The sequence below is a fragment of the Peromyscus leucopus genome, chromosome 14 (assembly GCF_004664715.2).
Source record: "Peromyscus leucopus breed LL Stock chromosome 14, UCI_PerLeu_2.1, whole genome shotgun sequence".
Taxonomy (NCBI): domain Eukaryota; kingdom Metazoa; phylum Chordata; class Mammalia; order Rodentia; family Cricetidae; genus Peromyscus; species Peromyscus leucopus.
Window position 1 is genome coordinate 51905376 of NC_051075.1, and position 70764 is coordinate 51976139.

A 70764-nucleotide genomic window follows, 5' to 3' on the forward strand; every position below is an offset into this window, starting at 1 on the left:
CCATAAAATAAAAGAATTAAAAGAATTCCTACAATGCAGCAATAAAAAGACACAAACCCACACACTGTTGATGAGATCTAGTATTATTCTCTAAGGTTAAGCATAGCTTTGTCACATGACCCAGCTAGTCCAGTCCTAACATAAATGCAAGAGAAATGAGAACATGTAGCCATATAACAAAACTTACAAACAAATGTTCATAATAGCTAAAAAGTAGGTCCACCCAAATAGTTCAAGGCCAGCCTGGTCTACATAGTGTGTTCCAGGCCATCCAGAGCTACATAGTAAGACCCTGTCTCCCTGCCCCGCCTCCCCCCAAAATAGTAGTTGTATATCCAGGAGCTGGGGAGATAAAGTGTTTGGATTCCCAGCACCTACGTAAGTCACAGAAACCAGATACAAAAGATTACATATTATATCACTGCCTTTATAATAAATATGCAGAAAAAAACTAATAGAGAGAGAAAGCAAATCAATGATTTTAAGTGTCTGGGTATGGAGAGAATTTTGGGCGAATGGGAAGTGACTAGTAACAGGCAGAGTTTCTTCCTGAAAAATGAAAATGTTGCAAAACTAGCTAACACTGGTGGAGAGGAGCTCCGGGGATATCTGCCAAACAGCGAACTGCACACAGAAACGAATTATACTGTATAGATCACACTGTGCAGAAATGGTAGGTAACTTTCATTCCTTTAAGCTTTATTTACTTTAGTGTGCTCGAGTGTTTTGGCTGCATGTATGTATGTGTACCGTTTGTGTACCCGGGGCCCTTGTTGGTCAGAAGAGGACATCGGGTCCCCTGGAGCTGGAGTAACAGATGGTTGTGAGCCACCACATGGGTTCTGGGAACCAAACCAGGTCCCCTGCAAGACCAGCAAGTGCTCTTAACTGCGGGGTCATCTCTCCAGCCCCGAGATGCTATTATTTTTTAAAATTAGTCAAATTCACAAAACTCAAATTCCAGTAAATGCAAAATGGCTAAGTTCAAGGGGAGTCTTTTCTCTGTGTAAGCTTTAATCACTGGCAAAACCAAAAAAGCCAGGGGTCAGGCACAGTAAAACTATAAGGAAAATCAAGGGGTAGGAATTTTTAAAATTTTTTACATGAGGTGTGTGTGTGTGTGTGTGCGTGTGTGCGCGCTTGCATGTGCACCCACCCCTTTGTGGAGGCTAGAAGAGGGCATCAGATCTGTTTTTTGCAGATGGACTTACAGGTGGTCCTCAGCCATCTGATGACCTCTGGGAACCAAACTCCAGTCTTTGGTGCCATGTGCTCTTAGACACTGGACCCTTCCTCAAGCCACTCCCATCCCCCCAGCCACCCCCATCCCCCCAGCCACCCCCATCCCCCCACCACCCCATCCCCCACCACCCCCCCCCCCCCCCCCCCCCCCCCCCCCCCCCCCCCCCCCCCCCCCCCCCCCCCCCCCCCCCCCCCCCCCCCCCCCCCCCCCCCCCCCCCCCCCCCCCCCCCCCCCCCCCCCCCCCCATCCCCCAGCCACCCCCATCCCCCAGCCACCCCATCCCCCAGCCACCCCATCCCCCACCACCCCATCCCCCAGCCACCCCCATCCCCCAGCCACCCCATCCCCCAGCCACCCCATCCCCCAACCACCCCATCCCCCACCAGCCACCCCATCCCCCATCCCACCCCATCCCCCCAGCCAACCCATCCCCCAGCCACCCCCCATCCCCAGCCACCCATCCCCCAGACCCCCATCCCCCCAACCAGCCACCCCATCCCCCAGACCCCCACCCCATCCCCCAGCCACCATCCCCCACCCCATCCCCCAGCCACCCCCATCCCCAGCCACCCCATCCCCCAACCACCCCCCCCCAGACCCCCCATCCCCCAACCACCCCATCCCCCAGCCACCCCTCCCCCCATCCCCCCAGCCACCCCATCCCCCCACAGCCAACCCCATCCCCCAATCTCTCCCAACCACCCCCCCCGCGCAGGCCACCCATCCCCCAGCCTAAAGAGTGAAGTTTGAAGATGGTGCCTACCTCTCAGTGTGATGAGAGGGGAGCACATGGGAGTTTCAGAGATGGGTACCAAACCGTAATACCAGGTGTCAATCATATTATTGTTCTTTAAAGCCTCATCTAGTTTATAATTATTTGTTTAATCTCACTAGTTAATGTTTAGGAAAATCAGCAAATTCTTAGGAGGCAGAGTCTTACTTTATAGTCCTGGCTGTCCTGGAACTCACTCTGTAGACCAGGCTGGCCTCAAACTCACAGAGATCTGCCTGCCTCTGCCTCTGCCTCCCGAGTGCTGGGATTAAAGGCACCTGTGATAGCACACCTGGGTAGTAGCAAAAAAAATTAAAAGAGAGGAAAGAGAAAGGGAAGGGAAGAAGGGAGAGATGGAGAAAGAGAGAGATGGAGAGAGAGAGAGGCCACAGGCTGAAAACAACAGTAAAATAAGTATGTAATTAAAGATCTATAACATATATAAAAAGATAAATAACACATATATAAAGATCTATAACATATATAAAAAATATATAACACATATATAAAGATCTACAACATATAATTAACTCTTAAAACCCAACAAAGAAGAAAGAGCTCAATTAGAAATTAGGTACAAGTTGTAGGCAGATACCTCACAAAGTCACAGAAAAGGCAGATGAGCATATGAAACAATTCTGACTATCATATGATCAAACATTTACAAATTAGAGTGAGCTATGCAGCTATTAGAATAGCTCAGATCTAAAACACAGACGACACCAAATACCAACAACCATGAACGATAAAAACTGTCCTTGCTGGTAGGAGTGCAGATGTGTACAAGCATTTCAGAGGTGGGCTTGTCACGGCCACCGTATGATCCAGCAAGCAGTCCTCGGTGTTTGCCCAAATCCATGTCCACACAAATGCAAACTCACGTTTATAGGAACTTTGTTCATGATTTCCATAGCTTAGAAGCAACCAAGATGACCTCTAATAGATAGCTGGAGGAGATAATTTGTTACTTTGCCTCATTTTGTGCCTGTTAATCAGAATACATTTTAAATGCAGATACTTGGGAAAATGCATCAGAAATTAAAAAAAAAAAAAAAAAAAAGATCAGCTTTCCCATTACCCAGGAAGGAACAAGTGACCTCACTCAGAAATGTCTTGATTAAAATTGCTCTCTGCCAATGGTCAAAATGGAATGAGATCTTTCCCCCACAAACTGACAAGACTAGAAAGGTAGCCTGGCTTTTTGTTTCCTGGCTGCCATTGCCATCTCAAGGTGAACATCTTCACGGCTTCATGGCCAGAGGGGCCTCATCTAAAGGTAAGGCTGGAGGATGCAAGCTTTCTCTGGGTAAATGCACAGATCCAATGGTTATAGATCAACCTCAAAGGAGTGAGATCTGGAATAGCCGGAAACCATAATAATGTGAGACGGAGGTCTCTCTGGAGAGATTTAAAATTTAAAATTTTGGATGGGAAGATGAGAGATGAAGTCACTGTGCCTCCTGGCTGTTTGTCTGGGTTTTCCTGAAAGAAACCAGGACAGACAGGGAGCATTCAGTAAGCATCCCCCACACCACATTCTAGGAGCTCTGGACTAGGAAGCTGAAGGACACATTTCTTTAGTCCCTCTCCATAAGTCACCCCAGAGTGTCTGGGAGGAGAGGGTGGAGCAGGTGGAGGCCACCAGAGCTCCTGAGGGGCTGGTACTGAGAAGAGGCCCAGTGACTGTAGGATATCCAGTGCCACACACAGCCTGACTCCCTCCTGGGGCTCTAGACGGCATGAACCACTAGGATGGAGACGGAAGGACAGACTGACAAGGCTGAGTTAGGAGAGAAAGTCTTCCAGGGCTCTCTCCTGGAATGGGAATTAGGAACCTGGTTACTGTTTGATGAGACAGTGGAGGTCACCAGGAGCCTGATTCTGGGAGATGTGAGAAAAGCTGCAGTCAGGGAGTCAGGAATGATCCAAGGAGGCCTCTAAGTCAGCTTGAGGTGGGCTGTCCATTGTGCGGTTTACTCTTCACTAAAATGAAGGGAACTGATATTCCATTCCCCACAAAGATTGGTGTACGCCAGCGTTCCGCTCTGTTCCTGAAACAAATGCTTGACCCCGTTACCTGGTCAGACGTCCTTGTGGTTTCCTAACATTACATCAGTGAAAAAAGTCAGCAGTGTGGCACCTGATAGAGTTACCCTTCCAACCTTCCGGGTAACTTATTAGTAGGGTAAAGTTCATGCTCTCCCCAATGTTCCGGGGTGACTTAGAAGTAGGGTAAAGTTCATGCTCTCCCCAATGTTCGGGGTAACTTAGAAGTAGGGTAAAGTTCATGGATGCTCTCAACTGGGTAACTTCTGTTCAAGGCTCTGGGAAGTGAGCCAACAGCAGGATCAGCAGGATAATGTCTTTGTACCCAGGCAGCCAGTGGCTGTGTGGGAAATCATACTATTTAAGCTAACCTCTCTGAATGGCGGTGTCCTCCTTTAAGGGCAAAGGATGAGGCTATGTAAAGGGAGAGACAGAGGACCTCAATTTCATATTTCAATATTGGATTCCTGTGAAGGACCAGCCTGGATGCCCAAGTCCAGAAGCCTGGAACAAAAGCATCCTCTTGAATTTCAGTGTAATTGAGACTTAAGATCATGACAATGCAAATCCCTAGAAACCTCCATCCACTGGGCAAATCAGTATTGAGGATGTGGAGGAGGAAGGATCTGGGGTGGACAAGTTCTAACAACCCTGCAACATGGATGGACAGTACCGAAAACCCCGTGTGGTGACCTCACTCCCAGAGAGTGCTGTGTTCTTTTTTTTGTTGTTGTTTTTTTTTTTTTGTTTGTTTTGTTTTTTGAGACAGGGTTTCTCTGTGTAGCTTTGCGCCTTTCCTGGAGCTCACTTGGTAGCCCAGGCTGGCCTCGAACTCACAGAGATCCGCCTGGCTCTGCCTCCTGAGTGCTAGGATTAAAGGCATGCGCCACCACCGCCCGGCGAGAGTGCTGTGTTCTAAAGTTCTGACGTCGAAATAATTTTATACTTACACAAATCTTGAAAACATCTTAGAGGCTCAGATACCCTTCACACAGCTTCCTGCAACCACAGTGCCAGCTAGAGGAGCTGGTAAAGATACCTGCCACTAAAGCCGAGGCGTATCGATCCCTTGAGCCCTCTGACCTCCACATAGTGCTGTGGTAGCGGCAAGCCCAGAACTCCAAACATGCAGAATAAAAACACCTACACCTATATGTTTCCCATTTTTCACCCTTTCTCCTCATTCTCGCTGTATGTTTAGGTTTGTGTAGACCAGCAGTTACAGTACGAGACAGACACTCCCATCAAGAAATCTTAGGAGATTTTGGGGTATCCGTATATGAAGAGCTAGTGGCCAACTTGCGGGGGCAGGCGGGGGGAGTCACTTATTTAGCCTCTTTAGTGATCAAGGAATTATGAAATAAAACTGCAAAGCACATCACAGCATCAAGAGGGACATCAGGAGATTCAGCATCAAAGAGATTCAGCCATCTAACCTTACCGCTTGCTGTCAGGCCTGGAAGAAAAGACAGTGTCGGAGTGTTCGGTTGTTCTGGGAAGTGATTAGATTTTACTAAGATGAGCACGTGATTATGGTTGTTCAACAGAAGCAGCCCAAATGTGCACCAAAAATCAAGTGGATCAAAGGGAGATGTATCTCCAGCAGTGAAAGGAAGGGAACCACGGCTCCAAGGAGCAACATAAGGTGTCTCCAAAGCAGCGTCGGAGGAAACATTCAAATCCCAAGACAGCATGTCCAATATCATCCACTGAGATATAAAATTCACAGTGTAGGAGTGCTTGAAGTATGCCTGTAAATGGTGAGACGATAAAGAACGCTGAGAGACATGCGCACACACTCCAGACAGGGCCGAGGGAGGAACAGGGCGCCAGAAACCCATGGCATCATGGTCTAGTGCAGAGTGCTATCCATCTTGTGCTTCGTGGGCTATTCTTTTTGTTGTCGTCTTTTGTTTCTGCTTTTCAAGTCAGAGTTTCTCTGTGTAGGCCTGGCTGCCCTCGAACTCATTCTGTAGACCAGGCTGGCCTCGAACTCAGAGTTCTGTCTGCCTCTGCCTCCCAAGTGCTGGGACTAAAGGTGTGTGCCACCACTGCCCAGCTATGTGAATACAGTTCTCCATTTCTATTGGGTAAATACCTCACCAGAGTGAGACTGCTGAATCACATGACAAGAATATGTAGGACTTTTCTTTGGGCCACCAGTACACAAATAATGACATAAGACTTCTTATTAATTATGAAATCTTGGCCTATAGCTTAGGTTTGTTCCTAACTGGCTCTTATAACTTAAATTAACTCATTTATATTAATCTATGTTCTATCATGCGGCATTACCTCTCTTCCATCTTACACCTCCTGTTTTCTCTCCATCTGTCTGGAGACTCCGCCCTTCTTCTTCCCAGAGTCCTCTCTGTCCCTGGAAGTTCACCTATAGCTCCTGTCTAGCTATTGGTCGTTCAGCTTTTTATTACACCAATCACAGCAGTACATTTGAACACAGTGTACAAATACCCCACAAGAATAGGTTTGACTTCATGAACCTGCTGTGTGTGCACTGTTTCTTCAAAATTCATAGTTTTAATATTATGCCAGCATTGTGTGATGTTTCTGGTTGCTGTGTATCCTTAGTGGCAGCTGGTGGCATTGTCCTGTTTGTGAGACAGGGGAAGACAGTGTTTTTGTTGTTATAGTTCATTTGCAAAATATTTTCAACGTCAAAAAAACAAAAAAAAAAAACAAATATTTTTTGCAAATATCTGTGGTGATCTGAGGTTCTGAGTAATGAGTGACATACAAATTTAGCCAAGGCTACTACTCTCTAGATATTTGAAGGCCAGAAGTCTTGCAGGAAGTTTTGATTGTCAGTTAAAAAGTAACACATGCCTTTGGATGCCACTGCAAAGAGTTTCAGTCTGTTTATTTTTTATTCCCTTTTGAAGTCATGTTTAGTTGTGTTTTTTGTTGTTTCTTCCCCAGAACCTGGGCCCTGTCCTGGGCTTGTGGTTCATTTTGGAGTTGGATGTGGCCTTCTGGAGTGCAGGGCTGGCTGGGATGGGTTTCCCAGAGATAGCTTCTGCTTTTTATAACTATGAGGACCTCCCCCCAAAGCTGGAGATCCTCTGGCTGGAGCATTTTGAAGAAGCTGTGAAGTGTATGTTTAAGCATGCAGAGGTCAGTGCTTCTCCAAGCTTAATGCCCCTCCCATCAGATCTTCTCATGCACGCTCTTGGTTTCAAAGAATTAACTCATTCCTAACACTCACCTCTACCCCACTACTCACTTGGTTTTCTATCACACATCACCGATTCTTTTGTTTCTTTCTTTCCATGTGTAGGTACTGTGTGGGTGTATGTGTGGGTGCAGGCGCATATATGTAGGTGTGTCTATGAAGGTCTAAGGACAATATCAGGAATCCTTTATTGTTCTACCTTGTTCTTTGAGGCAGGGCCTCTCAATCAAACCTAGTGCTCCACAATAGGGCTCTCCCTAGACATCTTACTCCTGGGATCCTGTCTCCACCTTCACAGGCTGGAACTGCAGTCCACCTGACGTTATATAGGTCTTAGGGTTCCAAACACCTGTAATCTTGCTTGTGACTTTCACTGCTGAACCATCCCCTACCCTACCCTGCCCATAGGTATTTCTAGTAAACATTTATCACTGTATTTCATATTAGCAAATATAGTTAGTTGATACAGAATTCTGAGTTCCATTGTGTTATAGTACTTCATAAAACACTCAAACACTTTTGAGGATCTTGAGTTTAATAACAGAAATTTTAAAAAAAGAAGAAGAGGGTCCGTAGAGCATGCCTGCTTAAGTGTTTGTGTTTGTCACACCTCTCTTCCTTTGTGAAAGCACAGGTTAACTTTAGAGAACTTGGTGACCAATACTGACATTTGGGAAATGTTTTAAGAAGGTTTCTAGAGAACCAGGACAGTCACTAGCATGGCTCTGGAGCTGTGGAGTCAGGACTTAACAAGAGATTCGAAAGCTAGAACTTGAAAGGCATAAAGAGTCAGCAGAGCCTGGTACATTCATTGGAGGGCAGGTCCAAGCCCCTTCTTCCTGGGCAGGAGGAGGGAAACGGGGCAATCTGTGGTTGGTATGTAAAATAAATAGAAAATCAATCTCTCTCTCTCTCTCTTTGGTTTTTTGAGACAGGGTTTCTCTGTGTAGCTTTGAGCCTTTCTTGGAACTCACTCTGTAGTCCAGGCTGGCCTCGATCGGGTGACATTTTTTGTCATAAGAAAATTGAATTAGAAACCACAACATCTGTTCAACCTGTTTTCCTGATGGAGAGGAATGAGAGTCCAGAGTTTACTTTTTTTTTTCCTCCCTGTTTTTCAAGACAAACTCTTTGTGTAGCCCTGGCTGTCCTGAAACTCACTCTGTAGACCAGGCTGGCCTTGAACTCACAGAGATCCGCCTGCCTCTGCTTTCAGTGTGCTGGGATTAACAGTGTGCACCACCACCACCACCACCACCACCCCCTCCCCTGGGCAGAGTTTGCTTTTAATGACCCTTTCTCCAGACCATCTCTACCCAGATGTTCAGTAGAAGTTCCACATGGATGGAAAAGCTGGGAAAGGGTTAGGGGCACGAAACAGTTCCCATAGCTTGCAGTGGAGCTGTGGACATAGCTTAAGAAGAGAATTGTGTAAGCTCTTACAAAGCAACTTCCTCTCAAACCATAGATTATCTTAAACCTGAGATAATAGGGTGATGTTGTTGTGCCCAAGTGACGAGACCCCCAAGCAAGACCACCACAGAGCCAATATCTGAACAAAACACACAAGGGTTTATTGATAACAAGCAAGCCCAGGCTTGGTCCGTGTCCAACACTCCGACGCAGCGGGTGGAGGAGGACGGCCCTGAGCTCTCAGGATAAGGGGTTTTTAAAGGGAAAAACCACAAGCAGGGTTTTACAAGGCTTTGTGTTGTATGACTGGGTGAGGGTATGTAACCTTTGAATTACTGGTTGAGGGTTACAGTTATCATTTTTGGGCAGGCCTGGACAAGTCCCAGGCTCTGTCCTTGAGCTGCCATGGAGGCTGGCTGGCCTCGCACGTTCACATTGACCCATGCATGTAGCTCTAAGTTGGTGAGGGGTCCCAGACAGTAAACAACTGGCTGAACCTTGAGCAGTCAGAGTATGCACAGAAAGGGAGCTACTGCAAGGACTAAGTCTTTTGTTCATGGCCCTCCCAGAAACTGCTTGCTCAAGTCTCAGGAAACTGAAGTTGAGTCCTGATCCCTGAGAGAAGACTGAGCAGCCTGTTACGGTGTCTGCTTGGTCCTTTCAATGTCAGCAACAGATAGTAAGCAGACTCCGAGCAACACTACAATCTCAAGAAGGAATTAGTAATTTCTAGTTCAAGCCAATTCTGAAAAAACAATACAGGAAAAGGGTAACGTATTATAAACCTGCAAATCAGGGAGGAGGTGTTGCAGGATAGAAGGAATGAAATGAATAAACGGCTTGACATTAGACACTGGGGCCAGCCCCTCCGTCTCTCTTAGGAGAGCCGCTGAGCGTCTGCCTGTTACAATGTATCTGCTTCTGCTTCTTGTAAAGATTGGCTTGCTTGCCAGTTGATACTGTCAATTTAATGAGCTCTAGAGTCACCTGGGAGATAGATCCACCTGTGGGCAAGCCTGTGGGGGATTATCTACGTCAGGTTACTGAGTTGGGGAGACCCACCATTGTGTGTACCACTGTTCCCTGGGCTGAGACCCCGGAGTGTATAAAAAGAAGGTAGCTGAGCACATGCATGCATCACTTCCCACTGCAGATGCAGTGTGAGCAGCTGCCTCAGCATTCCAGTTATGGTGGATGTACCCTTCAACTAGGAGACAAAATAAACCCTTTCTTTTAATAGGTTTTGCATATGTGCGCGCGCGTGCGCGCGCGTGCGCGCGCGCACACACACACATACACACACACCAGTAAGTTTCTCTGCCGATGCAGTAAGCCAGGATCAAGACAAATTGAAAAAGTATAACAACAGGTATATTAAGCAGAGCCAAGTTCCCCTGTCCCAGAAATCGAGGCCAGAGAAGTCGCACCGTGGCCCCCACCCCTCAAGCAGGGAGATTTTATAGGTTATAGATGAGGGGTGATGACGTGTCTGCCACAAGCTGGGTTTGTGTCCATGTACGGTCAAAAGCTGAGCGCTTAGGTGGAGACTTGAGTGGCTGGCAACTTCAGGGGAGGAGGCTGCAGTAGCCACCAAGAATGTGGAATGGGGCCTTTTGGTGCCTTTCCTTTGTTCGGAGACTCTGAGTGGGCAGGGTTTGGAGAGAGAGAAGAATGAATGGGTCTTTCCAGACCACACAGAGGCTCCAACCGAATATCTTCCTTTTTTTATTTTATTTTAGGGGGTGTGTCTCACCAGGGTGCACACCTATGAAGGTCAGACAACCTGTGAGAGTCGGGGTCTCTGCTACCACATGGGGTTCAGGGATGGAACTCAGGCCGTCTTGTTCCGAATGCTGCTTCTATCTACTCTTCCTGAGAGTTCTAATTACCCGCTGTAGACTAACCCCTCCTAAATTATTCTGGGTTCCTCCAACCCCTTCCTCTCACAAACTGCTAACAGTGGGGACTGCTTCCCCCCAAAGCACTACAAGCCAGAGTTAGAAACGGAGCAAAGTGTACAGGACGAGTCTCACACCTGAAGGTTAAGAACCTTTCTGGAGGCCTGCCCTGGTGGTCCACGCCTTTAGTCCCACCACTCCATAGGCAGAGGCAGGAGGTTCTCTGTGAGTTTGAGGTCAGCCTGGTTCACATAGGGAATTCCAGGACAGCCAGGGCTACACAGATGGGGGGAAAAATGAAGAAGAAAAGAAACTCTCTGATGCCATAAACAGAGACAATTAAATCACCAACAGGATGAGGAGCTGATATCACATGACTCACAAGATAGAGACTCTCTCTCTTCTTACTGTTTTCTCTGTATATTGCTATCTTTTGTTCACAGCAACGGTGACACATTTAAAACTAGCTACTGCATGTAATTCCACTGTCCTATGAAACCCTGTACTCTGCCATCTAGTGGGCAGCTCTGACAACATCCCAAATGCACTTCCGGTTCAAACCCTCCTATTGCCATCTCTCCACAGCACATTCACAGTCATCCCAATGATGGGACAGCAGATGCTAAACTGCCTCCATATTAGTTCTTGGTAAATAAGGGACGTCTGTGCTGTTGATGACCATCCATCCTGAATCCGGGAAACTGAGCACTGCATAAATAAGGGCACAGCCTGTGTGTCCACAACCGAACTCAACCTCCTCCTTGGTCGTTTTTACTTAGTTCATTAACCTTTGTCTAGTAAAGTGTATGATGCAAGGTAGATTTGGTGTGCTCTTCTTGGCTTTGTTCACATCTATCAAAAGTCTGTGAACATACGACTCCTGAGGAAATAACACTGGCCCAGTGCTTAGAGATGGTATTAGCTACTTTCCTGTCCCGGTGACAAAGCAGCATGGCCAAGGCGACTTATAGAAGGCAGGGGTCATTCAGGCTCATGGTTCCAGAGGAGTCAGAGTCCACCATGGCAGCAAGTGGCAGGAACTGAATAGATCCAGATCAGCTGGGCGGTGGTGGCGCACACCATTAATCCCGGCACTCGGGAGGCAGAGGCAGGTGCATCTCTGAGTTTGAGGCCAGCCTGGTCTATAGAGCAAGTTCCAGAACAGCCAGGGATACACAGAGAAGCACTGTCTCAAAAAAATTTAAAAAAGAAAGAAAGAAAGAAAGAAAGAAAGGAAGGAAGGAAGGAAGGAAGGAAGGAAGGAAGGAAGGAAGGAAGCTTGCCAATAGATCCAGAGCAATTTATCTGCAGAACCACTCCTAAGCCGCCTTTCTGCTCATTATAATGAAGCCATCTAGGTTTTTTTACATTGACCTTCAGCCACTTGACCCTGACTTGAGAACAGGTTGGACTAGAACAGGTCCATCCTGCTCATGACAGGCAGTCAAGCCCTAACAACCAACCACATGGTTGATCACTGTGTTTTCATAGAAATGAGCTCCATCCACTGGGGGAATGTGGAAACGCTCAGAACCCAGTTAGAGTTGCTTTTGTCAATTCTAACAAAATGTATGTTTACGCAAAATTGGGAGTCATAAAGAAAGGACTCTCACACACAAGAGCCTAACACTATCTTAAGAGTGGGACAGAACTTTAAGGCCCCTGGAACCTCAGACAGAATAATTCCAGAGTAAACACTACTACTACCAACAACAATAACTTACTAAGAATGTCTGTCCAGCAACTCTCCATTCAACTGTGGACTGACTCTCCCTGACCTCTGACCCTTGTTTTGCTATTAGTCTGTGGGGGTAAGAATAATTGTTTCAAGTTATCTCATATAATTCTTCCCATTTCCCCTAAAAACTAGGTCTTACCGTGGAATATATGATTCATACGTGTATCCACATTTCAATCCTGCTTGGTTGCCAAAGCAAATCGCTATGCTTTGTAGAGCCTCTCAGACGTTTATTCATGCTGACATCTGCTGCTGCGCCTTGTCTCTCTTAGAGGACATCAGCATTCCGTTTCACCACTGCAAGAGAAAGGGGAGAAGCTGCATCAGGGCATCACGGGTGGTGAGAGCTGGCATGTTGAATATCTGAACCATGACAGGGGACAGGGATCACAAATTCCTGTATATTCGCCCTTCCTTGAACTATGGTGAGGGTGGGATGTGCTCCTGGAATTTTATCTTGAAATGTTCCACCACATGTCAACTTTTAAGGAAAATATTAAATACTCAGAAATCGCAGGGAATATTCAATTATCCTATTTTAAGGAAGTGTTCCAGGAGAAAGGCAGGACACAGTGGCCAGTCTGGACTTGAGAGCAGAGGTTTTTACAGGACTTGGATGTGGTATAGTTCTGGTCCTAAGAGAGAATAGAATCTACCACCCACATTAAAGCCAAGTAAGCAAGTTTATTTACTATGCATAGGACTGACTCTCCAAATTGGAATTTGAGATCACAGGCCTCCTTTTATAGGGAAAAAGTGCAAATTGGGGATTTTGTAACAAAGATTTTGCAAGCGAATTTTCAGAAGCAGATAGCAGATTAGATTATTTGATGGATTATCTTGGCAGAATGTCTCAAGTTTCCCAGACAGAACGTTCACCTTATCTTATCAGGGTAGAGTATGTGTGAGTCAAACTTAAATTTTGTAGCAAATAGAAACAACTTATTTTGACCTTATAACAAAATGGCTTTTTACTATAATATGGAATCAGGCTGGCCCATTAATAGCTTTTAAAGACATTTATTATATGTATTACTAATTTGTGGTCCTGGGGCCAGAACTCAGAACCTCATACTTGGTAGCTAGGGTTCTACTGTTGATTCATACTCCAAGCCCTTGATTGTGTTATTATAGATTAGATGCTCTATTCCTGTGTTTGATGAATATATTTTTATGACCCTAAATTATAGGATTTTGTAGGCACACGGACACATAGGCAGATAATCCAGCAAATAATACATTTTTATATCAATGTTTTGTTCTGTTTATATAACAGATCCATGGCCAGGCTGTGTGGCAATGCTTATTGGTTATCCAATAAAATTGCATAAGTAATCAATGGTCCATGAAACATTTAATCTCTTAACCTGTGTATCAGCTGAAAGAGGGGCAAAGGTCTTGGCAAGCTCTCAACTAGGTGACTTAAAGATCAAGGCTCTGGAAAGTGAGTCACCAGAGGTCCCATTCAGGTAATGACAAGAATTTTCTATCCAGATGGCCAGTGGCTGTCTTGAAAACTTCCATTTTGATTAATTGTCCTTCACACAGGCAGCCTTCCTATTGTGTGTGATGTTTTTCTATTTTGTTTTTAAGGTTTATGTATTTTATTTTGTGAGTGTTTTGCCTGCGTGTATGTGTGTGAACCACATGGACCCCTGGGGCTTTGGGAGGTCAGAAGAGGCATCAGCTCCCCTAAAACTGGAGTTACAAATGGTTAGGAGCCATCATGTGGGTGCTGGGGGCCCCATCCTGGGTCCTCTGCAAGAGCAACAAGTGCTCCCAACCACTGAGCTATTTCTTCACCCCTGCATTGTGTTTGGCTCTCAAACGTCCTCCAAAGGCCACTTGTTCAAGACTCGATTTCCAGTCTGTGGCGCTAATGGGAAGTGGTACAACCTTAGGAGGTGGAGCCTGGTGGGTGGGAAAAGTGAGGCCACAGGGAACATGCCCTTGAGGGGGATTTGCCCCTCCTCTCCCTCCTTGCTTCCCAGCTGCCATGCTGGGAGGGAGTAGCTCTGCTTTGCACTGCACTGGTGTCCTGCACTGGTGTCCTGCACTGGTTTCTGTCTTACCACAGACCCAAAGCCCAACTACCGTGGAATGAGAGCTCTGAAGCCAGGAGCCAAAACCATCCTTTCTCCCTTGTATTAATAAGCTGAGTAGCTGTGGTTTGTCATAGGCACGGCAAGCTGATTCTTATACCTCCCTAAAGAGTAAGTGTGAGCGCTGGGATAGCTCAGTGGTGGAGCCTTGCCTAGCATGCTTAAGGCCATAGGCTCAATCTCCAACACCTCAAAGAAAAAACAGGAAGCCGGGTGGTGATGGCACAGGCCTTTAATTCCAGCACCCACTCGGGAGGCAGAGGCAGGCAGAACTCTGTGAGTTCAAGGCCAGCCTGGGCTACAAGGACAGCCAGAATTACACAGAGAAACCCTGTCTTGAAAAACCAAATTCAAAAAAAAAAGAAAAGAAAAGAAAAGAAAACAAAAAAGGAGGAAGAGGAGCTGAGGAATCTGCCTGACTCTATTTTGAAGGCAGGAGCCATTATGCTGTATTAAAAATAAGTTTCTACTTACTCTAAGAGTTGAGTTGCCCTCTGTTTCCTGGAACTTGATTTTCCCTAACCCATGACCTTGATTTGATTTTGAGAATACCCTTTGAAGGGTTCACAACACGCCCCCACGGTCGCATATACCAGGCGGACACCTCCGCCTAGCCAATTCCAGGTCAAGATAGCCATTTCCAGGTCAAGGCGTCTCGCGTAACCAGGATCCGTGACGTTACATGGCCACATAAGCGCACAACGTGACCATGTGATCTACGCACACGCGTGGAGTAGTGACATGACCTGGCCACGCCTCAGCCGGTTTTAAAGCAGAGCACCATGTTCCCGGTTCTCTCTTCTCTTCTTCCTCTTCTCCACGCACGTGTCTCTCCCACAGGCCTGCGCACTCTGTCCCTTTATCTCTAATAAACTCTTATAAGTGGATTCTGTCGTGTTTCGTGACGCTTCCTTGCAGGGTAAGAACACAACGCAGCTAAATAACTAACACCCTTAACCTCCCTAATCACATGGTGACCACATAATGGTTTGTTTGTTTTTAAAGATTTGTCTGTATTTCCTCATTGTCCCATTGTCTCTCTTCTGTAAAACTACTCATGATTTTACTCCTTAAAAGGGGCCCAAGAAATAGATTTGGGGTTGCTCTCTTAACTTAGGAGGCAGTCGGTGGCCAGCACTTGGGTACACCCTAATAAAAAAAATAATCAAGCCTGCTTCAAATTTGGCTCAAATTGTGGCAGTGGTCTTATCCTCACTGTTGGGATTAACAGAACTTCACAAGAAAAGACCCAAATAATAAATGCACCACCATCAGTTTGCTCTGGAGAAATTGTATGCCAGTGGGCTAAAACGTCGTATTTTGTATTGAGATACAGAGGAGGAATGTTCTGAGGCAGGCAGGTTACACTAGTCCTTCAAGTTGGGCACAGGACTAACGGTCCTCTAGGGCTGTTATCACTCTTAGAGATTATTGTGTTTTACTGTTCTTGTAGCCTCTTTATTTTGACAATATTTGCATATTCGGCAGGGATCTCTCTGACTCTCATCAGACTTCTCACAGCGCTAAGATCTTACACACCACAGGACCATATCCGTATCTGGGATTCCCACTGACAGAGAACTGGCTGCTGAGTGTCTTTGAAATTGAGATTGCTCTCCTGAGGTAAACGTTTTGTATGGATTCTGCCACTCCTCCAGCTGCATGACCGCACACGCGCAGTTCAGTAGCCAAGCAAGGGGCCTTACGTCTTACGTCATCGGCGCGTGATGCATGGCGTATCTCCTTAAGCCCGCTTGTGCGTGTGCAGGGAAATCCTTAAAAAGCCAGTCACAGACTCTCCTGCTATCTCCTCCCCCGCCACCATGTATCTTTCCAGCAGGCCTGATCACATCCTGTCCTTTTCTTCTCTTAGTAAAACTCTCTCTTTTTTGTTGGTTTGTTGTTGTTGTTGTTGTTTTTCAAGACAGGGTTTCTCTGTGTAGCTTTGCGCCTTTCCTGGAATTCGCTTTGTAGCCCAGGCTGGCCTCGAACTCACAGAGATCCGCCTGGCTCTGCCTCCCGAGTGCTGGGATTAAAGGCGTGCGCCACCACCGCCCGGCATAAAACTCTTGATAGTGGGTTTTTATTGTTTCGTGACTTTTCCTCATAGGGTAAGAGTGACGCATAAAACCAATACATTTATTCAAGCGGTAATACATTGGCTACTAAAAAGGAGCCAGGTTGAGCTCTTTTGGGTCATTCATGCTACAGATATATAAAACAGGACAGGGCCAGGACCCCTTCTCTGGCCACTCCCTTTCACTCCCAATTGGCTTATCAGAAAATTTGAATATCATAGATGTCATCTCAGAGTCACAGAAAAGTGAATGGTCTTGGTTTAAAAGAGGCTGGCAGGGCTGATAACGCCCTTCTGTGAGAGCAGATGGACTGGAGTTCAGATCCCAGCACTCTTGGAGTCCCAGATTTCCAGAGACAAAAACAGGGGATCCCAGAGGATGCTGGCCAGACCTCAGGTTCAGTGAGGGACCTGCCTCAGTACATAAAGTGAAGAGCTCTCTAGGAAGACAGTGACACCAACCTCTTGCCTCTGCACACACAAGTGGACACACGCATGCACACTCACACACATGTCCACCCCCCTCCACATAGACACACCAGGGGAGTATAACATTGCTTGTTTATAAGAGCTCACAAAATCACTCCGATAGCAGCCTTTTTTTTTTGTTTTGTTTTGTTTTTGGTCACAGAACAACTCACAGCAATTGAAAGATAAAAATTAGCTTTATGCTCTGGAACCAGGGCCACAAGTGTTCCCATCAGCTGGGGAGAAGCAGTGGGTTTTATAGATAGTCTAATAAAAGCAAATATACAGAGTGAAAACAGGATTTGCCATTTTAAAATTATTTTCTTAGTAAGGTAGAGTCGGGGAGGCTGAAGAAAAGGACTGGAATGCTTAACTTCAGGTTGCTTAATATAAAGACAACGGGATTAACCATGTAAGGAAAAAGCACATGGAATTTCTTTCGACCGCCACCTGCGTCCCGTTTACGGACTCTGGCGGTTATCTCCCCTGGATTCCGGCTGGAATCTCAGAGCAGATAACTCGTTTCTACACTTAGCTTGGTCTGTTAGCTCTCCCAGTGCAGTGACCTGTCTGAGACACTGGCTCCCATCGCATCACTTCCATCTGACCTTGTATTGCTGTCACTCAGGCAGACACTCTTCATTCCCCACATGGACAGAACCTTACCTCAGTTAGCAGCCAGGGGCTTACCTTTGCACCCTTCCTTTTCAGGATGTTTCCCATCTGCCTTATTAAGTGTCTAGTGGGATATGCCGACAAGTGTCCTGGACCCGAGCCAGACAACTCCATAGCTCACTCAGGAATCTGAATCTTAAGCTGCGCCATTTTGTCACGTTGTTAGACAACACTGGACTTCGGATGAAGCCAACCTCCCCTCAGAGAATTTCCTGTGGCCCCCTTGACTCCTGCTTAGTCCCCAGGTCTCCCAAGCCACTCTTAATAGTGCCCCTTAGTAAAGGCGGGTCCAGGCAAGCGCCTCGGTGGCTTCTCTGTCCTGTACCAGAGCTATTTGTGTGTCACTGTATCTGGGCATGGGGGCAAGGAGAGGAAACACAGCTGTTGGGCTAGTCTTGGCTGTCAACCTGACCACATCTGGAATCAACTAACCCCCAAGCAGCCGGGCACGCCTGTGAGGGATTTTTTTCTTGACTGGATCTTTTGAGGTGGGAGACCATCCTAAATTCGGATCTTTTGAGGTCAGAAGACGCACCCTAAATCTGGGCCACACCCTCTGGTGGCAGCCCACACAAAAGGACCTGGGAGAAGGGAGCTTTGGCTTTTTGCCTGCTTGTCCTCACCATTACGGGCAAGTTCACCTATCCTGCCCCTGAGGCATTCCTTCCCTGGAGTTAGAACCCGCCTCTTCAGGATTCCAACGTGGACTGAAAGGGCAGCTCAGTCTAGCTCTCTAGAGCTTCCCTGGGACTCCAGCACCAGACTGGACAGCCTAGACATCCAGACTTGTGGACTGAGCAACTACCAGATCCTTGACCTTTCCGTGCGAGACAGCCATTGCTGGACTACAGTCATAGTTTGTTACAAAGTTCGGTTGGGTTTTGTTTTGTATTTTTATTTGTTTGTTTGTTTGATTTTTCAAGACAGGGTTTCTCTGTGTAGTTTTGGAGCCTTTCCTGGACCTGGATCTCACTCTGTAGACCAGGCTGGCCTCGAACTCACAGAGATCCACCTGGCTCTGCCTTCCCGAGTGCCAGGATTACAGGCGTGCGCCACCACCGCCCGGCTTGTTTTGTATTTTTAGAAAGCTGCTGAATTTAAGGAAGAATCGGACTTTGCCTTGAGTCTTTCACTTGGTGTTACCACCAATCATTTTTCACAGCACTACGTGGGAGTGGCGAAAAGCAGAATCCTCTGGCCTCCCTGTGGCCCAGACTGCCAACAGACTTGTTCCTGTCCCTCCCTGGTCTGGGTCCGGACTCGCCTGCCCTTCCCCGTGACCTCCAGCCTCTGAGCTCCCAGCTCCCCATGGCGGCCGCGACGCTGAGCCTGGAGCCCGCGGGCCGCAGCTGCTGGGACGAGCCGCTGAGCATCGCCGTGAGCGGCCTGGCCCCCGAGCAGCCCGTCACGCTGCGCGCCGCCCTGCGCGACGAGAAAGGCGCGCGCTTCCGCGCCCACGCGCGCTACCGCGCCGACGCCCACGGCCGCCTGGACCTGGCGCGCGCGCCCGCGCTGGGCGGCAGCTTCGCGGGGCTCGAGCCCATGGGGCTGCTCTGGGCCCTGGAGCCCGAGCGGCCTTTCTGGCGCCTGGTCAAGCGCGACGTGCGGACGCCCTTCGTGGTGGAGCTGGAGGTGCTGGACGGCCACGAGCCCGACGGCGGGCGGCTGCTGGCGCGGGCGGTGCACGAGCGTCACTTCATGGCCCCGGGGTGCGGCGCGTGCCCGTGCGCGAGGGCCGTGTGCGCGCCACGCTCTTCCTGCCCCCAGGTGAGATGGGTGTAGATGAGCTTGAGCCCAAGGCCCATGTCTCTAGCAGGGCTGGACTTCCTAGGATGTTCTTCAGTTCACTACCCCATAGATGTCCCCAGGCCGAATGGTTAGGAAAAATGATAGGAACGGAGACTGCCACATTGCCTTTCTCTCTCGTCCTTGATACATACAGTTCCTTCTCCACTTCTTCAAGTCCATCCCCACCACAGATCAGACTTTAGTGCCTTCCTTACCAAGAATCAGCTCTTTTTTCCCTCATCAACACAGGGCAAACTCGCGTGTTTATACACACACACTCGGGTTAATGCCACAGGAATCCAGCTTTGCATCAGTTTTTTTGTTTTGTTTTGTTTTTTTGTCTTAATGCTTTAAATTTAACTTTATTTTGTTTGCTCACGGTGTATGCTTTGTGTGTGCTGATGCTCATGGGGGTCAGAAGAGGACATCAGATCCCCTTGAGCGGGAGTTACAGGTGCTTGCAAGCCCCTGTCCTGGGTGCAGGGAAGTGAACTCCAATCTTCTGCAAGCACAGGGAGGAGACTCAACCACTGTGGGATGCGTCTCTCCAGCCCCACTTCTCACTCCCTGCAGCCCTCCAGCAGAGCACTATGAGTGGAGAGTCAGCCTCCTTCCAATCTTGCCAGTCCTCCTTCCAAAATGTACTCCTTACCCAAAGATTTAGCACTTTCCCTTATAACAACAACTGATTTGTAGAAGTATGCAAATAGCTTATCACAGATTCTTAAAAAATGTGTGTAGTTGGAATTTTCTTTGGACCACCAACCAGCTCCCAAATAAAGACACAGACGTATTATTAATTATGAATGCTCGGCCTTAGCTTGGGCTTGTCCCACTAGCTCTTTTAACTTAGTTTAGCCTGTTTCTAGTCATCTACATTTTGCCTTGGGGCTTTTTACCTTTCATTCTGTATGTCCTACTTTCCTGCTTCTTCCCTGGCTGGCTGGCTGGCCCCTGTCATCTCCCTATCATTTCCTTTTCTTTCTTCCTACTCAAGTCTAAATTCCTCCTCCTACTTATTCCTCCGGCCGAGAAATTCCACCGGCCCAGAAATTCCACCTATATCTCCTTCCTTGCTATTGGCTGTTCAGCTTTTTAAGACCAATCCGGTGCCTTAGACAGGCAAGGTAAAACAGCAACACACATCTTTACATAGTTAAACAAATGCAACACAATTTTACATAGTTAAACAAATATTCCACAACAAATGTCCAACCTCTTGAATGGTGTTATTTATAACATTAATCCTCTAGAACTGTACAATTGATTTACAAACAGAAACCACACACAAAAAGCGCACCTTTCAGTATTTCCTATAAATTGATGAGTGTGTGTTGGGCCATATTCATAACTGTCCTCCTGTGGCTCTTTGGGCCATAGTTTGAATTCCCTAAGAGGATGAAATCATCCATGAGACTGCTTAGATTTTTCTCACTCTATACGCTCCTGTGTGTGTTGTCATTCAGTAGTAACGCACAGATCTGTTTTATTGGATTCATAGGAACCAACTAAACAGTTTAGAAAGCTTTCTAAAAGAGAAACAAATTCTTTGAATTGCACGATGCTTTTGCCTTGTCATTTTCCCCTCTGCAGGAGAAGGACCCTTTCCAGGGATCATCGATGTCTACGGTGTTGGAGGGGGCCTGTTGGAATACCGAGCCAGCCTTATGGCTGGCCATGGCTTTGCTATGTTGGCTCTGGCTTTTTATGACTTTGACGATCTCCCGAAGGATTTCAACATCATAGAAGTGGACTACTTTGAAGAAGCGGTGTGCTACATGCTTCAGCACCCCCAGGTTCTCCTCTCACCCTTTATTAACTGCTCTCCCTGGGAACATCAAGAGGTGGTCGCCTGTAGCAGGTGTGCTGAGGATGCTCTGTCCTTTGTTCATGGAGGAAGTTTCTTTGGGAGACTTCCTTGACTTGGAGTATGGAACATTTCCCCTTTCTCCATCACACGGCTCCCTGGTGTGGACTTCTTCATAAAAGTCATGTGAAATTTTATTTCATAATAGTAAAACTCCCCTTGCCATGAAGATTAGGCTTCTCACTGTTGTCTTAGCATGCTGGCTTTATAACCTTTACTTTTCCTCTCCAATGTAGTCACAGCTTGGCCACCCTTTTCAGAGGTTAAGAACTACTAAGCTGGACTTTGAAGTCTATGTTTTCTGTGAAGTTAATCATTTCCCAGTATTACTTGGATGGAGTTGGATGTAAGATTCAGATCCTGGGCCAGAGCTTCATCCACATGATTCAATACACAGCCAAGGAAGGAAAGGCTGGGTGCAGGCTCACTGTGAATGAGGTCTTGAACTTGACAGGCTCCCATGGCTCAGCACTTAGGACCAATTCCTAAATGTGACGGCATAGGTTTGTTTGCCGTGTATTTAGCAGAGTTTCAGTGTTTAGAAAGACACTCATGCCCTCATGGTGGCACCGACTGTACTCCTAGCATTCAGGAGGCTGAGGCAAGAGGACTGAGAATTTAAGGCCAGCCTGGACATATAACAAACGTCTATCGTAAAGAGAATTAGTATTTTAAAAAGAAAAAGAGCTCCCCTGTGAGCTGGTTTGGAGAGTGGAGCTAGCAGTCTTTCCAGTTGCATTAGAAAAAAAGAGATTCATATTTTATGTGAAAAAAAGATTCATTTTTTTTTTTTTTTGGTTTTTCAAGACAGGGTTTCTCTGTGTAGCTTTGCGCCTTTCCTGGAGCTCACTTGGTAGCCCAGGCTGGCCTCGAACTCACAGAGATCCGCCTGGCTCTGCCTCCCGAGTGCTGGGATTAAAGGCGTGCACCACCAACGCCCGGCAAGATTCATTTTTTTAAGTGCAGGGTGTGTGGCCTGCATTTGTGTCTGTGGTGATCACAGAGGCCAGGAGAGGGCACCAGATCCCCTGGAACTGGAGTCATGGACAGTTGTGAGCTGGCCATGTGGGTGCTGGGAATCGAGCCAGGATCCTTTGGAAGAACAACCAGTGCTCTTGACCACTGAGCATCTCTCTAGGCCTTCTAGTTGCATTTTTGGGTGCTTGGTAAGTTCTCTTTTAGGAACCTTGTTGGGGTGTACATGTTCCTCAGCACACAGGTGGAAAGAGTCAGTTCTCATCTTCGACCCTGTAGTCCTAGGAATTGAACTTGGGTCATCAGATTTGGCAGCAAGCGCCTCTACCCTCTGAGCCATCCCCTCAACTCTCCTTTTTTCCCCTCTCTTCTTTGGTTCTTTGAGATTGCTTAGCCTGGCCTTGAACTCTCTACATAGCTGACTGACTTTGAACTCCTGATCCTCCTGCCTCCACCGTCCCAGTACTGAGATCATAGGCATGTTCCATTACACCTAGCTGAATACATTTTTGACTCTTACGTCTTCTTTTTTTCTAGGTAAAGGGCCCAGACATTGGGCTTCTGGGTCTTTCCCTGGGAGCTGATATTTGCCTCTCCATGGCTTCATTCTTGGAGAATGTCTCAGCCACAGTTTCCATCAACGGCTCTGCGTTCAGTGCAAACAGACACATACACTACAAGCAGACTATGATCCCACCATTGGGCCATGACCTGAGGAGAGCGAAGGTTGCTTTCTCTGGCATTCTGGACATTGTGGATATACGGAATGACATTGTAGGAGGCTGTGAGAACCCCAGTATGATTCCAATAGAGAAGGCCAAGGGGCCCATCCTCTTCATTGCTGGTCAGGACGATCACTGCTGGAGGAGTGAGGTGTACACCCAGATAGCCTCGGAACGGTTACAGGCTCATGGAAAGGACAGGCCCCGGGTGATCTCTTACCCTGGGGCTGGGCATTACATTGAGCCTCCCTACTTTCCCATGTGCCCAGCTTCTCTGCACAAAATAGTGAACAAACCTGTGATTTGGGGAGGGGAGGTCAGGGCTCACTCTAAAGCCCAGGTAGATGCATGGAAGCAAATTCTGTCCTTCTTTGGCAAACACCTGGACAATACCCAGGGCAGAGCTTTCTCTAGATTGTAGTGCATTTGCTTGTCGCTGACATGGTAGATTCAAGGTCAAATTTTGATGTTCATTAACTTTGTGTGGATCATTGTTTCTGCTGGATGCCATTAAATTCATCCTTGGGACATTACTAGGTCACTTGACTGAAGTTTTTAGTCAATACAGTATTTTACTAACATAACATGTGCTTGTGAAAGATTCAGATACATATGATACAATGAATAAAGTTTTTTGTAAAAAAGCAACCCTGCTGGGTGGTGGTGATACCCACCTTTAATCCCAGCACTCAGGAGGCAGAGGCAGATGGATCTCTTTGAGTTCGAGGCCAGCCTGGTCTATAGAGCGAGATCCAGGAAAGGAACAAAGCTACACAGAGAAACCCTGTCTCTAAAAACAAACAAACAAAAAAAGCAACCCCTTAGTAAAATTTATGATTTCTTCTCAGTTTAGGGTTTGGGTGGTGGTTTAGTTGTTTTTGCTTCGTTGTACTGTTTTTTTGAGACAGGACCTCACTGTGTGGCTCTGGCTGGCCTGGCACTTGCTATGTAGAGGAAGCTGGCCTCAAAACTCATGGAGACTGTCCAGCTTTTGCCTCCTGAGTGCTGGAACTAAAGGCATGCACCACCAAGCATGGCATTCATAGTTCAGTTTTAAAGACAGTGACTGTCCTGGCTAGTTTTATGTCAACTTGACACAAGCTAGAATCATTTGAAAGGAGGGAACCTCAATTGAGAAAATGCCTCCACAAGATTCAGCTGTAGGGCATTTTCTTAATTAGTGACCCATGGGTGAGGGACCAGCTCATTGTGAGTGGTACCATCTCTGGCTTGGTGGTCTTGGGTTCAACAAGAAAGCAGGCTGAGCCGGGCGTTGGTGGCGCACGCCTTTAATCCCAGCACTCGGGAGGCAGAGGCAGGCGGATCTCTGTGAGTTCGAGGCCAGCCTGGGCTACCAAGTGAGCTCCAGGAAAGGCGCAAAACTACGCAGAGAAACCCTGTCTCGAAAAACCAAAAAAAAAAAAAAAGAAAGCAGGCTGAACAAGCCATGGGGAGCAAGCCAGTAAGCAGCACCCCTCCATGGCCTCTGCTTCAGCTCCTGCCTCCAGGCTCCTGCCCTGTTTGAGTTCCTGTCCTGACTTCCTTCGATGATGATGGACTATGATGTGGAAATGTAAGCTAAATAAACCCTCTCCTCCCCAAGTTGCTTTGGTCATGGTGTTTTATCACAGCAATCTGAATCCTAACTAAGGCAGTGACTGTTTTGTCACAGTGAGAGAATAATCATCTAATGCTCCAACTATTGGCAACAGGGTAGAGTGTTTGCCAGAGCCTTGGCCTTTTCATACTGTAAACCAGAGGAATCCTTTGAGAAGATGAGGTTGGGGCCTCTGTGTTAAGGGAACTCTGCTCCAAAGATAATTGACTGTGCTCTCTTTTCTGTCCCACTCTGAGGCTCTAAATCAGATCTTGGGAAACCACACTGACAATCCAAGGGGATTATTCCCGACTTCCCTGCACATCAGGGCTGGGCAGCAGCATTGTACACATATACTGGCGGAGACAGTATCTGTGAGTTTCATGTCAAAGACATCGAGCCCCGTATTTGGAACACAATAACCCTCTCCAGGATAAATACAAAGAAAATGATCCTTAACACATCACAGTTAGTCACTTATAATCATTTCATACCACAGCTGTAAATTCTTGGCCATTTTCTTACTGAGAGCTGGACTCATATGTACCCTCTTTCAAGTCTGTGCATGTTCGAGACTGTGCTGAGCAGAAGTGGTCCTGTGTGGCTTCAGAGTCTGCATCATAAAAGGCCACTAAGTGACCTGGACCTGCAGGTCATTCTTGAGTGACAGGGTCCTAAGGTGGAGGGTTGAGGATAAGAAGACAAAGAAAATAGGCAACTCGGGACCAGAGGGTCCTGCTCAAACTGGTGGCGTAAGAAGCGGATCACCATCTTGTATACAGTTCTTAGGGGAGAAATGGGAGGAAGTCAGCAGACATCTACCATGGTGGAACCATCAGCAGGAAGCTAACCAGGCGATGTTGCCCAAGGGGAGCAGGCCATCAAGTGTGTCACAGACGGAGCACACAACAGCCTTAGACTGATAATCCAGCTTCACCAAGAGAAAAAGCCAAGTTCCCGGAAAGTAAAACTGTAACTCCTTGGGGCCCCAACCCCAAAATGGGACTTGTCAAGTTCGGCTCCCCCACCCCACTCCCCCCCGCAAGGACAGAGCTGGCTTCCTTTTGTCTTCTCATCAGAACCTCTGAGAATGCCTTGGATGGGCCTGGTCTCAACAGCTAAGATTCCTGCTCGCTTGCTAGAATACTACTTCCTCCTGCAGTCTGGTGAGCTAGCTACCGCATGTGATGCTGGACTACCTTCAGGCTGTGGTCCTTTGTGGATGCTCACAACACAGGGAGATGGCCGGAGAGATGGCTCAGTGGGTAACATGCTTGAGAGGGAGCGAAAGGCAGGGATAAGTGGAGCACACATAGTTTTAGGGCAATAAAACCATTCGCATGGCAATTGGTGATGGGTACATGTTGTTTACTTACCAACAGAATGGACTCATGGGACAGACAGATGCTAGGCATCCGTTAAAAGAAGGACTGTCATTGTAAATACATGTCTTGTATAGCTCCAAATTTCTCAAGGGCCTGGAAGCCATTCTCCAGAATGTAGCCATCTAGAGAAGAAGAACTCGATGGAGGGCAGAATCCTACCTTTCATTTTTTTCTAGCTAACAAACATAGCTACCTAATTTCACTTATAGTAATAAAATTTTGGCATTCTGGGACTCTGTGTTCCCTCTTTAGTTACTTGCTTACTAACAAGTCTCTACTTCTGGAGGTTAAACAAGTGATACATATGTACTCATGAGCATGTACACATATATCTATCTGTAGGTGGAGTTGTCCTGTCCCAACCACCTGCTCCCAAATAACCAACATGGAGACTTAATATGAATTATAAATGCTTGGCTGATAGCTCAGGCTTATTACTAACTGGCTCTTACATTTTAAGTTAACCCATATTCCTTATTTATGCTCTGCCACATAGCAGCATCTTTATTAGCATGGCACGTCCATCTCCTGCTCCCTCTGTGTCTGCTGGTGGTGACTCCTCTGACTCTGTGCTTCCTCATCCCATCATTCTCAGTTTGGTTTTCCTACCTAACTTTATCCTGTCCAGCTATTGGCCAGTCAGTTTGTTTATTAAACCAATCATAATGACATATATTCACACAGTGTATAGAAGGATTATTCCACAGCATATGTCTGTGTGGGAATTGTTTGTTTGCTTTGAGAAAAGATCAGTTCATGGGCTCTTGATCTTTGAATCAGCCCTCCAGGTGGCTGGGACTGTAGGCATGTATTGTGAGCCTGGAGTAAGCTATGTATTACTAGTTTCACAGATAATCTGATTAGTGACTTCTGAAGTCAGGAAGTCCCCCAAATACCTCTAACCCTACCCTTGGGGGTAATTTAATATGTAAGTCTCCAATCTGTTCACTCGGCTACTAGAGCAGGCTTTCTTTTAGGCCAGCAACCAGCTCTCAAATCATGACAGGAGACTTATTATTAGTTAGGAATGCTCGGCCTTAGCTTAGACTCCTGTCTTGCTAGCTCTTGTCACTGAACCTGTTTCTCTTCATCTACATCTTGCCTCAGGGCTTTTTGCCTTTCTTTCCTTCTGTAGATCTTACTTTCACGGCTTCTCCTGTCTGGCTGGCACTGCCTGGTTTCTGGCCCTGGGCATGTCTCGCTTCTTTCCTCTCATTCTCCCCTATTTATTCTCTCTGCCCACCAGCCCCACCTATCCTCCTGCCTAGCTATTGGCCGATCCGCTTTTTATTAGATCAATCAGGTGCCTTAGGCAGGCAAGGTGAAACAAATGTATCACATCTTGACATTGTTAACAAGGCAGCATAAACAAATGTAGAAAGAGAGGAGTGGTTTTCCCATGTGGCAGAAGGCTGGTGGGGAAAACTCAATTCCTCCTGGCCAACTCACCAAGACGAAGGGTTTCTGTACCCTGATATTAAGTCTGTCCACCAATACAGTAAACCGAATCAAGCCAAATTAAGAGCAAAAGACCAAGTTTAATGGGCAAAACATACCAGATGATTTTCCCCGTCCCCAGAGATGAACCCAGGAGAGGAGACCAGAAAAAAACCATGTGTCTGTTCTCTAGGAGGCAGTGTAAATATCCTGTAGGCTTGGTCTTAAGCAGCTCCAGGAGAGGAGCAGCTTCTTGGCCGGCTTTCTAAGAGGGGGCCGGGTTTGGAGTGGGGGAGAGTGAGACTGGAGCTGAAGCTTCCAACTTAAACAGGAAGTTGTTATGTTTTGGATTTTGGACATTTGGAGAGACATAGGCCTTTGGAGAGACATTTGACATGTGACATTTGGAGAGACACAGACAACCTTTGTCCCACAGGGACATAAGGCTTGGCTGTGACAGACTTTTGCAGGTGTGTTTTGTTTTATTTCTGGAATGGAGAAGGTGTAAGTGTTACAGTTCTGAGGTGAAAGGCTTCCCCAATGGATGGTGTTACAGCTCTGAAAGAAAGGTTTCCCAATGCAAATGTTACAGCTGTGCCCCAGCCAGGGGAGGGTTCCCCAGTACAAATGTTACATCTCTAGAGGAAAGTTATCCTGGCAGTCAGGAGCCAAGGACTACCACAAAGTCACAGCACAAACAACCTCACACAGACTTATTGGGAGGGGGGAGCCCAGGAGGGTGGCTGTCTCTGATCAGTGAGAAGCAGCAGAGAACTGAGAAGACAGGGTTTATATAGGGTTTCTTGTGGGTGGGCCGGGGTGGTGTATAACAGAACTTTCCAGGTAGCCTGGGATTGGAGGAATTATGTGGCCTGATCTTGGGGCAAGCTCAGAGATTGGTGGGATTTAGTGACCTAATTCTTGGGCTTTTTTTTTTTTTTTTTCTGTAGGAAGGGGCCTGGTCACTCTCCTGCCTTGAGGGCCTGGGAACAGCCTGTATAGCCATTAGAGAAGTCAGGGAGGGAAGAGACCTGGCTGTTGAAGCTCCCAGGGGTGGGGCCCAGCCACTGTAGCTCCTGGAGGGGGGGGCAGAGGGTAGCTGGCCACTAATGCCAAGCCTGCAGAGTAATCTAGGGGTAGATGAGCCTGGCAGCCAGAGGTCTCCAGGGGCAGGGCTTACAAGGGGACTCTGAACACTGCAGAGAAAGCCATGCCAGCTGCCTGAGTTGGCATAAATATCTAACAGAAGGATTTGGGGAATTTAGACTAGGAAAGAGGTTGAACATTACAAGAAGAGCTCCATGGGCCATCCTAGCAGGAGCCTGGAAGCCAGTAATGCTAAGAACCATGCAGACTGTGGTTACAGCTCAAGAGGTTACAGAGGAGAACAGTATTAGCAACTAGACCAGAGACCGGTCTTGTAATATTTTGGCAAAGAATGTGACTGCTTTCTGCCCCTGTCCTAAGAACTTGCCAGAGGCTAAATTTAAAAGTAACAGACTCATTTCTTTGGTGGAGGAGATTTAAAGACAGCCTACTATGGGCTCTGTGGTGTGGTTATTAGTCATCTTCCTCCATGGGTAAGGAGAGCCTCTGAGGCTAGGTAATGTGTGTCAGGGTAGTCCCTTCATGGAGGCCTTGAGAGAATATCCCATGAAGCTGTGAAAGTAGAGTCTTGGGAGACCCTACGATTTTAGAGGTTCAAGAGCCGTGGGATGTTTTCTAAAGGGAATTGCATGTAAGGAGAGGAATGAGCCCAAGGGGGAGAAGCATGTTGTACGCAGCAAAGCTGGAAAGGCATTGGGCATAGCCACCGAAGCCCTTTGACATCTGATGCGAAGCTTGGCCTGCTGGGTTCATCTTGTTTTGGTCCAATATTTCATCATTATGTCCTGGTTCCTCCCTTCTGGAGCAGTAATGGAAATTCTGTGCCATCGTATGTAATTTTAAGATTTTTTATTTTACAGGGTCTACACTTAAGGGCTGCCTTGAGCCCCAGAAGAAACTTGGACTTTGGATTTTAAAACAGTGTTGAGACTGAGAAAGACTGTAGGGACTTTTGAAATTGGACTAAATGCACTTTACATTTTGATAAGGCCATGAGACCATGGAGGTGAGGGAGCAGAATGCAATGATGTGAATGAGATGTCTCCCGTAAGTCTCAAGCACTTGACTATGTGATCCCAGTTGGCGGTTGTTTGGGGTGGACTAGGAGATGTGGCCTTGCTGGAAGAGTGATGTCACAGGGGCCGGCTCTGAATGCCCTGTTTCCTGTCCGTGGATAGAATGTGAGCTCTTACTCCTACCATGCTCCCCGCTTTGAAGGTTGATGACTCTTCTACCTCTAGAATCTAAGCCCAGAACCAACCCTTCCTTCTCTAAGTTGCCTTGGTCATGATGTTTTATCCCAACAATAAAAAAGTGACTAAACACCCTGTCTCAGAAGCAAAACAAACAAAAACCAGTCTATTAATTTTTCAAAAGCTTCATTTTCTTAAATGGCTATGTTTAGTTATTACATAGTATTTTTAAAATAGAGGACTATCCAATGTTGCTCCAGGAGTTGGGAAAGGGGTTTTCTACCATGTACCATTAGTAAGAGTACATTTCTTCAACCCAGTGGTGGTGGTGGTGGTGGTGGTGGTGGTGGTGCGCGGCGCGGCGGCGGCGGCGCACACCTTCAATCCCAGCACCGGGAGGCAGAGGCAGGCAGATCTCTGTGAGTTCGAGGCCAGCCTGGTCTACAGAGCGAGATCCAAGAAAGGCACAAAGCTACATGAGAAACCCTGTCTTAGAAAAAAAAAAAAAGAGTATGTGTCTTTTTAATATAAAGTATTAAAGATTAGATATTGTGGTTTCTTGGTGCTGTTTTTTTTTTTTTTTTTTTGGTTTGTTTTTAAGGTGTTATTTACCATTCCTTAGGAACATCCTTACACTTGAAGGTACAGAGATACAGAGGCAAATTATTCAAAGTCTCCTGTTGGGTTACTTATTAGATCCTGTCTGCTTTGTTCACAGATAATTCTACATGCCTGTGTACTCTTCACCTAGGCATGAAAACACACAGGGTTTTTGGTGTGTCTTCATTTCTGAAAACTCTCATGTCATAGAAAACTTTTTCTGGGCTGGCAAGATGGCTCAGCAGGTAAAAATGCTTGTGTGCAAGTGTGGTGGTGTTGTGTCCCCCAAAATATTATACACTCTAATAAACTTATCTGGGGTCAGAGAACAGAACAGCCACTAGATAAACATAGAGGCCAGAAAATAGTGGCACACACACCTTTAATCCTAGCATTCTGGAGGCAGAGATCCATCCAGATCTCTGTGAATTCTAAGCCACACTAGAAACAGCCAGGCATGGTGGCACATGCTTTTAACCCCAAGAAGCAATGGCAGGAAGCAGAAAGGTATATAAGGTGTGAGGACCAGGAACTAGAGCCTGGTTAAGCTTTTTGGCTTTCGAGAAGCAGTTCGGCTGAGATCCATTTGGATGAGGACTCAGAAGCTTCCAGTCTGAGGAAACAGGATCAGCTGAGGAACTGGCGAGGTGAGAGAGAGAGAGAGAGAGAGAGAGATGGGGGAGCACACCAGCGAGCCTCTTCTGGCCCATGTGCGTGCATAGGCACATGTACCTGAATTTACATGTGTGCATGTGCCACGCTCACACACACAAAACGAAAACACAAGATGTGATTATTTTGCCACCTCAGTGGAGCAGGGAGAGCCTTTAAATAATTTTTCCAAAAAAACATTTCTGAAAATGCTTCTCATCATGTTGATTAAACTAGCAAAGAAAGAAACAAAAGTTTTTTGTTTTTCTCTTCAAGGTCACTTGAAACCTTGTTATTTTGTCCCATTCAAGCTAAAAGGAAAACATGTAAGAGTTATGCCCTAAACTTGAGGGTGGAAAAGGGTAATAAAGATAGGAAAAGAAGCTTTTGAACTAAATTACTATGGAGATTGTTTTAACCTAAAAGGTCCACAGCCTTGAAAAGATTATAGTAGATGCTAATTTATCTCATTTTGTAGGAAATACAGATGGGTTAGATTCGTATTAATAAATTCATAAATTTAATTTTTAGTGTGTGTGCGCGTGTGTGTGTGCGCGTGCGTGCGTGCATGCGTGCGTGCATGTGTGTGTGTGTGTGTGTGTGTGTGTGTGTGTGTGTGTGTGTGTGTGTAGGTGGTCAGAGGACAACTTTGGGGAGCCTGTTCTCTCCTGTCATGGGTTCCAGTGATGACCTCTGTTCTCAAGCTTGCATATTTAGTGCTTTTGACCACTGAACCAACTCATCGGCCCCTCTTGTCTAGTGACTAGAATTCTAAAATAAAAGCTGCGGATCTTTGGGAATATGTGTTTGTGTGCCACATGTGTGCATGTTACTTTTTTTTTTTTCCGGTTGTTCACATGGTAAAATCCCCTAAGGGATTCTGTTCTAATTACTGTTGTTGGTTGTTTTTTGCTCTTTTGGGGGCCTACCATACAGCTCCCAAATAAATCACACATGGAGGCTTATTATTGACTTATAAATGTCCAGCCTTAGCTCGGCTTGTTTCTTATCAGCTTTTCTTAACTTTAAATTATCCTGTCTGTCTTTCACCTCTGGGCTTTTCCTTTTCTATTCCTGTATAACTTTCTGTGTTTCTTCTTACTCCATGTCTGGCTGTGTAGCTGGGTGGCTGGCCCCTGATGTCCTCCTCCTTCTCTGGCTACTTCCTTCTACCTCCCAGTTTTCTCCCTCTATATATCCTCTCTGCCTGCCAGCCCTGCCCACCCTTTCTCCTGCCTTGCTATTGGCCATTCAGCTCTTTATTAGACCATCAGGTGTTTTACACAGGCACAGTAACACAACTTCAGAGTTAAACAAATGCAACATAAACAAAAGCAACACACCTTAAAAGAATATTTCCCAACGAATTATCTTATGAATAAAGGGACACTCATATAAATAAACTTTAGATTATAGTAATTAACCCAAATCACTTCTAGTTCACATGCCTTAAGTAAACTTTTGTTAAGCAATAAAAATGAAGGCATTCTCATAATGTTAGCACACATTTATTTACAAGCACATTTATTCATTACATTTAATGTGTGTGGGGGGAGGTCAGAAAATAACTTGCAGGAGTCAGCTCTCTCCTTCTTTATTAGCCCTAGCTGTCCTGGAACTCACTATGTAGACCAGGCTGGCCTCTGCCTACTCAGTGCTGGAACTAAAGGCATGTACCACTACACTTGTTTTCTTCTGTTTATACAACAGATCTATGCCCCAACTCTGTGGCAATGCTTATTGGCCATCCCATAAAACTATAAAAGTAATCAATGGTCCGTAAAACATTTAATTTCTCAACTTGAGTATCAGCTGAAATTAGGGCAAAGGTCTTGGCAAGCTCTCAACTAGGGGACTTAAAGACAAGGGTTTTGAGAAGTGAATCATGAGAGGTGGACACCCAGCTGTCACCAGGATGACAAGACTTTGCACACAGTGGCAGTGATCATTTTGAAAACTGTGCCTTCCATTTTAATTAATTATCCTTAGTCAAGGCAATCTTTCCATTATGCTTGGTTCTCAAATGTCCTCCAAAGACTTGGTTTCCAGTCTGTGGTGCTAATGGGAAGTGGTACAACCTTTAGGAGGTGGAGCCCGGTGGGTGGGAAAAGTGAGGCCACAGGGAGCATGCCCTTGAGGGGGATTTGCCCCTCCTCTCCCTCCTTGCTTCCCAGCTGCCATGCAGGGAGGGAGCAGCTCTGCTCTGCCACAGGTGTCCTGCACTGGTGCTCTGTCTTACCACAGACCCAAAGCCCAACTACCGTGGAATGAGAGCTCTGAAACCAGGAGCCAAAACCATCCTTTCTCCCTCGTATTAATAAGCTGAGTAGCTGTGGTTTGTCACAGGTATGGAAAACTAACTGTCCCTTAAAGCTAAGTGTGAGGCTTTCGAAGCCTCTACCTTTTAATAAGCTGCATTTCAGCAGATCGAGGACAAGCTGGATGACCACAAGCTGTCTACCTTGGAGCCTTCTCCTCTACAAAACATAAAAAGGCAGAATAAAATTGAGCCAGCTCTAAGAATGGTTAAACTACCACAGAGGATCTGAACTTTCAACTTTGAAAACATTTTACAGCTACACACGTTTCCAAGAACAGCAGAGATGTTTATACAGCCCGCCAACTTCCCCTGATGCTGAAATCTCATACACCATAGACTAAATACAGTAATTCAGAAACTGACGTGGTGCTATTGACTCTGGGATATACCTGAAATTAAGTTACTGCTATCTTTAGGAAAACGTTCATTCAAATGTTAGCAAGAATGGAAGAGAAGGAGCTAGCTCCCCTACGTCACTCATAAGAGCTCTACTCAACAGAATCAGACCTGGGGACATGAGGGGCAGAGTTACGGCACAGGAGTCTGTCCCCCTGGCTTATCAGAAAAGGGGACAAGCCTCAGAGCCACAGTGAAGTAAATGAACTTAGAGGGTGACAGTGTCTACAGGGAAAGTCCTCTCAATTAGCCAGATGACCTCCTTGGTCATGGGTGCGGGGGGGGGGGGGTGCGGGGAGGGCGGGCACATGGCGGGACGGGATGGGACTTCCAACAACTTAGATTTTACATGATTTTGTTTTTCTAGACGCAGGCAGTGCTGCATTCTTTAAACAGGTGTTCTCATCAGCCAAACAGAGGAGGTGAGTTTCATAGGAAAAGAGCAGAAAGAGGCTTGGTCATTTTGACGTGGTTTTCTTCATTAAAAAAAGAAGAAAAGGTAGAAAGAGAACGGAATGGGTAATATTGGTCCTTCGGGTTACTTGTGTGGAGATGGAGGTACTGTCACATGTAAGGGAAGAGCCGCAGGACTCCGGTCTTCTGCCCTGAACCTGGCCTGCTTGGGGAATCTATTTCTTCTCTCTGGTTTCTCCAGGAAACATATTCAGAGAACAACTTAGTTTCAGTTCCATGACTGGTATTTTAACACGGATGACTGAGTTTTACATTTAGTTCCGTCTCCTGCGCCTCACCATAGGAACTATTCTGAACAATGGCCTTTCCGATCTACTGCCTTTGATTGACGTCTCTAACCATGCCTCTTTTTAGCCGCAATGCATGCTACAGGTGGACAGCACTTTGCCCCACTTGGCAGCTGAGAGCTTACCTTTCACCTGTGCTTCGAGAAATGTCACTTCTCCAATGTTTTTCCTCATGGGGACCTAGTGGCAAATAAACATGTCTCAACTCCAGTCCAGACAGGATGAGTTCTGACCCAGATGCCAGGTTCAGCAACTCCGCCTTTTCCACAGAGTTCAGAACCCCATGTCCCTTAGTCAGGGAGACTTCTGGAGACCTCTGAGAGAGAAACCCTCTGGGAGTGTCTTGATCATAAGTCGCCAGAGAAATGCTATTCTAGATCAGAAAAACTATTCTGCCTCTTCACGACGTGAGCTTGACTCTAGTTAGGTGCACAGGAATTCGTATTTTGGGTTAATTCTGGAGACAGCCTGTCATCTGGGTATTTAGGGCAGCCATTTCACTGGGTGCCTGGAATTGGTGAAGTCCGCGTAGAGCCAATTCCTCTCACAACTGTCTGTGGAAAGGTACGAGTAACACCTGAGCAGCACCCCTTAACCTCTTCAAGCAGCTCCCAGCACCAGGACTCCCCAGCAAAGGTACTAGGCATGGCAAGACCTGGGTCGCCTCCTCAGCTGCTTCTCTCTCAGGTGCCAGAAGCCATTTGTGTCTTCACAGCATGGGCAAGGGCAGTAGAAAGCGACTTTCTGCATCTGCCTGGCTATATATATTTCCGCCTCTGTGCTGAGGGATATACTAAACGAGCAAGCTCTTTGCTAGCCAAGTTTCCCACATCTGGCCACAGCTGCCTTTTGGAGGAAACTTCAGACCTGAGGTCTAATTGTACAACTTTTAAAAATCACAATTCATTGAGCCTTGGATTGCTTCCCCCCCCCCTCTTCTTCCTCCTGCTCCTTGTTTAGGTTTTGTGAAACTATGATGGGACTCAGGCAGAAATGCATTGTAGGACAAGAGGAGCGTGAGATGAAGGTATTTCTTCTCACCAGGCTGAATCATCGCCTGGGCTGCTTGGCGCATCCTTCTAAAATCTGCAGCTCTTCCCAGGCAGTCCTCTGCCTCAGCCCTTTAGGGCTTCCGGGACTGTTCGTCTGTTTTTGATTGTTTAAAGAAAAGGGGGGGGGGGTTCCTAACTTTGAGGAAGACATCCTCATCTTCCTCATCTGAGATGTCTGTAACTCAGGAGTCAGCTCTGGGTCCTTGGTTGAGGAAAGTTGAAGAATGGAATTCTCCAACGAAAGTTGAAGAGTAGATATTATTGGCAGAAAGCTTTAAAGAATGAAGCTGAAAGATTTATGGCAGAAAGCAGAGTTCTGGAAAGTTCTGCTCACACAGACTTCGGGAGAGGTCCCCAAGATAAGAAAAAAAAAAAATCCCTGAACTTATCTAGGGACTTCTTATAGGGCTCGTGGAAGAAAGTGGACCAACATTGAGGTAATTCCTACTAAGATGGGTTAATTCTCTGAGCATGGGGAGCTGAGCCATTGGAAGGCAGGTATTCTATGCACATTCTTCCTGCCCAACCAGGGAGTTGACGGGTGTTCACGCATGCTTGCCTAGGTAGGGGTGGTTGAAGCCCTTCTCGGCCCATCTCTGACTTCTGCACGATTGGCTCTTGGCCGTGTCTGTCTGTCTGTCTGTCTGCTGGTAGTTACGGCTGGCTAGTGTTGCTCCTCTCCGACCTTCCAAGGTCTTGGGAGTCTTAGACCCGGGTGGAGTCTTCGAACCATGTAGTTTATGCTCTCTTGGTTTCTAGGTTATGTGATCAGCTCATAGCTTTACCGTGGGCCTTTTTCCTTTACTGTCTACAGAGAGTTAACAATTACCATGGCCGCCAACACATAGCTGTGGTTTTCCTTGGTTACCTCATATGTAACTCATAGCCTGGGCAGTCTGGAATAGGTCATGTTTTTTGTTTGCCCCTACCCCTACCCCCTGGGTTTTTTTTTTTTTTTTTTTTTTTTTGTTTTTCGAGACAGGGTTTCTCTGTGTAGCTTTGCGCCTTTCCTGGAACTCATTCTGTAGACCAGGCTGGCCTCGAACTCACAGAGATCCGCCTGGCTCTGCCTCCAGAGTGCTGGGATTAAAGGTGTGTGCCACCACCGCCTGGCTCTGTTGTTTGTTTTTGTTTTTAAGAGGCCACCTTTAAAATTTAGTCAGCTACAATTAGGTGCATCAGAAGCAAGAATATACCAGTGGGCAAAAATGCCCTTGCCTGTGCTACTAAGGAGTTTCAGGGGAAGCCAGTCTGGCTGCCAACGCTGGCCCAGCTTAGCTGTCTCCTGTCCAGCAACAAGCCCTTTTATTTCTCTATTCCCAGCTTCCCAGCGTTAACTCTAACCTTCTAACCTTGGTCTCTGTTTCTACATGGCAGATGTCCATGCTGTGGTCATAAGTCCCTTTACAAACCCCTTTCAAATAACCCTGTCTGCGTAAACTTTCTTCTTGCCTGAACTCTGACTGATACAGCCTCAAACTGACACTCAGCTGAGTTGGAAAACATCAGTTCCCTGCTTGGTATTAGCACAGTTTTAACATGTTAGCCCACTGAGTCATCCCAGGAAAACGCTTCAGTTAAGGTCAATTAATTATGCATCTTGATCAGGAGTTCTAAGCCAGCCTCAGTAACATAGCAAGTTCAAGGTCACCCTGAGCCAGGTCAAACAGTATTTCAAAACTACCACCGCCATCACATCATCATCATCATCATCGCCACCACCACTACCTGGAAGGTAATTAAGGAGCAGACCCAGGAGGTCTGATTTCTATAGAAGTGGCTCCAGGTTCCTCAAAGTCTAGAGAAAGGAGAAGTATAGAGAAGGCTTGGTAAGGGCATGAAGAAGAGTAAGAGCATATGGCCGTTTCTCATGGATTACTGGAATTACAGTTTCCTGGTTTGCTTTGGCACAACCCAGGTTTTTGGAACGATATCTTTTTCAATCTTTCTTTTATACACGATTTCACCTCTCACCAGAGTGTAAAGCAAGATTAATCATTACTCATCTCCCACACTGCAGTATATAACAAACGCTAGGGGGCATCGCACAGAGGCTGCCGCCAAAGAACCCGGAAGGGCTTAAAGCTCTAACAGCGAGTCCTGGGAGGCCTAGAGGCACCAGGGCAAAGCCAGCGCCTGAAACAATGCACGCATCTACTGCCCACAACCGGATGGCGCCTACAATGATCCTGGAGCCTGCGGATGGTTGCCTCTGCGACCAACCGGTGCTCATCTCCGTGAGCGGCCTGGCCCCCGAGCAGCCCGTCACGCTGCGCGCCGCCCTGCGCGACGAGAAAGGCGCGAGCTTCCGCGCCCACGCGCGCTACCGCGCCGACGCCCACGGCCGCCTGGACCTGGCGCGCGCGCCCGCGCTGGGCGGCAGCTTCGCGGGGCTCGAGCCCATGGGGCTGCTCTGGGCCCTGGAGCCCGAGCGGCCTTTCTGGCGCCTGGTCAAGCGCGACGTGCGGACGCCCTTCGTGGTGGAGCTGGAGGTGCTGGACGGCCACGAGCCCGACGGCGGGCGGCTGCTGGCGCGGGCGGTGCACGAGCGTCACTTCATGGCCCCCGGGGTGCGGCGCGTGCCCGTGCGCGAGGGCCGTGTGCGCGCCACGCTCTTCCTGCCCCCAGGTGAGCCGCCTCCCACCTGTGCTTGCAGCCCGGGATGCTTGGTGGGTGCGGTGCCTGGGCCCCTCTTCCCTGTCTGCCACGCTCACCAGGAGTCCTTGGAGGTCAGGGGCCCCTGGAAAAGCCTTTCTGACTTGGGTTCATGGCTGGGGGAACCCTGAACTGCAGGTCAACTCAGGAGCAACATCTGAGGTTGCTTAGGCAAGCAAAGGATCAGGGCTCGCCCAAGCCTCCTGAACTAGAAATCTTCCCTGTGATAGTACGCCCCGCGGGTGGATGTGCACAGGTTCACGTTTGGCATTGACTGTTCTAGAACAGTCCTTCAGGCAACCTGGGGCAGCGCAAGCACTGGGGAACTTTGTAACTTGCAGGACTCTGAGCTCGGAATGTGAAAGCGTAGGTGTGGAGGGCCGTGGAGTTTTGTTTCTTGGGTGATGCCGAGGTAACTCTTTCCCGGGGTACAAGAGCCACAGCTCTGAGAGGGACTTAAGTTTAGTGAATCACAGGGGATTTGACCAGTTGTTTCCCGTCCCTTTGAAATGAGGACAGAAATGGCAATTTAGGGAAGGTCTAAGGATAAGGACATCATGGCTCTTCTTATAGAACAATTAAAACTGAGTTTTGCAAGTTCGAGTGGCGTGGAAGTGATGTTGAAACCTGAGAAAGTGGTTCTTCGGCTAAAAACTTTAAAATGCTTTAATGTGTTTACTTGTTTACATATTTAAGTAGTAATAAAAGTATTCCAGAACTCAAGATTTTCCATAATAAAAGGTCTCTCCTGCATGGGAAGTTATTATTACCGGCCTCATGGGCAACTGTGTTTCCTTCAGTTTTAGTCTGAAGGCCTGACCTCCCTCCCAATAAGAACGCTATTTTTAAAGTTCAGATTTCCCTGAAGACCCTGGGATGCTTCCTTCCTAAGTTCACCACCATTGCCTGGTTTGTGAAATCCCTTCTCTCCCTTCTGTATACTTTCACAGTCTGTAATCAGTTGGGCTGGTTGACTGACAGTTCCCTGCCATAGCCCAAGATCTCTGTCATGTTGTAGTCTGACCTTTTTTGGCTCACTCATATCTGTATTCAGTGAGAACTGCAGCCACCGAGTCCAGCTCCGCTTTGTAAAACTTCCCAGAATGCCCTTTGTTGTGGCTGTTCCACGCCCAGGATACTCTCTTGCTCCAATCTCTGAGTGTGTTTTCCGCATCTAAGAAAACAACTCAGGCGCCCACCAGAGGATGTTCCTATCTCCTCTAGGAGTGTTCCTATCTACATCCAGCTTTTCAGACGACCTGAAACTATCAAAAATGAGCCAAGTCTGTGTGACTCTGGAGGAGGATGTAGCGGTGTGCAGGAGATATTGATGTGTGAAAGAAAAAAAGTTTTCAGGAATGTGAATATGACTTTACTGTTCTAAGAGATCAACTGTTTGTATTTATAAACAATATATATAACCCGGGCATATAATTGGCATACATAGTCCTAGCTCTTGGAGTTTACAGTATTTATCAGCACTGTAATATAAGGGAAGAAAAGCAACAACCTCAATAATCAGTAAAAAAAAAAATTATGATCTATTCCTCAGTGTGTTTTCCAACGGACAAACACAGCACACACCTCCAATTAGGAACAAAAATAATCACCTGGGGTCTTCAGTTTTAAAACTTTACTACACATGAAAAGTAAAGTGTTTGTCTAGGACCCAGGAGACCCTAGATTTAATCCCCAGTACCAAAAAGGATGTGGTGGCCCATGCCTATAACCCCAGCAATGGGGAAGTAGAGGCCATAAGGTCAGGAGTTTAAGGTTACCAATGCCAGCCTGGGCTACATGAGACTGTTTCTAAATAAATAAATATCTAGTGCTGTGGGATAATGCTTTTGTACACTGGTTTAATAAAACGTTGATTGGCCAGTAGCCAGGCAGGAAGTATAGGTGGGATAAGCAGACAAGGAGAATGCTGGGAAGAGGAAGGCTAAGTCAGGAGAGGCCAGCCTGCTGCCCAGGGCTCAGCATGTAATGGCACACAGGTAAAGCCACAGAACAGGTGGCAACATATGGATTAACAGAAACGGGCTGAGTTTAAGTGTAAGAGCTAGTCAGTGGTTAGCCTGAGCTACTGGCCAAGCAGTTTTAATTAACATAAGCCACTGTGTGTTTACTTGGGTCTGAGCGGCTGCAACCCAGGCGAGGCACAGGAAAACCTTCAGCTACAATATAAATTTTACACCAATTAAAAATTGCAAATGTACATGAAATGTGGCTTCAATTTGATGGTTTTGAAAATCATAAGCCTTGGACACAGAAAGTGTGGGTGTTGTGAGAATTTGTTTTCCAGATTCCAAGATGACCAATGACGATTTGATATCACAAAACTTGGGCACTCAAGCCATTAGATTCTGAGTTGTAAGGTTCCAAAAAAATTTTTCTGTGTTGCTAAAATTTGAAACATACTTATTCCAAGCCATTGGTTTAGGGACATCTAGCACCTTTTGGCACCCGGAAAGTCACCAGTGCTGGCCACTCAGGGCTGCTGCACATTCTGTACTGTGCTGCTGACCTGAGGACAGCTGGACCACCCACAAGTGTGAGTCGAGGCAGTAGGGGAGGGCAGCGTCCCTGTCTGGCATTTTTGACAAGGTAAGGTCCCAGATCTCACACTGATATTCACCCAACAGGACACAGTTTGAAAAAAAGGAAGAAGAGAGGCTCGGATGTCCCATGTCCTTCCCCTGCCCCTTGCATAGACAGAAGAATGAGGTACCAAGACATTTGGAAATTAATCTGCAAGGTGGGAATGTTTTGTTTTTGCTTTTCTTTCCAAGGACCTGGACCCTTTCCGGGGATCGTGGACATTTTTGGACTTGGAGGTGGCCTTCTGGAGTATCGGGCTAGTTTGCTGGCTGGGAAGGGTTTTGCTGTCATGGCTCTGGCTTATTATAACTACGATGACCTCCCCAAGGACATAGATAACCTTCACCTGGAGTACTTTGAGGAAGCTGTGAACTACCTGCTCAGGCACCCCCAGGTTGGCTGATACAGTATTTCAGTTTAAAATTTGGGGTCCCAAGTGCCTCCTCAAGTCAAAGTTGGATTTGCAACCCAGTAGCTTGAAGCCTTATAACAATCAGTATTTAGTCTTTTCCAACTCCACAGAGCAAAGTATATTTAACTGGGGATGATTTCAGGGAGCATGAAAAGGTGATGGGCTGGAGAGATGGCTCAGTGGTTAAGGGCACTGACTGCTCTTCCAGAGGTCCTGAGTTCAATCCCCAGCACCCACATGGTGGCTCACAACCACCTTCAATGAGATCTGGTGCCCTCTTCTGGCCTGCAGGCATACATGCAGGCAGAACACTGTATACATAATAAATAAATAAACCTTAAAAAAAAAAAAAAAAAAAAAGTCTTCCTAATTCAATTTTGGGGTTGGGGATTTAGCTCAGTGGTAGAGCGCTTGCCTAGCAAGCGCAAGGCCCTGGGTTCCTCAGGTCCTCAGCTCCGGAAAAAAAAAAGAAAAGGTGGGTATATGGAAGTCTGAATCTCTCATAGGGCGACCCAGATTGCTGAGGGGAGAGGGTTACCTCCAGCAATGTCCGTTTCCCGCCCACACTGAGGTGGTCGAGACAAACCATCGTGTCTGTCACCTTAGCTGTGTCACAGTCTTGTGTCTATGATTTTGTGTCCAGCCTCCGGGTTTGTTGTGCGCATTAAGTGACCCATGCTCTTGGAATGTGCCTGTCATTTACTGATAGGATTGTATTTATCCATTCAGCAAATACTGGTGGGTGTGGACCCAGCATGGACAGGCAGAGAAGACGAGGCCACGTCTACACATGATCATAGATACAGTGTAGGGACAGGGATGGAGAGCGAGGGGACAGGGAAAAGCAGTTGTAGAATTCCGTGTTTGTGAAGTTGCCCAACTGATGGGGAACGCTGACACAAAATAAAGGGGGGAAGCCTGATTCTGGAGACTGAAACATTATCTGCTGATAATTGTCTGGATCAGTCCAGCACTTACGAACTCGGTAAACACTTCAGTACCCATCACCACTTACTAGAAAGAAAATAAATACAGAAAGAAATTAGTAGTGACTCAGAACCTTCCAAAGCAGCTTAGGTTGATTCTGTTTTGTTCATATACACCTGGTTGTGACTTTATATACACAGATATATATACCAGGCACATTAATTATCTATTACCAGCCATTTAATTATCTCAAACAGGGCTTTTCCTGGGATTTCTCCTTTGAGAGGCAGGTAGACTCTGAGCTTCGCAGATGCCCATGACCCTTCCAAAGTCAGGATGGCAAAGAGTCATACTCAGGCTCAGGGCCACCCACTGACCTACCTCTTATGTGGGCTCGTTCTCATTTTTTTCCGTCTGTGTCTTTCTCAGGTAAAAGGTCCAGGAGTTGGAGTGCTTGGCATTTCCAAAGGGGGTGAACTTGGCCTTGCGATGGCCTCCTTCCTGAAGGGCATCAAAGCTGCTGTCATTATTAATGGCTCTGTGGCTGCTGTTGGAAACACCATAAAGTACAAGGATGAGACGATCCCTCCAGTGTCTCTTCTGAGAAATCGAGTCAGAATGACCAAAGATGGCCTCCAGGATGTTGTGGAAGGTCTGCAAAGCCCTTTGGTAGAACAGAAGAGCTTCATCCCCGTGGAAAGGTCAGACACGACCTTCCTGTTGATTGTAGGTCAGGATGACCACAATTGGAAGAGCGAATTCTATGCCAATGAGATCTCCAAACGCTTGCAGGCCCATGGGAAGGAGAAGCCCCAGATCATCTGCTACCCGGAAGCGGGGCATTATATTGAGCCCCCTTACTTCCCCCTGTGCAAGGCGGGCATGCACCTCCTGGTGGGTGCTAATATCGTCTTTGGAGGGGAGCCTAAGCCTCATGCCATGGCCCAGTTGGATGCATGGCAGCAACTCCAGACTTTCTTCCACAAACACTTGGGTGGTGAAGAGGGGACAATGCCAGCAAAACTGTGATTTTATTTAAGTTTTACTTTATTTAACATCTCTTGTATAATATTAGAGGGACAAGCCTTAATATTAATACTTCCCAGGGGCTCAGGAGAGAAACTATGAATGGCGAGGACTATTTTTGGAAAATAGAATCTCAGCACACCAAGCTCTGTAGTCCACTTGCTTTAATTCCTCTGGCATAACATCCTATATACACAGCTTCAGTTCTGTTCTCGTGCCTAGCTCCTTTCTTGCCTGATTTCTCTCTATATTTATCTACTGCTCCCTCTAAGTTCTCTCGTCTAAATTTTGCCTCTTCTAGGTCCTTTTCATCTTGTCCTTACCCAGCTAGGACTTCCCCATCTGACTCTTCCTCATCTTCCATCTTGTCCCCCCATTCCATTCTCTCTGGTCAAAAGCCTCCTTGTCCCTCTCCGTTCTCCATCTCTCCATTTTCCCTAAGTCTCTCCGGAGTCCAGTTACAAACAAACCCAAGCAATAACAGTCCCCTGGTCAAGCAAGATCACCAGGCTTGAATTCTTGTGTGGTCATAAAGGCAGGTAAGAGTTTCCTCAGGCAATCATTGTCAGGCTTCCAGGGTCAAACGGAGAGGTGATAAGAATCACACAGAGGGGCAGTAATTGTTAATTATCATTTGCAACCCAAAGGGAAAGTGACTAATGAATTAACTAAAGACTAAATTTGGGTAATATCTAAGAAGAGAGATCTTATGTGCTCAACTATAATCTTAAACATGATTGGTAGAAAATGTTAAAAATCTCTAAGTTGCTAGGTCAATGTGAGAAAATAAAACTGTCTTCTTTTTTCCTGTGGCTCCTATCTGTCCAAGCTATCTGCCGTTTTTTTCTGCAGGGTGGGGGAAAGTGTGCTCAGTTGCTAGGCAACCTGTGTACAGCTAGATGCCTCTGGTGATAGTTGAAGGGAGATCTGGAACTAGAGGTAAGGTTTGGGAAAGGAGGAAGTAGAGCTTAACTGGCACATCTGCCAGGCCTTCTCAAACAGGTAGCCTGGATGCTTAAGTTTGTTCTAGAGAGTACAGAGGTATCTCTGATAAGGTCCTTTTCTCCATCTGGGGATGGACCTGGCCGGATGTTGCCAATGATGATAATTACAGGGAGGCTTGAACTGGGGTTCTGGCTGTGCATAGCTGTCCGCGCACAAGGTTATCTAAATAGTCTTTAGTAGAGGGGAAATGGTGCCCAATAAATGATGGGAAAGCTACATTCTCAAGAAACTCATAGCAGAAAACGGCTGATAATCAAAAGCCAAATATCACCAAGGCTCCTTGAGCCTCAGCTTGACCTCTGGAAGGCCCTTGGCTTCTTCCAGGTATTAGCTTTGTCATAATCAGCTGAGATCCTACTTTGTATATTTTTATGGCCTGCAGCAAACATTTCTAATGCAGGTCTCTCCTGGGAATAGCCTCCACTGTGTGTGTGTGTTTGTGTGTGTGTGTTGTGTGTGTGTGTATGTGTTTAATATCAATGTGAAGGTTTACCCCCCAATTTTTTTTTTAATGCAGGCCTTATCAGTCTGGGAGGGGAATGATATAGAAAATGTCAGGTGTGGCAGAAGCTGATCTCCTGTCATGGCTCAGTCTGCAGGTGGCAAGAGCTGGAGCTCTGAAAGAAAGGCCAAGTCACTGTTTCATCACTGGAGTTCAGTCATTATTTGCTAAATGGCTGATTAAAAAAATAAATGATTACCTATTGCTTAAACCACCATCAACAGGGGCTGGTACAATGGCCCAGCAGTTCAGAGCACACACTGCTCTTACAGGACCTACACTTGCTTCCCAGCACCTGAACCAAACAGCTCACAACTGACTGTGACTCCAAGAGACCCAGAGCTCTCCTCTGACTCCCTTGAGCACCCGCACACACGTGTTCATACCCCCCTGTTCATACCCCCCCCCCACACACAAACAATTAAAAAACATGGTCTTGAAAGCATAAACAATGGTCCTTCGTCTATGTGGGCTCTATCTTGTGGTTGCCGCTGATTGTAGACTTATATATGTAGACTTTTTCATGTCATCACCCCCACACAGTACACCACAGCTGTGAAGGCAGCATTGATGGCTGTAGTACACACTCTAAGTAATCTGCAAGTGACTTAAGGTGACCTGTCTGTCATCTGGAAATCCTATTCTGGATGAGACATGTCAGTCATTGCAGATTTGGCCTCTGTGGTGGTCCAGGCAATTCCTTATGAATACCTGTGGGGTATGTCAGAGGCTTGGTGTAAAGATAAAGACCAGGGGTTCCATCCTCAGGCCACTGGAAGCTGGTTTGTTTGGGGAACTTGGCTCTTGGTGTAGAAACAATAGGCCCCCAAACAAAGGCTAAATTCTCGGGCTTTAACAAGCCAGCTGTGACGACCTGGAGCCTGGCCCCAGTGGCTTAAAAGGCATGATATAGATAGACATCTGGAACCTAACACCTCATGGTCCCTGGAACCTTATCCAAATGTCTAGTCTCAAGAAAAACAGCTGATACGATAATATTGTCTACTCAACAAAATAGCACGAGGGCCAGAAGTCCACCCAGACATGGGCCACACCCAAATGGCTCCTGAGATAGAGCCAATGACTTCTGCCTCATCGGCCCGTTCAGGAGCTCACCCACTGTCCTACTTAGGGTTCCCACTGCTGTCATGAAACCATGGCCAAAAGCAACTTGGGGAGGAGAGGGTTTGTTTCATTCACAGTTCTTGTAACAGCTCATCAACCAAAGCTGTGAGAGCCAGAACTCATGCAGGGCAGGAACCTGGAGGCAGAGGCCATGGAGAGGTGCAGAGGTGCTGCTTACTGGCTCACTCTCCATGGCTTGCTCAGCCTGCTTGCTTATAGAACCCAGGACCACCAGCCCTGGGGGGGGGCACCACCCACCATGCTCTGGGCCCTTCCCCATTGATTACTAAATAAGAAAATGCCCAGCAGCTGGGTCTGATGGAGGCGTTTTCTCAGTTGAGGCTCCCTCCTCTCTGATGACTCTAGCTGGTGTCAAGTGGACCTAAAACCAGCCAGGACAACTGACCCCTTTTCAACTTGACACACAGCACATCGCTTTTCAATTAAAGCCTGTCCTCTCTCATCTATCCCCAAGATGGCACATTAATATTGATATCACAATATAAAACATAACTTTAAAAGCACTCCTCTCTCAGGCCAACCAAGTGAGCTCCAAAAGGCGCACTATTAAACCAATCCCTCAGTCTCTTTAAAATATCCAATCTCTTCAAAAAGTTCAAAGTCTTTCAGCTGTGGGCTCCTGTAAAAATCAAAATTAAGTTCAACACTTTCTTCATGAGGGAAGAACCAGGGCACAGTCACAATCCGAACAAAGCAGAACCAACTCCCAACAGCATAAACAACTCAATACCCAATTATCTAGGATCCACTCACGATCTTCCGGGCTCCTCCAAAGGGCCTGGTCACTTCCTGTGTGGATACTGCTCTATATAAATAAAACACTGATGGCCAGTGACAGGCAGGAAGTAGGTGCAGGCAGGAGAGGGGGACAGGGAGAGGAGATTCGGGATCGGGCTGAGGGGGAGACACTGCAGCACTGCAGGACAAGCAGCATGTGAGAAGGTAGCACAGGTGGCAGGTATAGATTATAATGGGGATAGCAGTAGCGAAGCTGCACGGCCATACAGTTATAAGTGATAAGCGTCTGAGTGATTATTTTATAAGTGTATTGTGGGACTGCAGGGCTTGGGGAACCTGGAGAGAAGCCCTCCAGCAACACTCCAGCTCTGCTCTCTGTGGCACGCACAGCTTGTCATCTAGGCCTGGCTGGCTCCACTCCACTGCTGCTGCTGTTCTTGGTGGTCCTCCATCCCATGGTGCTGGCATTTCCAAAACTGCTGGGGTCCCTTGCTGCAACTGGGCTGCACTTTCACCAATGGCCTCTCCTGGGCTCTCTTCGGGGACACCAGCCCTTCCTGCCACAGACTGCCAAGCCTCGACTGCTCTCCATGACCCCTGCATGTCCTCAAAACCAGTCCCAACTGGATGACTCTTACACTTCAGAGTCCAGCTGTCAGTATAAGAACAACCTTCCTCATATCTAGAACACAGCTTCTGGGTGCAGCCTCTCAGGAAGCACTTTCCAGAAGCTTTCACCTCAACAATGCCAGTCACTGCTAATTTTTCAGCTGACCAGCATTGAGCATCTGAGCAAAGCAAAGGTTTCACTAACCTTTAATAATGTACATCATAAAACCATCTTGCGGGATGGAAAGATGGGTTAAGTAGATAAGAGTGTTTGCTGCTCTTGGAGAGGACCAGGGAGGGCCTGTTCCTAGCACCCACATCAGCTGGCTTGAAACCACCTATTACTCAGGTTCCAGGGGATCCAATGCCCTCATCCAGCCTCTGGAAGCACCTGTATGTACACACACACACACACACACACACACACACACAAATCTTGTTTAAAACACATCTTACAATTTTGTTTAAAAAAGAACATTCCTAAAAAAAAAAAAAAAAAAAAAAAAAAAAAAAAAAAAGAACATTCCTTAGGCTGCAGGAATCTTTCTGGAGTAAGCATCCTGACACCAGTGAGAGAGGAGGAAGATGTCACCAGTGGGGACAGCCAGGACAGCTCCTGAGCGCTCCCAACTCTGACCCAGTCTGTGCTTTCCTTTTATATTCTAAAACCACAACATGGGGCAGTCCAGCGACCAAGAGTTTACAGAAGCAACCCCCCCCTCCCGTCCACCTCTCCCCACCCCACCCCCGGCAGTCCACAGGCTGTTAGGGCAATGACCCATTGTTTCAGCTGTATTTCCAGGTCATTCTATTCCGGGTATCAAGTGAAGTCACGCTTCACACACAGGCAGTACAAGCAGTGCATTGAGTGAATTGCTAAATAAATCAACAAATCAGTATCTAATAATTGATCTTTTCTACCTTATTCTACTTCATTTTGTTTGTTAGCATGTGGGGGTGTAAGCAATCCTGTGTGTGTACTTTTGGAGGTCAGAGGTCAGCCTCAGGTGCTGTTCCTCAGGAGCTGTGTACTTGGTTTTTTTTTTTTTTTTTTTTTTTTTTTTTTTTGAGACAGGGTCTCTCACCGAGACCTGAGGTTTATTGGATTAGGTTAGACTGACGGGGCCAGCAAGCCCCAAGGATCCACCTGTCTTTATCTCCCTGTGACGGGGCAAGACAGTACAGAGGTCGCTCCATCTTGTGTTCTTGCAGAGGCCATTTCAGGTTTAACTAGAATCTGATCTCTTTGATGGAGAATCTCGTGGAAAATTACCCGAGTCTATTCTAGGAGCCCGAGGTCAGGATGTCCCAGCTAACTCAGGGTGTTTGTGTGCAAACTTCTACAGCTAACCCTTAGCCTCAGCTGCCTGCTTCTGTGGAGCCCCTGGGCGGCTGCCAATCCAGATGCCAGGAGTGGTTTCTGCCTTTAAAAACCCTGTGCTCTGGATACTCAGCACACCCAGGCCCCTGAATACCTGGGTATGGCCCCAGCTAGATGGAATAAAGACTTTCAATTTTGGCTACAAACTGTCTGAGTGGTCATCTCTGGTGGCCTCCCACAACACACCCAGTACTGGGTCTACAAGCACACACTGCACTTAGCCTTTTAATGTGGGTTCTGGGGATCAACACGGGCCCCCATACTTTTGCAGCAAGTGTTTTATGGATGGAGCTATCTCCCCAGCCCTAGGGAAATTCTTTAAGATAAGGAAAAAGTAAGCCAGCTAGTGTACTTTTTACTGAATTATAAAATTTGCTTAATCTCAGCCAGGTGTGGTGGCATACATATCTTTAATCTCAGGACTCAGGAGGCAGAGGCAGGCAGATCTCTGAGTTTAAGGTCAGCCTGGTCAACAGAGTGAGTTCTAGGCAGCCAGGGTTACATAGCAAGAAATTCTGAAAGAAAAAAAAAAAACCTAAAGAATTTTAAAAATAAAAATAAAATTAGTTTAATTTTAAGACTTGTAAATCGTATCCTTTGAACAGCACAACTTAAAAATCCACAGAATCATGTAAATAACCATTATGAAGACATGTAAGAGTATTCATCTCTCAATATGCCCATGTATAGATCTAAAAAGGTGTACTTTCTTTTATCTCTATTTAATAAATTGGCTAATCATGTGTTAGTCAGTGTTCCACTGTTGCAAAGAGACACCATGACCATAGCAACTCTTATAAAAGAAAGCATTTAGGCTGGGCAGTGGTGGCACACGCCTTTAATCCCAGCACTTGGGAGGCAGAGGCAGGTGAGTTCCAGGACAGGCTTCAAAAGCTACACAGAGAAACCCTGTCTTGAAAAACCAAATAAAATAAATAAATAGATAAATAAATAAATAAAAGCAAGTAATTGGGGCTGGCTTACAGTTCTGAAGTTTGGTCCATTATCACCGTGGCAGGGAGCGTGGTGGTGTATAGGCAGACACGATGCTGGAGAAGGAGCTGAGAGTTCTACACCCTGGACCCACAGGCAGCAGGAAGGGAGAGCGACATTGGGCCTGGCTTGGCTTCTGAGACCTCAAAGCCCACCTCCAGTGACACACTTCCTCCAAGGCCACACCTCCTGGTCCTCAGCCGCACTCACTACTCCCCGATGACCAAGCATTCAGATAAATATACAAGCCTGGGGCAGGGCCATTTTCAGTCAAACCACCACACCATGCTTCATTCTGACTTGTCCTGAAGTCCCTTTTTACATTCGTATGGTGGGTGAGTGTGTGTATAAGTGTTTGCATGTGTGGAGATTGGTGTGTGTGGTGGTATGTGGTGGTGTGTATATGCACACGTGTGGGCATCCATGTGGAGACCTGAAACTGACATCCATGTCTTCCTCCATTGCTCTCCACTTTGTTTATGGAGGCAGCGTCTCTTGCTGAACTCGGAGCTCACCGATTCCAGCTAGTCTAGCTGACCAGCTAGCGCCTGAGATTACATGCCAGCCTGGTGTTTTTTTTTTTTTTTTTTTTTTTTTTTTTTTTTTTTTTTACAAGATTTCCAAGGATCTGAACTCCAGTCCTCACGCTTACACAGCAAGATCTTTATCCACTAAGCCACCTGCTCGGCCCCTCAGAAGTCCTCTGTGGTCTATAGCGCAGTCAATGATTAGGCTTTACCATGGTAGTGCTGGGCAGCATCTCCTTCCCTTGCCGACGTGTTCAGCCAAACCGAGGCACACTGCCAGGTGAGAAGTTAAACAGAACTACTTATTGTCTCCCAATTGCATCATCATCCTGATATGAACTAAATTTCCTGGGGAGGGGTGGTGGTGGAAAAAGCCACACTGATGTTATTGATGTTGATTCAATCGTCTGCAATCATTAGCTGCACAGAGCCAAATCAGCTTGCACGACCTTTAAACACCTCTCTGTTTAACCTAACGTCCAGCCTGGGGCTGTTAGATAAATCCTTTTGCAAGGTACAGACGCCTAGCTTCCACCAACCACTCTGAGAACACCGCCGGGCAGCACCTGAGGCCCATAGTAGGTATGGTAAGGTAACCTGCCCAGCTGATGCCTGCATCAAAATATCTTAAGAGTGCCTTGGTTTATGACTTCGTTTGTTACCATAAAAACTTCAAGGAACTGTTACCAGTTGGAACAAGGTTTGGAAACAAACCCCAATCTGTATTTCTGGGTAACGATCAATCACATGGTTCCAGGAAAACAAACAAACAAAACCCCTTATTCTTTGAGGTGAGGGCTGCCTGTCTGCATTGACACTAGGTTGCAGTTGCTGCCTTGAGGATCTCAGTGAAGAGCCAAGCCTTACTAGCCGCCCCTCTTTTTAATGTTGCCATGGTATCTACAAACTTAAGTGACTCAGTCCCATAAGCACCAGTTTCCTGCCAAGACTGACTGATAAAACCCCAAACCTATGAGTTGAGTTGAAAAATCTATCCCTGTCTTTCTAGGCTGGGGGGCAATCTGGCTGGGCGTTATCCCAGGTTAGCCCATAAAATTGTCCCTATAATCCTTTTACGGATAAGGTCATGCCTTCAGCGGCTCAGTTACTTACCTTCCCGAGCTATTAATGACCCTGGGTGGTCTGACTCCATACTTGGGTTCCAGCTTCTATTCCGGGCTGCATGAGGACAGGCTAAAACATACCCAGGTAAGGACGGTTCAAGGCCAAGTTCCTAAGGATCACCTCGCTAAAGTATCCTGAGGTACTTTTGCAAAACTATTGTTACAGGAACAGTGATCCCATCAAACCAGGCTTTGTACCTGTATTTCAACATCACCTTGAAAAACATAAACGTTACTATTGCTTAGCTTTTCTGTATACTGGCCACCATATGTAGAGTTTCACACCGCGATTGCTAAAGCACACAAGTAGGGCGAAGGTTTTGGTTCCCTTGTGATCACTGACTCCAGAAGTTGAGAGACAGCATTCTCTTTTTTTCTAGGTGTCAGGATGGTGCCAATGGTAAGCCTGGAGCCCGCGGGGCGCAGCTGCTGGGACGAGCCTTTGAGCATCGCCGTGAGCGGCCTGGCCCCCGAGCAGCCCGTCACGCTGCGCGCCGCCCTGCGCGACGAGAAAGGCGCGCGCTTCCGCGCCCACGCGCGCTACCGCGCCGACGCCCACGGCCGCCTGGACCTGGCGCGCGCGCCCGCGCTGGGCGGCAGCTTCGCGGGGCTCGAGCCCATGGGGCTGCTCTGGGCCCTGGAGCCCGAGCGGCCTTTCTGGCGCCTGGTCAAGCGCGACGTGCGGACGCCCTTCGTGGTGGAGCTGGAGGTGCTGGACGGCCACGAGCCCGACGGCGGGCGGCTGCTGGCGCGGGCGGTGCACGAGCGTCACTTCATGGCTCCCGGGGTGCGGCGCGTGCCCGTGCGCGAGGGCCGTGTGCGCGCCACCCTGTTCCTGCCCCCAGGTGAGCCGCTTTCCTCCTGGGCTTGCAGCCCGGGATGCTTCGTGGGTGCGGTGCCTGGGCCCCTCTTCCCTGTCTGCCACGCTCACCAGGGGTCCTTGGAGGTCAGGGGCCCCCAGAAAAGCCTTTCTGACTTGGGTTCATGGCTGGGGGAGCCCTGAACTGCAGGTCAACTCAGGAGCAACATATGAGGTTGCTTAGGCAAGCAGAGGATCAGGGCTTGCCCAAGCCCCCTGAGCTAGAAATCTTCCTTGTGATAGTACGCCCCGAGGGTGTTTGTGCACAGGTTCACGTTTGGCATTGACTGTTCTAGAACAGTCCTTCAGGCAAGATGGGCCAGCGCAAGCACTGGGGAACTTTCTTTTCTTTTCTTTTCTTTTCTTTTTTTTTAACTTTCTAACTTGCAGGACTTGAGTGCCACTCTGAGCCCGGAGTCTGAAGGCCTGTGTGGGTGACGCCGAGGTAACTCCCAGGTTAAAAGAGCCACAGCTCTGAGAGGAACTTGAGTTCAGTGACTCACAGAGAGATGTTCTAGGGGGTTTGGCCAGGGATGTTCATGACACTGAGCTGTTGAAATGCTGATAAAAGCAGTTTGGAGATCATCCTAGTTTAAGGATGCTGTATTTCTTACACAACAGTTAATCCGTGGTGCTGCACGTTTTGATGGCCCCAATATTGCTGTAGAAGATGGTTGGAATGTACATGGCTCTGGCAGACAGCCTTAAAATAGGATAGCTACATATTTATGCAGAAACGAAAAATCCATCAGCACTAAAGGGCCTTTGATAAGAGATTTTCATGATCCCGTTCCTTGACTTCCTCATGGGCACCTGTGTTTCCTACCTATTCTAAATCTGTCATAACCTAGTATCCTAACTAGGACACTGTATTTAAAGTTCAGAGCATCTTGGGGTCACTAGACGTTAAATCCGGGTTTCACTACCACTGTTTAATTTTCCAAGGTACATTTTTCTACCCTCTCCTGGTTGTAACTTGCAGTCAACTAAGTTTCCCTTGTCAGGGACCATTTCACATTGTAATCTGTCTGTGTTAGGACAAGCCCACTTGTTACTCAGGGAGCTCCTGCAAGACATCCACTTGTGTTCTCCTTTTATAGTTGCCAGAATGTGCTTCCATGTGGTAGCTCCTCCCCCAGGGCGACTCTCCTAAAGGAAAACATTTCATTGTAATGCCAGCTTACAGTTTCTGAGGGTTATTAGTCCATTATCATCTTGATGGGACATGGTGGAGTGTAGGCAGGCATGGTGCTGGAGAAGGAGCTGAGAGTTCTACATCTTGACGCACAGGCAGTAGAAGGAGATTCACACTGGGTATGGCTTGAGCATAAATGAGACCTCAAAACCCACCCCTGCAGGGACACACTTCCTCCGACAAGGCCACACCTCCTAAGAGTGCCACTCTCTATGGCTCAAGCATTCACACGCGTGATTCTCTAGGGGCCACTCAACCCACCACAATTGGTTAGAAAAATGGGTGAGTGTTGTAGGATAATCTTTTTGTACGCCATGAAGATGCGTCTCTGCTAAGACACCTTACAATTGGTTTAATAAAGAACTGAACAGCCAATAGCTAGGCAGGAGAGGCCAGGCGGGACTTCTGGGAAGAGATAGGAACTCTGGGAAGAAGAGAGGGTGGAATTCACCAGCCAAACACAGAGGAAATGGGACAGAATACAGAATGGAAGAGAGGTAAACGTGGCAGAAAGTAGATTAATTTAATGGGTTGATTGAAGGTTTTGTTTGTTTGTTTTATTTTATTTTTTTCCAGACAGGGTTTCTCTGTGTAGTTTTGGTGCCTGTCCTGGAACTCACTCTGTAGACCAGACTGGCCTCAAACTCACAGAGATTCACCTGGCTCTGCCTCCCGAGTGCTGGGATTAAAGGTGTGTAAACACCCCCCCCCCCCACGCCTCTGCCACCCCGCTGGATTTAAGTTTTAAGAGCTAGTTGGGAACAAGCCTAAGCTAAGGCCAAGCTTTCATACTTAATAAGAAGTCTTCATGTCATTATTTGGGAGCTGGAGGTCCAAAGAAAGTTCAACAACAGGTGAGCTACAGTTTCTAGGAGGGACGAAAAGCTATATATGCTTTGAAGGAGGTGACTGTGGACAACTGGAATGTTGCAGGCCAAAGCCAAATAAATGATCTGGGAGTATCTTTAGCCCCTAAAATAGCCAGTTACTGCCTACCCAACATTCCTGTAACTCTTAGGTAAATCTTTTTTTGGAATGTGCAGACCTCTAACTTCCACCAACCCAGAGGCTCAATATGTTGTCCATTAACACACCTACTTGATGTTCCCACCAATGTGCTTTAAAAGGACCTTGATTTCTGGTGTGTGTGTGTGTGTGTGTGTGTGTGTGTGTGTGTGTGTGTGTGTACTCAAGGAGGCCAGAAGAGAGCATCAGATTCCCTGGAGCCAGTATTACAGCAGTTGTGAGCCCCAACATGGGTGCTGGGAACTGAACTTGGGTCTCTGGGTAAGCAACAAGTATTGTTAACTACTTTCTCCAACCCAATTTTGTTGATGTAACCAACCGTCTTATTAAATAAGAAACACAGAAACAATGTAAAAGAGAAAGCCGAGAGGTCAGAGCTCAGAGCTAAAATCTCACCCTTCCTCCTGCTGTCCCAGCTTCGCGAAAAGAGACCTACTTCCTGTCGGTTCGTTTTTTTATAGTATGTTGTTCTGCCTTCTCATTGGTTGTAAACCCAAACACATGACTGCCTCGTCACTGTCTGAATGTACAGCCCCCTAGGTCTTAAAGGCATATGTCTCCAATGCTGGCTATATCCCTGAACACACAGATATCTATGGGATTAAAGGCATGTGCCACCACCGCCACACTCTTGCTATGGCTCTAATAGCTCTGACCCCCGGACAACTTTATTTATTAACATACAATCAAAATAATATTTCAGTACAATTAGATTACCACCACACAATTTGTGATCTTTCTGGGAGGAGGAGGGCATTGTTCTTGTTATGCCTTAGTTACTTTTTTTATTGCTGTGATAAGACACCACGATTAAGGCAACAAATAAAAGAAAGAGTTTATTGGGGGCTTACTTACAGTTTCAGAAGGCTAGAGTCCATGATCATCATGGCCAGGAGCATGACAGCAGGCAGGCAGGCAGGCAGGCAGGCGTGGCTCTGGAGCAGTAGCTGAGAGCTCTCATCTGATCAGGGAGCACAAGGCAGAGAGAGACAACTGGAAATGATGGCCTTGGAAACCTCAGAGCCCAGTGACACACCTCCCCCAACAAGACCATCCTTCTTAGTCCTTCTCAGTGTCACCAGTGGGGGACCAAGTATTCAAATGAAGGAGCCTGTGGGGGGGGGATTTTCATTCAGACCACCACGTGTTTCCATGAAAACTTGATGGGACTATTACCATGTAGGAACATGGTATTTGGGACAACCTTAATCCATGTGCCTGGAGCACCCTCATCCAGGTTTGGGTTCAAAATAAACTATTTCTTATTCTCCTTGAACTGTTTTACATCAACAAATTGAGTTTTCATATGTCTACACTTGAGATGAACTACAGATGTTAAAAACATACGACTGTGGCCAGGTGGTAGTGGCACAGGCCTTTAATCCCAGCACTCAGGAGGCAGAGGCAGGCTGATCTTTGTGAGTTCAAGGTCAGCCTGGTCAACAGAATGAGTTCCAGGACAGGCTCCAAAGCTCCACAGAGAAACCCTGTCTCAAAAACAAAAAGCAAACAAACAAAATATGGGAATGTGCCAGGCAATGGTGGTGCACATTATTGATCACAGTACTTGGGAGGCAGATGCAGGCAGATCTCTGAGTTTGAGGCCAGCCTGGTCTACAGAGCTAGTTCCAGGACAGCAAGGGATATTACACAAAGAAACCCTGTCTCAAAAAACATAGTACTACTAATACTAATAATAATGTCTGTACAGTGTGGCAGTTTATAAAGATGTGTGGTGTGTGTTGGTGTATGAAAGGAACATGTATAATAACTTTTCCAAGCAAGCAGGTGTATTTGCATAGTTGGAATATGCATCAACCATTAAGCAGAAATAAAGTTTAATGTATAAACTAATTAAAAGATCATGTTGGAGTGATGGCTCAGCAGTTAGTAGCATTTGCAGCTCTTGCAGAAAAGTTCAGTTCCCAGCACCCACACGTTATCTCAGAACCATTGCCAGCTCCAGTTCCAGGAGAGCCAGCTCCCTCTTCTGACCGCCCGGCTGTAAATTTTTTTAAAAACCCAAAAGAACAAAAATTTCAGAGCAAAGGATGTGCCTTTGTAACATCGGGACCAAGAAGAATTTCTTGCTGACTCAAAAAACACAAAGAAAATAGAAAAACCGGCCAGGCGGTGGTGGCGCACGCCTTTAATCCCAGCACTGGGGAGGCAGAGCCAGGTGGATCTCTGTGAGTTCGAGGCCAGCCTGGGCTACCAAGTGAGTCCCAGGAAAGGTGCAAAGCTACACAGAGAAACCCTGTCTCGAAAAACCAGAAAAAAAAAAAAAAGAAAAAAAAAAAAGAAAAAAGAAAATAGAAAAACCTTGGTGAGAAAAACAAAAGATAAGGAAGGTCGGGTCATAAAAACCCAGAAGCTTGGGGCTGGAGACATGGAGAGCTCACTACTCTTGCAGAAGACCTGAATTCACCTTCCATGACTCAAATGGCAACTCACAGCTGTCCACAAAGGCAGTTTCAGGGGATCTGATGTCTGCTTCTGGCCTCCAAGGGTACTAATCACTGATAGAACTATACCCCCAAATACTCAAACACATGAATATTAGTAATTTTTTAAAAGTTTTGTTTGTCATGACAGGGTTTCTCTCTGTAGCCCTGGCTGTCCTGGAACTCACTCTGTAGACCACGCTGGCCTCAAACTCACAGAGATCCCCCTGCCTCTGCCTCCCGAGTGCTGGGATTAAAGGCGTGTGCCATCATGCCCTGCTACAAATAAATGATTTTTAAATCTTGGAATTTACAAGCAAGTACAGATAAATGTGGACTTCATTTGATCTCTTTGGTAGCAATCTTGAAAAATCACAAGCCTTGGCATAGAATGTAGAGACACTACCTGAGAATTTAGAATTTCTTTCATAATTTTTTTTTCAAGATTATCAATGATAGGTCTTGATATCACAATACTTTGGAAGTGCAATTAATCAGATCTTTTCATTACAAACACATTTTTTAAAATTCTGGATGGTTTAAGCAGGAAAGAAATGTGCTGTGAGGTCACTGATTTAGGAATACAATGGAACAGGCATTGGGAAATTGGGACCAAATACCTGAGAGGATCCTAGGGAACCTCTACAAAGAACCGAGCACCTAGTCCCAGCACCCAGCCAAAGGTTGACATCCATGATGATGGACACTTGGGGCTGCAGTGAACTCGATGCTGTTGAGCTGAGTAAATGGTAAACTGTCTCTCCCTCTTGTGTCTCTCTTTCTAAGGAAATGGACCCTTCCCTGGAATCATAGACATTTTCGGAGTTGGAGGTGGCCTTCTGGAGTATCGGGCTAGCCTGCTGGCTGGGAAGGGTTTTGCTGTCATGGCTCTGGCGTATTATAACTACGATGACCTCCCCAAGGGCTTGGATGCCATGCACATGGAGTACTTTGAAGAAGCCGTGAACTACCTGCTCAGGCACCCTCAGGTTGGCTGATACTTTTGTCGTTTGGTTTAGAAGCATCCATCCCCCAAGGCAGGATTTTTAATCCAGTTGCTAAGGCACCGTGAGGGAGACCCACTCCCACTTTTCCTCCAGGGTACTGTACTCTTGAGGAGGGAGAAGTGAGAAATAATTAGATAGAAATATAGAGGGGAGAGAGACAGATAGAAACACAGGATAGCTCGGAAGGGCCTGGATCCTTAACCACCGGCCCCTTCTGTCTCTTCTAAAGGGCTTTTTAAAGGAATGCCAAGGGGTGGAGCAAAAGACCTCCCCACAGCACAGCTAAGTACAGATCCTCCCGAGCTAACCTGGTAACCACACACATGGTCAAGCAATCCTCTAATGCAGTTCTGCTGGGTAAAGCAAACTCAGATCTCACTAGGAAACCTTTGTGGGCTTCCACAGCACAGTGATATAATGAAATATTAGATTGTTTGTATTGTTTTAAAAAGTTTTTATGTATATGAGTATTTTGCCTGCCTGCATGTTTGTGAACCACATGTGTGCCTGATGCCTATGAAGGCAAGAAGAGGGCTTTGTATCCCTTGGAACTGGAATTACAGACAGTTGTGAGCTTCCATGTGGATGCTAAGCACTGAGCCTTTTCTCCAGCCCCCAATATCTAGTCTTTTGCAAAGTTAAAAAGGAAAGTCCCCAGCGGCGGTGGTGGCACACGCCTTTAATCCCAGCACTCGGGAGGCAGAGCCAGGCGGATCTCTGTGAGTTTGAGGCCAGCCTGGGCTACCAAGTGAGTTCCAGGACAGGCACCAAAACTACACAGAGAAACCATGTCTCGAAAGAAAGAAAGGGAGGGAAAAAAAAAAAAAAGGAAAGTCAATTTTTGAACTAGATAAGGCATCTGACAATGGAAGCATGCAGACAAGAGCCTGATATCATGGTTCGTCCAGAAAGGAGGCTACCTGGGGTATGGGCACAGTCAGTGTAAAGATTAGAGTAGGCCAAGGTAACCCACAGCTGGGTCGGGTCCCTGAGCGGCATCATTTGCTTTGCTTGAGTGTGGGGCAAGGCGGAGACCGGTGTGGACAACAGAAAATCACATTCAGTGTGAACAAGGAAACGAAGAGGCCACTCCTGAAGCCCAGCAGAAGTGAGAGCTGATGGGAGGAGCCTAGTTTGGCAAAGCTTTCCTGTTAGAAGCAGTAGAGTCGTTGTCTGGGAACTTGTCCTATTGATTACGGTTTTGTAAACCGTCCAGTGCCTGCTACCACTTATGTGTTAGAAGAAAATCCACACCGAAGGAAGAGTGGGCCAGGTCTGCCAAGGAGGTTTTATTTATACATACCTCTCCATGATTTTGTAATATTTATATATACCATTAAATAAGTACCTTTATAATGATATCAAATAACTCTTTGATAAAAGTAACACTAATTTCAGTTTGGGAGACTTTTGTTTCTCTCTGTTCTGGCTAGTTTTATGTCAGCTTGAAAAAGCTAAAGTCACTGGAGAGGAGGAAACCTCAACTGAGAAAATGCCTCTGTAAGATGGGTCTGCAGGGAAGTCTGTGGAACATTTTCTTAATTAGTGATGTGGGGGAACCCACCCAGTTGTGGGTGGTGTCACCCCTGGGCTTGTGTGTTCCTGGGTTCTATAAGAAAGCAAATTGAACAAGCCATGAAGGGCAAGCCAGTAAGCAGCACTCTTCCATGGCCTCTGCATCAGCTCCTGCCTCTAGGTTCCTGCCCTGTTTGAGTTCCTGTCCTGACTTCCTTCAAAGATGGGCTATGATGTGGATATGCAGGGCAAATAAACCCTTTCCTCCCCAACTTGCTTTTGGTCGTGGAGTTTCATCACGGCAATGGTAACACTGAGACAATTGCTTTCTCTTCTTCTGTATGTACGTATGTATGTGTCTCACTCAGACTCTTATCCATAACAGAATATTACCTGCGTTCACATTAATACCATCAACTTACATGAGTGCAGTGCCCTCCAGTATAAAAGCACCATAGGAAAAGAGCCAAGCTTTTCTTGACTTGCCCACATGCTTCCTTTGACAGATTCATGCTTAGGAATGAGCCTGTTATCTCCCATTTGAGCTTCATGTACACCTGGGGTCTTCAGTTGAGCCTCATCTTACCACTAGGGACATTGGTTTGAAGAGACCTAATCACCTTTCAAAAGCCAGGATGGTGCAGAGGGAGATTCAGGCTCAGGCCGCCTTGCATCCATAGGTTGGCATCACTGACTGTCCTACCCTCCAGATGAACTCATCCCCTTTTTTCTCTCTGTCTCTTTCTTAGGTCAAGGGACCAGGGATTGGCCTGCTGGGGACTTCCAAAGGGGCTCAACTCTGCCTCTCCATGGCCTCTTTCCTGAAAGGCATCACGGCTGCTGTCATAATCAATGGCTGTATGGCCAATGTTGCTGGAACATTATACTATAAGGATGAGACCCTGCCCCCTTTATGCATACATGAAGATCGTATCAGGGTGACCAAAGATGGCCTTAAAGATATTTTGGATGTTCTGAACTGCCCTTTAGAAGGACCTGACCAGAAGAGCATCATCCCTGTGGAAAGGTCAGACACGACCTTCCTGTTGATTGTGGGTCAGGATGACCGCAACTGGAAGAGCGAGTTCTTTGCCAATGAGATCTCCAAACGCTTACAGGCCCATGGCAAGGAGAAGCCCCAGATCATCTGCTATCCCCAAACAGGGCACGATATTGAACCCCCTTATTTCCCTTGGTGCAAGGCTTACCTACATGCTTATTTTGACATGCCTGTCGTCTTTGGAGGGGAGCCCAGGGCTCATGCCATGGCCCAGGTGGATGCATGGCAGAAACTCCAGACTTTCTTCCACAAACATTTAGGTGGTGAAATGAGGACCATCCCAGCAAAACTGTGATTTTTTTTTTTTTTTTTTGAATAGTGACATTTGTGATCCCTCCTGAGCAGGGCTGCTGCTGTTAGGATATATATCCATTTTTTCTCCCTTTAATAAAGTCTTGAAGTTTTCCACCCAAAGGTGTTATGGACTGTCTTCCTTATTGGTTGGAGGACAGCGTGGTTCCTACTTTCTTATGGTGCCGAGGATTGAGCCCAGGGCTTGTGCATAGTAGGCTAGCACTCTGCCACTGGGCTATCCCACTCTACCTTAGAGGGCAGTGATTCATTTATTTTTTTAAAAAATTTTTCGTGTAATATATTTTTATCACGTTTTCTCCTCCTGCGACTCCTTCCAGAATCTCCCCACCCAACGCTGTATTCTCTCACTCTCAAAACCAAACCAAACCGTAAAAGCAAAAAAAAAAAAAAAAAAAAAAAAAAAAAAAAAAAAAAAACAAGCACACACACACACACACACACACACACACCAACCAACCAAATAAAAAACCATGGGGTTCATTTGTGTTAACCAGCAACTGGGCATGGGACCTGCCCTGGAGTGTAGTTCATGTGCAGTCACCCTCCATTCGAGAAAACTGATTTCCTGTTTGTCAGTGGGTATCGATTCTAAATAGCTTCTTGGTTAGGACTGGGGCCCCATGTCCACTTTCCCCTCTCAGGGCTACAATCCCGTCTGGCTTGAACCTGTGCAGGTCTTATATGTCCTGCCACAGTCTCTGTGAGTTCATATGTGCATCAATTCTGTCATGTCTGGAAAACACTATCTCCTTGGAATCATCCTATATACCTCTGTCTCGAAAAAAAAAAAAAAAATTTAAAACAACATTGTAAGAGCCAGGCTAGCCTTGAACTCACAGATATCCACCTGCCTCGAGGACTGGGATTAAAGGCAGGCACGACCACGACCTGGCTGCAATCTTTTTGCCTCCTCTTCTGCAAAGACCCTGAGCCCTGAGGGGAGGACTTTGCTGGAGACATCCCATTTAGGGCTGAGTGTTCCGAAGTCTCTCACTCTGCACATTGTTCAGTTGTAGGCTCCTGCATTAATTCCCATCTACTGATGACGGCCAAGAGACACTGATCTGCGGGTGCTGCTGCATGGCATTAGGAACCTTTTACTGCTATGTTCCTTTAGCAGAGCCATAGCATTTGGTCTTCTCCCAGGGAGGGAAGCGATTTTTAAGAAACTTTAAGAGGTAGGTTGAAGAGTGTTTACCACTCTCGAGGTGGTGGGACCTGGGAGAATAGAGCCTGAAAATGAGTCAGACTAAAGTCTCATGCAATAGCCAAGTTTATTCAGAGGATCAGACAGTTTATACTCTCAGGGGTAAGAGGAGTCACATGAGCAAAGTGAACAATAAGGGCAAGCCACGGGTGGCAAAATCATGTTTTTCCATAGAGGCATATACACAAGTAACAATAGCCAGTTGTAGTGAGTCACTTGAAGTCCAGCCACTCCTGTCCGCGACCCCTGGGAGGGACACAAAAGCACATTTAAGAACAGTTTAGTGCTTTTGAGGAAACTGAGGTCACAAGACTCTTGTCTTTGTGTGTGTGTGTGTGTGTGTGTGTGTGTGTGTGTGTGTATGTGTGTGTGTTTTGTTTTGGGTTTTTTTTGGGGGGAGTTTTCTCACAAGCCCCCAGAATTCCTCGAAAGGACTCCATTCTTGGGCCATGTTCCAACAGAAGGGTCTACCCGGCAAGGCTTGCAGCTGTTACCAGGCAAGGCATGCACCTGGACAGCTACCCAGCCAGACATGCAACTAATAGCACCGCAGTTCTCAAAGAAAAATGTGAGTGACGTGGATTAGCAGTGCTTGCTAGATAATGCAGTTCAGTAACTATTTCCTAATGACCGCTAGGAAATAAATCTTGCTGGATGTTGCCGGTGGCCATGTCAGAGGAGCAGCAGGTGCCGATTGACTTCAGGGTGTCAGCCCACCAGGAGGGAAAACCCTGACGGGTGAAGAAGCTCAGATAGGCAAGGCCCAGAGACCACAGCCCCCAGGGTGTCTTTTGCTTTCACTGTGCCTTTACATGTTTGCCGCTGGCATCTTCCTCTGGTGTCTGGCACGGTGTGAATGGGTGTGGGGAGAGTCCCACTGCCTGTGATGTAGTGTGTTTATCTCATGGAAACATCTCATTCTACTGGGCATTTTTTACCTGTGGATTATTATGAAGATGATTCCTTCCTAAGCTGTACTGTCTAATTGATGGTAATAATATTAGTTTATACAGAGTTTTGATAAATAAAAATGAATACAAGGAAATGTCACACAGCTAGGGCCTATGAGTGTCACCTATGGAGCTGCATAGATCAAAGTTCAGGTTAATGATTAAGGAAAACATTTGAGTCCCCAGGAGCCAGGCTAGCTCTAATTCTCTTAATGCTGAACGATGCAGTCACAGGTTTCAGTGTGCATCATTAGCTGAAACATAGCCTTAAAACAACTTCAGGTTAGATCAGATGTTTTGATAATAGCTTTGAGATGAAAAACCCCAGAAAACAATCTAACATTCACAAGGACACATAACTGAGTTATAGCTTCCTTAGGTTAGGGTAAAAAAAAAAAACAAAGCAGCCCAATTGTTGCTAACTGATGTATTTTCCTTGCTAGGTTTGGTTGGCGATCAAAGATGATGATTAATTCCCTGTGCCCATTTTTGCCCTTAATTTCCTGATATAAGAAACTACTGATGAATGGGTATGTACCTCAAAGATTTAAATTAGAGCTGATTGATTCTTTTTTCATATATAAAAGTTTAGGTTTGTGATTCCTTTAAGATTCCTTATAAGATTACTTTTCAAAAGCCGGGCGTGGTGGCGCACGCCTTTAATCCCAGCACTCGGGAGGCAGAGGCAGGCGATCTCTGTGAGTTCGAGGCCAGCCTGGCTACCAAGTGAGCTCAGGAAAGCGCAAAGCTACACAGAGAAACCCTGTCTCGGAAAACCAAAAAAAAAAAAAAAAGATTACCTTTCAAGATAAGTAATAAATTGGCTCTTTCTTTGTAACTGCAAAGCTGCAGCCTGCCAGTAAAAGACCTGACTGAGAAAAATATCTTGCTTGCCTACATGGTTAATCTATAACAAGTTGCTTGGGTATGAATATATGTGGGTTCTTGGAATAATTTGTTTTTCATCTATAATGTGTAAAATGTTTAATCATGTAAGGGATATGGAAAACATGCTGTTTTTTGCTGTTTGTTTTGTATTCATTGTAATCATTCACTTGAAAAACAGAATGTAACCACATTCTAATTTTTATTGCCTGAAAGATTTTGCTGGAGTATATAAGCTGTAAGGGAAAGAATAGAGATAGAGTTTAAAAAGAGTTAAAATGGGCTAGAAGGAAAACTTCAAGAATGAGAGAGTTAGAAGGAACTAGAAGGAAACACCAAGAATAAAGATAGAGTTAGAAGGAAAACTTCAAGAATGAAAGAAGGGAATCACCAGGAAAATAAAGAATAGAGAATGCAAAAGAAGAATAAAGAAAAAGGTCTGAAGGAAACCATCAAGAGAGTGTCTTTTTCCCTAACCCCCGCAGATAAAAAAGTCATAGTACATGCCAACTCCATGGCTTCCCTTTGAGCCCTGCAATGCTGGAGGCTGGTCCTCCAGGCAATAATAGGACATGGTGGCACACGCCTTTAATCCCAGAACTTGGGAGGCAGAGGCAGATAGATCTATATGAGTTAGAAGCCAGCCTGGTCTACAAAGCAAGTTCCAGGACAGCCAGGGATACAGGGAGAAACCTTGTCTCAAAAAAGCACAAAGAAAGAAAGAAAGGAAGGAAGGAAGGGAAAAAAGAAAGAGAAATATTTATCTATATCTCCACCAACTGAAACACCCTGTCTCCATTGAACATAAAGGGACCTTTTCAGGTCATTATTCCTAAAACCTTATGCCATAGTTTAAGAGCTGCTGGAGATGTCTTTCTGTATGCTGTGAATGGTTGCTCTGATTGATTGATAAGTAAAATGCTGATTGGCCAGTAGCCAGGCAGGAAGTATAGTATAGGTGGGACAAGCAGAGAGGAGAATGCTGGGAAGGAAAGGCTGAGACAGAAAACACTGCCAGCTGCCACCATGTAAAACAAGATGTAAAGTACTGGTAAGCCACAAGCCACGTGGCAACTTATAGATTAATAGAAATGGTTCAATTTCAGATATAAGAACTAGATAACAAGAAGCCTGCCACGGCCATACAGTTTATAAGTAATGTAAGTCTCTGTGTGTTTACTTGGGTCTGAGTGGCTATGGGCCCTAGCGGGACTGGAGAAAACTCCAATTACAAAGAGCTATTTTAGTTTTGTGTTACACTTAGGGTCATAGCACTCTTGAGTGTGTTTTTTTTTTGTGTGTGTGTGTGTATGAGTGTATGTTTGTGCCTAGTGTCCACAGAGGCAGAAAAACCTCATCAGATTCCCTGGAACTAGAGTTACAGATAGTTATGATTCAGTGAGTTGGTGCTGAGAACCAAACCTGGGTTCTCTGCATTGAATAGCTAGTGCTCATAACTGCTAAGCCATCTCTAGCATCTGAATGCAATTCTAAAGTATGAAAGTGTGGAGGTCCAAATTACTCAGGGGCAGAGAATCTGAGCTTGCTTTACCTACCAGGAGTGCCTAATGGGATGATTTGATCATGGGCTTGTTTACCAGGTGTTTGGAAGGGTCTACACGTGGCTGTATGGTGTGCTTTGATCTTGCAAGGGATCTTTTGCCTCTCCCCTTGGCATGTTTTAAAAAGCCTTTTCAATAAAGCTTCAAGGCTGTTGGATTGATCCAGGCCCTCCTGAAGCTATCCTGTGTTTCTGTCTTCTCATCAGCTAGGTCTCTCTTTCTACCTAATATTTCTTATCCCTCTCTCATAAGAACCCTAGGAAAAAAATGGGGAAGGTAGGAGCTGGACTCCCACAGTCCCCCACATGAAAGAATATATTTATATATTACAAAAGAATTTATCACATATTATGTGCAAATACCACACGGTTCTATCTGAAGTACTTGAGCCACTGAAAGTTTTGAATCCAAGGACAAATGCCCCATAGATATGGTAGACAGCAATGACATCAAACATCATATTTAACTTTCTTTTTTTTTTAGATAGGAAGAAAACCTTAGTTATGCACCAATCACACGTTGGAAACTAACAGAACAATTTTCAAAGCAAGGCTGGTGAAATGGGTCCGTGTGTAAGGCATTTGCTGCCAAGCTTGATGACCTGAGTAGGGCAGCCTTTTGCAAGTTGACTTCCACGTGTGCACAGTGAAATACACAGGTGCATAACGGGGACACACATAAATAAGTGTAAAAACACTTAAAGTTTTTTCAAACTAAATACATGTTTACTTGTTTGATATCTTCAATTGAATAGGGATTCTTTTAGCAAAGAAAGTATGTTATGTATGGCTATTGTTTCAAAAGTTGAGAAAGCATTATCTAGATAGGAACTATAGAATTTATTTTAACCATGATAATCATAAAATATATAGTAATGATGTCACTTTTTAATATAGTTCTTCAATACCTACATGTTTCTTAAGTCTTTAATTGTATTTAGAATAAATACCCTAAGTTATTATTGTTATGTTCTGGCTTCTTAATTTCCTTTTTTAAAAAGAAAATATGGGGAGCTGGAGAGATGGCTCAGTGGTTAAGAGTTAAGAACTACTCTTGCTGAGGACCCATGCTCTGTTCCCAGCATGCATACATACTGGCTCCCAGAACCTTATAACTCCAGCTGTTGAGCATTCCAATACCTCTGTCTTCAGCGGTTATTGGCATCATGTGCACATACCTCCTCATACACATACACATAATTAAAAATATGTGTAATAGCCTTTTTTTCCCCCTTAAAACTAAAGAACAGGTTATTTGTTACAGTTTGTTGAGGACTCCAAGACCACACGACCCATGAGAAATTGGCAAAGCTGTTACCCAGATGGGCCAGGCTCAAGAAGGATGGCAGAGCTTTCCTTCAGAATGGAAGTCTGAGTGTTTATGAACAATTGATTACTGATCACTATGTATAGTCCAGGTGCTACAGCCTCCTCCTCTCCTCATGTTCATAGCCTGAGACTGCTGCCCTTCTTAGACTTCCCACAGAGACCAGCTGACCCCACCCCTGCTAAACACACTAAGGTCTAGTTTCCAGGCTAGTGGCAGCATTGGAGAACCCCACCTCATCCCAGATTCACTGGATGTGTGTTGTGATGGTGAGCATTATGTTTAGAGGAAAATTTACTGTGCGGGGAAGGTTTGTAAAAACAAATTGGTTTCTAGCGTGTAAGCCATGAGGAAGTTTCTCCTATCTTGAATGTACCTTGCCCAAGATGGACGACTTCCCAGTGCCTTTGGACTGTTCTCAAAAACTGACGATTGCTGTGAAATATCTCACTGCCTCGGCTGTTCTTACAAGGTAATGGGTCACAGGATTGCACAGGCTGACTGATAAGTTCTACTTTTGTATGAAATGGCAGCTTGCCTGGATGGCTGAGGCTGGTTGGTTGTTACAAAGTCAAGCCCTGCCTGCACCCAGACAGGATATGAATTAATTTGGCTCCCCAAAGTTATAACTTTGTGGGGTTTGCCTTTATAATCCTTGGACTAACAGTAGCTGAGGCCTTATGTAGAGGATTCTCTCTGGTGAGTTTTAGTAAAAAGCCTCTATTTTACTAACCTCAAAACTCAAGTCAGACTGGTCTCTGAACGACCTTAGGCCCCCAGCGGTGTCTGTGTCTCTCTTCTCTTCCTTCCCTGGCAGCGTAGCCCACTCGAGCATGTGGCTCTGGCAGGCCATGCTCTTCTCCTCCATTCCCTCTGCTTGCCATGAACAGATTGCATTCCTACAACTAGCCACCAAGATCTATTTCCTTATTTGGCCCTTTCCTCCTCCAGAGGCCGACTACTAAGGTCTAGCTATTGTAGTACTGAAGTCCATCAATCAGAAGTCCCTTTGGCTCACCTAATTAACATGCCCAATCAAAATTAAACACATCCTTAACACAGGGTTTCCCTTTACCTTTATAAACCGCCATTTGCCTATGTGTGACGTCAGTCTCCTCTCTATCCAGAGGGAATCCTTTGTCCTCCAGGACAAATACCCCTGCCCCCTTTCCTCTTCTCCCTCACCCCTACTCCCTTTACCACTGCATCCTAGCCCATTCTAACACAGACCTCCCCTCTCCTCTTAAAAATGACACCTGCAAGGTCATTTGCTGGGTATTTTCCTGCCCCAGTCAGGAAGCAGCCACTTGAACTTTTCTTCCCTGATTAATAAAAGATCTGTGTGAAAACAGGGTGTGGTTTGTGCCTAAGCCCGGGTCTAGGAGGGAGTCCCTGCTGTGCAGAAGTCTCCTTCAGAATGCAAGTGGAAGAGCCGGGTGGTGGTGGCGCACGCCTTTAATCCCAGCACTGGGGAGGCAGAGGCAGGCGGATCTCTGTGAGTTCGAGGCCAGCCTGGTCTACAGAGTGAGTTCTAGGACAGCCAAGGCGACACAAAGAAGCCCTGTCTCAAACCCCACCGCCCCGCCTCACCCCCAAAAAGAAAGAGAATGCAAGTGGCACCTGGAAAAGGGACCTGGACGTAGATGTGGGGACAGGACAGCCAGCCCTAACCTGATGGCGCTGTGTTACTGCCTGCTCTAGCCTAGCTGATGAGTGACACTTCCCCCAGAGTGCTGAGACCTGTGTAATAATTTACACTTCCCTCCCCTGTGATGGCTAAAGACACTTAACGTGATACCAGGCATCCCTTAGGGGCCGCTGAGCTTTACCCTGGAATGCCTGTGAGATCCCAGTGGCCCGCGGTGAGAGAAGACTAGAACCGTTAGGTGCTCCTGCTTGCAGGTATCTAACCACGTGCTCTCTGCCTTTGTAAACTTGCTTACTGTTGTGGACTGGCCTGAAATGGCCTTTGTATTATTATACAATGGAAAAGAGAAACGACTGAGGGAACTAAAAGAACTGCCCTGCCCAGCTGTGGACTCCACAGGTGACCGTGGTGAGGTACACCTTTGCTGTCCGCCGGTATAAACCCCGCCTTGAGCCCCCTTTGGCATGGCTTGCTGCTTGGCTCTGGGGACGCCATCCTTCTCCTAGGAGTAAACATAAGTTCATTTCACCTAAATTTGAATGGAGTCTAGGTCTGTGATCTTTCCCAATGGTTTCAAACACCGCCACAACACAGAGACCTGAGCTCTGGGGAATCTCACACTGAAACTCGCAGTCGACAGGGAAAGCTACCAAGAGAAGCGTGCATAGGAAGAACCAAGGCGAAAGGACAGAGTGCGGTTGTCTTAGTTAGGGTTTCTATTGCTGTGAAGAGACACCGTGACCACAGCAACTCATAAAGGAAAAACATTTCACTGGAGTGGCTCGCTTACAGTCCAGTCCATGATCATCATGGCGGGGAACATGGCGGCATGCAGGCAGACATGGTGCTGGAAAAGGAGCTGAGCGTCCTACATGTTGCAGGCAACAGGAGGTGGTCTATGTATCACACCGAGTGAAGCCTGACCATATATGAGACCTCAGAGCCCGCCTCCACAGGGACACACTTCCTCCAACAAGGGCACACTTCCTCCAATAAAGCCACACCTCCTAATAGTGCCACTCCCTTTGAAAGCCATTTTCTTTCAAACCACCACAGCCATTCTCTCTCTGTTGGGTAAAACTTGGGACAAGCGCATCTAAAAGATGCACAGCTGTTGTGTTAATACTTTGAAAGAGATTTTTGGGACAAGTAAAATCTAGAGATAGGCTGTTACATGTTGGTGCTTTGAAGATGTTGAGGAAAGGTCAAAAAAAGCCCTGCAGTATGAGGCATTGCCCTTGGACTCTGTGGAGCCCACCAGTGACCAACACGCAGTAATGGAACTCTGTGCCAACATGGAGCCTGCCTAGATGGCTGAGCTGTGTAGGGAAGCAGCAAAAGACTCAGCATATTGCCAGGTGGCGGTGGCACACGCCTTTAATCCCAGCACTCAGGAGGCAGAGCCAGGCGGATCTCTGTGAGTTCGAGGCCAGCCTGGTCTACAGAGTGAGATCCAGGACAGGCACCAAAACTACATAGAGAAACCCTGTCTAGAAAAAAAAAAAAAAAAAAAAAAAAAAGACCCAGCATATTGTCCCTTTCAGTGGCCTGCATTGTGGAGCTCAGGCTCGTGAACAGGAACTGTGGGAGAAGGCTCTGGGACAGGGAAATGGTTGCATGCACTCCAAGACTTGGTAGTGCCAAGCACTATGGCCACTGCCAGCAACTAGTGGTGTGGGACAGGAGCATTCAGAGGCTGCTCGTTGTAGCTAATAGGTTTTTCCACCAACACAGTAAGCCAGATCAAACCAAATTGAAAAGGTATAACAGGGATATTTGAACAAAGCAACCCCTGGGCGGGTTCTCCTGTCCCAAAGATCAAGGCCAGAGATGTCTCACCACGGAACTAAAGCAGGGAGATTTTATGGATTGTAGGTGAGGGGTGATGAGGTGTCCACCACAGCTGGGTTTGTGCCCAAGTATGGTCAAAAACCAAGTGCTTAGGTGGGTGTCGTGTGATATTTTTATCATGTTCTGACAAATAAAGCTTGCTTGGAGTCAGAGGGCAGAGTCAGCCACTAGCTGACCAAAATTAACCACAGAGGTTTTGGAGGACTATAGACAGGACAGGAAGGAAGCAGTAAGGTGGGGGCAAAGAGGGATCTCGGCCTTTTTGGAGGAAGGAACGGAGCAGATAGGAAGGACTAGTGGCTTCTCTACTTCTCTGATCCTTCAGGTTCTTAGCCCGATATCTGACTCCTGAATTTTTATTGATAAAGAATAATTAGAATAATGCTTCAGGTGGAGACTTGAGCGGCTAGTAACTTTAAGGTAGAGATATAGCCTGCTGCAAATATTTGGATGGAGCTCCTGGGGACTCCAAGTGGTTAGCGTAGTAACCCTCCAAATGGAGGGGATTATTAATACAGTCCATAGGCTTTTCCCCTGACCGGACTCAGCTGCATGGATAAGATTGCCAGACATCTCAGAAATACAGCAACTGTTATTTCCCAATCCCTGGCCTCTTCATACATGGAACCAGGCTCTTCACTGGACCCAAAGTGGCTTCTAAAGGGTAAAAATATCTCCATCTGGCAAGTCCTGACAGAAGCTTCCCAAAGATCAAGGCCAGAGATGTCTCACCATGGAACTAAAGCAGGGAGATTTTATGGATTGTAGGTGATTTGTGTATGGGTTTGGGGGAGG

The 70764-nt window shown here is 46.5% G+C and overlaps 3 protein-coding genes across 4 annotated transcripts; all 3 read left to right on the top strand.

Annotated features, from left to right (window-relative positions):
- The first annotated feature begins 18778 nt into the window (after nucleotides 1-18778).
- Nucleotides 18779-23507, top strand: LOC114698376 (peroxisomal succinyl-coenzyme A thioesterase). The gene is given in 4 exon segments (XM_028877033.2): nucleotides 18779-19321; nucleotides 19324-19389; nucleotides 21004-21206; nucleotides 22790-23507. Coding segments are annotated over 4 exon segments (1266 nt in total). The 5' UTR covers nucleotides 18779-18930; the 3' UTR covers nucleotides 23396-23507.
- A 13997-nt stretch (nucleotides 23508-37504) lies between these two features.
- LOC119086091 (acyl-coenzyme A thioesterase 1-like) lies at nucleotides 37505-43197 on the top strand. Of its 2 annotated transcripts, none has more exons than XM_037210706.1 (3): nucleotides 37505-38101; nucleotides 40774-40886; nucleotides 42498-43197. In XM_037210706.1, exons 1-3 carry the CDS (start codon nucleotides 37618-37620, stop codon nucleotides 43095-43097), a joined length of 1197 nt encoding a protein of 398 aa, XP_037066601.1. In that variant the 5' UTR covers nucleotides 37505-37617; the 3' UTR covers nucleotides 43098-43197. The 2 variants fall into 2 exon arrangements, with proteins under 2 accessions (XP_037066601.1, XP_028732837.1); XM_028877004.2 differs by lacking the exon at nucleotides 40774-40886 and adding an exon at nucleotides 40921-41123 and having other exon boundaries at nucleotides 37511-38101.
- An 8295-nt stretch (nucleotides 43198-51492) lies between these two features.
- On the top strand, nucleotides 51493-60628 carry LOC114698352 (acyl-coenzyme A thioesterase 5-like). The gene is made up of 3 exons (XM_028877015.2): nucleotides 51493-51964; nucleotides 57430-57632; nucleotides 59915-60628. The coding sequence occupies exons 1-3, from the start codon at nucleotides 51508-51510 to the stop codon at nucleotides 60518-60520; spliced, it is 1266 nt and encodes a 421-aa protein (XP_028732848.1). The 5' UTR covers nucleotides 51493-51507; the 3' UTR covers nucleotides 60521-60628.
- The last annotated feature ends 10136 nt before the right edge of the window (nucleotides 60629-70764 follow it).

Coding starts and splice junctions, on each gene's coding strand:
- LOC119086091 (XM_028877004.2), top strand. CDS start 37,618: ATGCACGCATCTACTGCCCACAACCGGATGGCGCCTACAATGATCCTG. Junction 38,102..40,920: donor CACGCTCTTCCTGCCCCCAG/GTGAGCCGCCTC, acceptor TTTCTTTCCAAG/GACCTGGACCCTTTCCGGGG. Junction 41,124..42,497: donor ACCTGCTCAGGCACCCCCAG/GTTGGCTGATAC, acceptor TGTCTTTCTCAG/GTAAAAGGTCCAGGAGTTGG.
- LOC114698352 (XM_028877015.2), top strand. CDS start 51,508: ATGGTGCCAATGGTAAGCCTGGAGCCCGCGGGGCGCAGCTGCTGGGAC. Junction 51,965..57,429: donor CACCCTGTTCCTGCCCCCAG/GTGAGCCGCTTT, acceptor TCTCTTTCTAAG/GAAATGGACCCTTCCCTGGA. Junction 57,633..59,914: donor ACCTGCTCAGGCACCCTCAG/GTTGGCTGATAC, acceptor TCTCTTTCTTAG/GTCAAGGGACCAGGGATTGG.